At 37.1% G+C, this 72,089-nt stretch overlaps 1 protein-coding gene across 4 annotated transcripts; it reads left to right on the top strand.

The window, feature by feature from the left end:
* Positions 1-16,695: 16,695 nt before the first annotated feature.
* On the top strand, positions 16,696-66,104 carry GYG2 (glycogenin 2). Of its 4 annotated transcripts, none has more exons than XM_043999241.1 (11): positions 16,696-16,757; positions 17,153-17,379; positions 30,067-30,208; positions 35,514-35,688; positions 40,831-40,993; positions 42,036-42,162; positions 46,511-46,733; positions 49,935-50,057; positions 62,603-62,683; positions 62,998-63,105; positions 65,645-66,104. In XM_043999241.1, exons 2-11 carry the CDS (start codon positions 17,370-17,372, stop codon positions 65,804-65,806), a joined length of 1,314 nt encoding a protein of 437 aa, XP_043855176.1. In that variant the 5' UTR covers positions 16,696-16,757; positions 17,153-17,369; the 3' UTR covers positions 65,807-66,104. The 4 variants fall into 4 exon arrangements, with proteins under 4 accessions (XP_043855176.1, XP_043855180.1, XP_043855179.1 ...); XM_043999242.1 differs by lacking the exon at positions 16,696-16,757 and adding an exon at positions 16,846-16,931; XM_043999245.1 differs by lacking the exon at positions 62,998-63,105 and having other exon boundaries at positions 62,606-62,683.
* The last annotated feature ends 5,985 nt before the right edge of the window (positions 66,105-72,089 follow it).

Here is a 72,089-nt window from a genome sequence, read left to right as displayed (position 1 = left end):
TCTCTGTCTCTTTGCAGGTTCTGTAGTTTCAGAATCCATCCAGAGGCTTGATTTAATGTTCTTTTTGCGGGAACAAAAGGAGAGCTCAGTCAGCTTGCTGCTTCCTCTCTGCCATCTTGGCTCCACCTCCAATTGACTTTTAAAAGTCTTCACAACCTGCCTCCAACCTACTTTTCCAGCCTCATTATGCATCTAAATTGACTAAAGTCTTGCCTTCAGACTTAAGTGACTCTGAAGGTGAGAGTGAGGCAGGTGACTTTGCAAAGCTCTGCCCCACTCATATCCAATTCATATGCAAGTCAAGTTCTGGTTATGTCATTGTTCCTCTTTGAGAACAAAGGCCAAACAACTACAACAAAGTTATCCATCATTCAGGTTCCTGCACTCTTCAGTACAGCCAAAAGTGTCTTTCTTGTTCTCTCAAATGATGTTATATCTCCTATGTCTTTCTTTGGCTGTCTACCATGCCTGTAATCTATTCCCTCTTTACCTCTTAGAATCCCTTGTTTCCTTAAAAACCTCATTTCAAATTCCTCCTTCTATATGAATCCTTTCTTGACTACCCCTAGCTAATAAGGCCTTCCTCCCCTTTCCTGACTACTACCCCTAGCTAATAGTGCCTCCTCCCTCCAAATTATTATTATTTTTACTTATTTGCTATATATGTATATATGTACATGTTTTACCTGATAAAATGTAAACTACTTGTGGACAGGGATTTTCCCATTTTTGTCTTTGTAACACCAGTGTTTACTGTTTATTAAAACACTGCTTTGCATTGAGGGAGATAAAGAATTTAAATAAGGCATGTTCCCTACCTTCATGAATCTTATTGTCTAATATAGGGAAAGAAACATAACTATAATACATAACAAGAGCATTAAAGGCAACATAAAATGCTATGAGACTTTGGAGAAGGGAAGGAATGATCAAGGAAAACATCATGGATTAAATGGAATTTGAAATAGGTTTGAAAGGATCCATATGGCCATAGAAGAGGAGGGAGGAAATTACAAAGAGAGAGAAATGGTGTTGAATAAAGGTAGGAATGGTATCCAGAAGGAGGAGGTAGTCAACATTGTCAAATGCTTGTGGTCAAAGACGAACAGAACTGGTTAAGAAAGACCTATGGATTTAGTGAGTTTTTTGTTGAGTCATTGTTGAGATTTGAGAAAGCAATTTCAGTAAGTTCGATAGCATATTCTAGTTTACAAAAAAAGTGGCTGAGAGAATTGTTGATAAGGAAGAAGTGGCAGTAAAGAGGAATGAAGTTTGGAATAAAAATTTGGCAGAGAAGACAGTAAAAGAAGTTGTAGAAGAGTTAATAGGAGGCCTTCTTAAGATGAGAAAGACCCTTACATTTTTATAGGCAAGTGAGAGGGAACCATTTTAAATTAAAGATACGTGAGAGAGTATGACTAGTTTAACTATACCAGTTAGTCAGCAAACATTTATTAAGTCTTATTTTGTGCCAGGCACTGCGCTAAGCAATGGGGATACAAATAGAGAGGCAAAAGACAGTCCCTGACCTCCAGGGGTTCACAATCTAATATGGAAGACAACAAGCAAACAAATGAGCACAAATAAGATAAATAGGAAATATTTAAAAGAGAGAAGACATGAGAATTAAGAAGCGTTGGGAAAAGCTTCCTGTAGATGATGGAATTTTAATCGGGACTTAAAGGAAGCCAGAGAAGCTAGAAGGTGGAAAGAGGAAGAACATTCCAGGCATGGGGTACAGCCCAAGAAAATGCCTGGATGCGGCAGAAGAGAAAGGAATCAAGGTCAAACCTACAGAGATTACCCTTAGTGAAGAACAGGAATACCTGGTTTTGTTTGTTTGTTTTTGTTACCAGAATGAAGGAAGAGTAATAATATCGAGAAGTTTTGAGGCATGGGCTCCATTTTCCAAGTGAAGTAAGAGAGTAAGTCATCTGTTCTTAGTGTTTAAGGCAGGGACATAGGTCAAAGCTTGAGGAGAGAGGAAAAGATTTGAAGATTTGCTGCAGAAAATGAGATAGGAATTAGATAAAAAGAGAAAGATAGACTAGCAGTGAGGGACAAATTGAGGTTCTCCATATAACCCCATAAACAGTTCAAAAAAAGTCTTTTTTGTGTCTGTATTAATACTATATAGCACAGTAGAGAGGGAAGTGTATTGGACAGAGTCTGGCAACACTGGCTGAATGATCTTAAATTTTTCCAAAGCTGCTTCACATCTATAAAATGAATATAATAGGGGCAGCTAGGTGGCGCAGTGGATAGAGCACTGGCCTTGGATTCAGGAGGACCTGAGTTCAAATCTGGTCTCAGACACTTGACACTTACTGTGTGACCCTGGGCAAGTCACTTAACCCTCATTGCCCTGCAAAAACAAAACAAAACAAAAAAATGAATATAATAACACCTGTAATTCCTACTCTCTAGGGTAGTATGGGAAAAGTTCTTTTCAAATTATACAGTGTTCTGATCATATTACTCTCTTGCATAAGAAACTTTGGTAACTTACTCCTGCCTCTAGCATAAAATACTTGTTGTTGAGTCATGTCTGAATCTTTGTGAGTTTGGGACTTTCTTGGCAAAAATACTGGAGTGGTTTGCCATTTCCTTTTCCAGATGATTTTCCAGATGAGGAAGCTGAAATAAACAGGGTTGAGTGACCTGTCCAGGGTCAAACAGCTAATAAGTGTCTGAAGCTAAATTTGAATTCAGGAAGAGGAATATTCCTGACTCCAGACCCAGCAGTCTATCTACTGGACTACCTATTAGCCCTTAGCAAAAACACAACTTCCTTATGTTGTCATTTAAAGTCCTCCATAATCTGGTTTCATTCTACCTTTCCAGACTTAATTTACATTACTCTCCTTTGCATATTCCAATCATTAAGCATTCCAGGAAAACTGTTCTACTAGTTGTTCCCTGAACTCAGAATTCCATCTTCATATATTGTCCCCTATGCCCAGAATGCACTCTCTCTTTACCTCTGCCTCCTGGAATCCTGGACTAGTCCAGGTATCACCTGCTATAGGAAGATTTTTCTGGTCTCCTTAGTCATTTTTGTTCTTTCTCTTCTCTAATTATCTAATATATATTAATATTTCCAATATATCTATACCTATCTACATATATGTATCTATTTATCATCTATCCAATTACATGTTGAGACTCCCAATACAATGTAAAGTTCTTAAGGGCAGAGACTATTTTGGTTTTGGTCCTTGTGTCCCTAGTACATTCCACAGTGACTTGTACATAGTAGGTGCTTAATAAATGCTTATTGAAATCTAACTGAATTTGTTTGAGCTATGTGTGTAATCATACATTGCCTTTTTAATTATACAGTTCAACTAAGAGAACATTTTAAAATTTGGCTAGTAGGATTTATTCCATATATGACATTTTCTTTAACATTTTTTTCAATGATGTCTGAGAATGGCAGAGATTAGTGATGACTTGCATTAACATAAAAAGACATTTATTTTTCATAGAATAAAAAAAGTGGCTTCTGGCATAATAAATCAGGGTATCCACTAACTTCTAGTTTTCCTTTCTTAAAATAATTGATTCATCTAACATTTAATTTTCAGTATTCTATATTACTTGTTCCAAGTGGACATATCACTAATCTAAAAAATAATTGACTTTATTAATACTTTTTGGTTTTGCTTTTTTGGAAACTGGGTCTCTTATCTTGCCCAAGCTAGGAGTGTGGCATTCACTCCTGGACACAATCCCATTGCTAATCTGCACAAAAACTCTGACCAGCTCTGTTTTTGGACTGGACTGGTTCACCCCTTCTTAAGCACCTAAATCTTGGTAGTTCACCATGTTGGTGCTGGACTCAGTGTGGCTACCTGATTAGCTTTAGCCCTATAGCAGCTCAGAAATCCTAAGCTCAAGAGATCTGCCAGCCTCAGTTTTCCCAGCAGAAGGGATTATGGAGCATACTACCAGACCCATCTAGTCCCATTGTTAAAAAGAATTTTTCATAATAGCATTTAAATTCTTATTATTCAAGAGTACCTTTTTTGGCCATAGGATGCACTCAATCTTCAAAGTTGATATTACCAAGCTGGGAAGGAAAATTAAAGACCTGCTTTCATATCCCATGATATAATTCATATTCAGAAACACTGAAATGGAGGAGACAGCCCATCAAAAGATGCTTTCATGAGCAAAGTGTCCCAAACCAATGACACATTTCTTATGTATTTCAATCTTAATTCTTTGTGAATTGGCTCAGTTTTACTTAACCTCAACACTGGAAACCTGGATATTCCATTAGCTAACATTTCTTTTAGTTGAGATTATAAATTCAAGGTGCTAAAACAATTCAATGGGCTGTGATTTTGAAATTGCCTTCTCTGGAATACTATCATCCTACTGGTTTCCAGGACTTGTTTATTTATTTTTTTTAAATAAAAGGAAGAAACTATGGCTGCTTTTTAACCATTATAACCCTTTCTAGCTTTGAATTTAATATTGCCTTAATCATTTTCATACCAATATTTTGCATTATTTCATAACACATTTTAGAGTATCATCACAAAAGTCTCAATAATTCACTATGACCAAATTGGAACAATCCCGGAGATAAAAGAACAGTTTAACACAAGGAAAACAATTAGTATAATTATTATCATATAGACAAAAAAGGTAACAGAAACTACATAATTCTTTTAATATAAAATGCTTTTGTTCAAATTTAGTATTAATTAGAAAAACAAACTAGAGAGCTTTGTCATGGAGAGGTCATGCTTTAATACATCAAAAGCATATATTTAAAACCAAGAATTAGCATTATTTACAATGGAGAGACTATATCTCTATCTCTATCTATAGAAAAGCTTTCCTATTAAATACAGGAGTAAAATAAAAATTCCTTTTGGAAGGCAGTGTAATATAGCAGAAAGAAAACTGTCTTTAGGGGCAAAGGATCTGAGTACATACTCTTCTTCTGACATTTAATGCCTATGACCTTGAGTAATAGCATTTTCATGGCACTTTAATATTTGCAGAGTGCTTTACAAATCCCCATAAAACACTGCTAAACAGGATAGCACTTACTTTATCTTCATGTTACAGATGAGTAAACTGATGAGGTTAAAGTGACTTGTCTAGGATCACATAGCTACTAAGTATCTTAGCCTCCCTAGGTCTCAATTTTCTCATCTAGGGATCTCAGGAATCTCTGAAATTTCTTTCAGCTCCAGATCTATAGTCCTATGATTCTCCCCATTATTATTTGACTTAGATCTAGAAATTTTAGTTGTAGAAATAAGACAAGAGAACAAAATCAAAGATATGAACATAGGTGACAAGCAAGAAAAAACTGCCCTTTTTATAAAAGACATGATGTTCTTAGATAACCTCAGAAAATCAGAGAAGTAAATTACTGAGATAATTAATAGCTACAGTAATTTTTATAACACAAAATAATTTAGTGAAAATGATCAAATACAGTGCTAACAAAAACAAGGAAGAAATGGTGAGAGAAATTCTATTTTAAATAATTATAAAATGTATAAAATGGCAGAGTTAACCTACCAAGATGCATATATGGTTTATATAAATGATTTAAAAAACTTCAGAAATGGGAGACTTACATAGTAAAAAAAAAGTTAATTAAAGCTAAAGCATAGATTCAGAATACAAAATAAATTCATAAAATCACTAGTATTTCTATACTTCTAAAACTGGAAATTTAAGAGAAATCCCCTTTAACATAATTACAAAATATATAAAATAGTAGGGAGTTAACCCACTAATTATATAAATAGCAGTTGTATTTATATACAGAAATAAAAAACAGACAAATAATTGGAAAGCTATTCTACTTGTGTCAGATTGTGCCAATATAATAACAGTGAATATATTTCTGAAGTTATGTTATAATTAGAAATATAGCAATAAAATGCTAAAGGGATACTTTTCAGAAGTAGATAAAATAATAGAAAATTCATTTGAAAGAATCAATGATCTAAAATTTCATGGAAAATAATTGGGAAAAATACAAATGACAGATGCATAACATCAGACTTCAAATAGGATTATAAAACAGTAGTAATTGAAACTATTTGGTACTAGTTAAAAATAAAACAAAAACGATCAGTTGAACAGACTAAATAAGCAAATAATAGAAGAAAGTGAAAGGAGGAGGTCATTGTTTTATAATCTCAAGTACATAAATTATTGAGGGAATCTTCCCTCATACTCCCCTTTTTAACAAGCACTTCTGGGAAAACAGGAAAACTCTTTGACAGAAAGTAGAATTAGACTAGTACTTTACAACATATAACAGTAACTCACATTTGTATAATACTTTAAGGTTTGTAAATTGCTTTGCTTATTTTAACTCATTTGATCCTCACAAAAACCATGGGAAATAGGTGCTATTACTATACTCATTTTAGAGATGAGAAACTGAGTTATAGAGATTAAATGATTTGCCCAGGATCACATAGCTAGTAAATATGCAAAGAAGGATTTGAACTCAGGTTTTTCTGACTCTAAGTTCCACATTATAGCCATTAAGTCAGTTAGTTGGATATGCAAGCTGAATATAGAGAGTCTTAACAAACGCATACATGCATGCACACATACTCACAGGTATACACAATTAGAAAAACTAGGGGAGAACAAGATCAGATACCTTTCACAACTATGGTTAGATGCCCCTCTTTCATTCTTAATGAAATAATGAACAGAGGAGATCATAAAGATAAAATTAAAAATTTTGAATTCATAAAATTAAAAATATTTTGCATATTCAAAAGCAATTAAAACAATCAGAAGAAAGTAGAATGTGAAAATCTATTGCACCAAATATTCCTGACAAAAATTTGGTAAACAAAACATACAAGGATTTGATACATATACATATATAGGACCAAGAGCCATTTTCCAGTAGATAAGTGAGAAAAAAATGAGAATAGTTTTTCCTTCCTTCTTTCTTCCTTCTTTCTTCCTTCCTTCCTTCCTTCCTTCCTTTCTTTTTGTGGGGCAATGAGGGTTAAGTGACTTGCCCAGGGTCACATAGCTAGCAAGTGTCAAGTGTCTGAGACCAGATTTGAACTCAGGTCCTCCTGAATCCAGGGCTGGAGCTTTATCCACTGTGCCACCTAGCTGCCCCGAGAATAGTTTTTCAAAAGAAGATTTGCCTACATGAAAACATGCACCAAATCACTGATAATAAAAAAAATGCAAATTAGAACAACTCTAAGCTTTCACCTTACTCCTCTCAAATTGGTAAAATTTAAAAAGTTGAGAACTGGCAATATTAAAGGGTTGAGGGGAGTCTGGAATATTGATGCATTGTTGGAGCAGTGAAACCAATCAACTTTATTCTTAATATGGAATTATGCAAAGAAAAATTACCAAACTGTCCATATGATCTGGCAATCCCATTCATAAGTATTTGCCCCACGGAAGTTAAAGACAGAAACAGTTTAAGTATAGACCAAAATAGGTATAACAACACTTCATGGAAATAAAGTTGCTGCCCAATGATGGAGTGATAATTGAAATATGGTATATGAATATAATGGAATATTGATGTGTAATAAGAAATGAAAAATATGAAGAATTGAGAAAAATGTGGGAAGATTTACATAAATTGATGCAGAAAGCAGAACCAAAAGAATAATAATGTATATACAATGACTAAAACAAAGTAAATGTTAAGGTCATTTCAGGGAAGGTAGACTCTGAGAACTGGAAAAATCCCAAAGATTTTGAAGAGGAGATAAGGAAATAAATCTTCTCCCTTATGTCAGGTAGGTGGTGCAGCGGGTCTGGAGTTATGAAGACCTGAGTTTAAATACAGCCTCAGATACTTACTAGCTGAATGTCCCAAGTCACCCTAAGCAAGTTTTCCCCCTTTGTCTGTTTTGGTTTCCTCAACTCTAAAATAGGAATAATAATAGCATTTAACTCCCAGGGTTGTTGTGAGGATTTGATGAGATAATACTTGTAAAAAAACAAAACAAAACAAAACAAAGCACTTAGCACAGTGCTTGACACATAGTGGATGCTATATGAATGTTGATCATTTTAATTCTTTCAGCATCAGGGTATTTCCATGATTTGTAGCCACATGGCCCCAGTGGGAAAATATTGGTGTTAAAGAGATGGATTTATTCAGCTTTCTACAGGAAGTCAAAACAAGAAAAAAAAATCGTTTCTACAAAGTCTCACATTTAAAGTATTAAACTCTTCCATTCTAATGTAGAAGAGTTTTAGGATAATAATATTCCTTTTTTTTTTTTTTGTTTTAACCCGTCTCAACTACCTGAAAAACATAACTTTAGGTTGGTACTTTTGGAGCAGAAAGTTCCATATATAAGTTCAGAACACTCTATTATTTCTAGCTAGCTGTTTTCACATCTGTCATTCTCACTGTCTCACTGTCTCATTTCCCAATCCTTACCTTCTGTTCTTAGCTAAAGGAACACTAGTCAAAACACAAGGTTTTTTTTTTTCTATGAATAGACAATGATACAGAGATGAGAAATAGTATGCCAATGTTCCAATGTTCAAACCTGAAAATGACATTGTTATCATACCTTTTATGTTTACTTATTGGACATTTGATTGTAGCTAAATTGAGGTTTGGTAGAGGCCAGACTGTCCGTGTTTGCCCAGTCCTCAATCGCTATTCAGAAAGTTCTTTTCAGATATGGGGCAATTAGACAGGACCCCTCTCATACACAGTCCCCAAAGAGTTGAAGAGAATTTCTTTCTCTGTGCTCTGAGTGTGAGTTTTTGCTACCAATCACACAGATTAATAGAGGCTTACTGGCAGATGGCGAGAAAAATACTTGTACTAACAAAATTACTTAAAATTGAATTTTTGAATATGATACTGTTTTAGAATCTTGAAGAAGTTCTGGTTATACTTCACAGGTCATTTCTTACACAGAACTGGTAGAAGTTTGTGCTTAGAAATAATGATTTGCACATGAACTCTGGGAAAGTATGTTTAAATTAACATTTGCCACACCTTATTCAATTCATTTAAACATACATTTATTAAGCACCAACTGTGTACAGAGCACTGTACTAGATGCTGGAGAAACTGTTATGCAGTTTAGAGGAGATATTAGTCTTTCCTTATAGAGCTTTTAGTATAACAGAGGCATGTAGTGGTGGAATTAATCAAATTTGCAATTTGCACTGCATATTTCCACTGGGCTGAAACCAATGTCTATATTTTAATTCTAATTCTAATTTCAAAAAGTATAAATTTGAATAATTTGGCTACTTCACTGGATTCATTATTTGAACTAATCTAGACCTACCTGCTTCCTGATTGATATTTTTGAAACAGGAGTGCAAGAAGAAGCAGAACGGAAAAGTATGGAACTTTTTTGGCTATGGTTTTCTTGGCTTAGATACTCACTAGCTGTGTCCCTGGGCAAGTCACTTAACTTCTCAAAATCTCAATTCAGTCATCCGTAAAACTAAGAGTCCCTTTTGTCTCTTCAATTTTTTTTTTTTTTTTTTGGTGGGGCAATGAGGGTTAAGAGACTTGTCCAGGGTTACACAGCTAGTAAGTGTCAAGTGTCTGAGGTGGGCTTTGAACTCAGGTCCTCCTGAATCCAGGGCCACATTTTATCCACTGTGCCACCTAGCTGCCCCCAGCTCCTCAATTTCTATAATTCTATAAAAATGGCATCAAGACCTATACACAATTGTTTGTTTGTTTTTGGTGAGGCAATGGGGGTTAAGTGACTTGCCAAGGGTCACACAGCTAGTAAGTGTCAAGGGTCTGAGGCCGGATTTGAACTCAGGTCCTCCTGAATCCAGGGCTAGTGCTCTTCCACTGCACCACCTAGCTACCCCTCACAATTGTTTTTTAAATAATAAATATTTTTATTTATAGTTTTGAATTCCAATTTTTATCCCTTCTTTCCTCCCTCCCCTCCCCCTTCCCTGAGGTGGGACAATCAGACCTAAGCCATACATGTAAGACTATGCACATTAGTCATTCTGTAGAATAAAACTTGTCTGTATTCTATCAATATCCATTCTTTCTTTGGAGGTGAATAGTATGTTTCATCAACAGTCCTTTGGGATTGTCTTGGATAATTGTATTGTTGAAAATAGTTAAGTCATTCCCAGTTCTTCATCAAACAATATTGCTGTCTCTATGCACAATGGTTTCTTGGTTCTGCTCACTTCACTATATATCAGTACATATGAGTTTTTCCAGGCCTTTCTGAAATCATCCAGCTCACAATTGTTAATGACTTCACTGAGATATTCAAGGGAGGCACAATCTTAATACTGAAGGAAGTGTCAGATTTTAGTTCTCAGTGTAGTTCAATAAAATCCTGAAGTTATTTTGTAAAGGCTTCCTGACATCCGTCTCTCCTTGCCTGAGATTCAATAGCTGTGCTTAGTAATGAGCCTTACTCAAAAAAAATCAGTTTTACTCAAACTCCATATCACTCTTAGAAGCCTGAGAACAATTTAAATACACAACAAAATGACTTTCTGGGAGCATCTTTATTGGCATAATTGTTATAATGGGTCAGTTTTAGGGAAACTGGAGGAAGGGCATGAATTGCCTTACTATTAGTATCTAACTAGGGTTTGTGGATTCCAAATTATTCTTTCCATATGTAGAATGGCCTCACTATTGAGTCTTGATTGGAAAATAAAATGCAAAGTTTAATAAGTCACTTTATGCAAGTGAAGAAATATAATTAGTTTTCTTGTCAGCTAAACTGGCTTCATCCTTCAGCTTAATCCTTTGTTGGGGAGCCCTCTGTCACATATTTTGTACTCCAAGAAGTGAAAGCCAAGTTTAGAATCTTGAATTTGATATGTTATTTGGCCTCTGTAAGAATGCCCAGTTTCAAACTTGTATGAGGCAAGAAGCTCAGAAACTTTTGTTCTGCTTGGAAAGACAAAATATATTAAGTAGGGAAAAGTGAAATCAGCCTTAAGTAAGAAAAACTTCTCTTTTTATTCCCCTTATCACAAAGCTCATCGGGTCCCCTCTTTGAATATTTTTGTAAGAATATTTCACTGTGATTTTAAAATTGTTTTCTGTGTTAGTTTTTGTCAACTATATTTAAGTATCCTGAACAAAAACTATGTAGAAACCTAGGAAGTATAAAAACTGAAGGCGCATTTCTCTGCTCAGGGACCTGCAGGATTTTGGGGCTGGAGAATTCACAGATCCTTTTATATCTAGAAAACTTTCAGTTGCCTTAGGGCAATTTCTGGGCCTCATGGAGAGTTCAAACCTAGAATAATCTTTCATCTCCAACATCCACAGGAATCACCTCCTGCCTATCGTTTGCTGCCTATAGTTTCTAACTTACATTCTTCTTGCTGAAAAGAAAATTAAATCAATCTTTTAGTAGGCGCTTCAACTGAGAGCTGGAAGATGCCTTACAGATCATTTAGTTTAATCTTCTCATTTTACAGATGAAGAAAGTGAGGCCCAGGACAGTTAAGTGACTTTTCTGAGGTTGCTCAGATAATAGGTAGTAACGTAAGACTTCAACAGAGGTTCTCTGACTACAAAGTCAAGACTCTTTTCACTGTTTGGGGTTTTTTTCTTTGTTTGTTTGTTTTCTAGAACTGTGATTTTATCAGTTGTTGGTGTGGAAACCCTTTGCAGAGCTATAGCTGTTATACATCTTCTATTATAATTTGACTAGGGCATCAAGTGGTTCAATGACATGTCTGAGATCACACAGTCATTTTCTAAGAGGTGCGACTTAAACCCAAGTTATTATGACTCTGAGGTTGGCCCTCTATCCACTATGGCTAATTGTTTCTCCTTTTCACTATAATACACTATTAATTATTTTCTCTAAAAATGTTTCTTTCTATAATATATAATAGTAAAGTGTAACAATTGGAATGACGCCACCTGCTGGAGAGCTACTGTAGGAAAGCTCTGCCATGAGGAGAAGGCATCTGAGGGCAAGCCATGCAGTCAGGTCCTTAGCGTCAGGAAGTGAAGTTTGCTTGTGGGTGCTGTCTATCAAGGCTACCAGCCAATTAGCTTGGAGATGTGTGTGCATGCGGATGGGATGTTGCCAGTTTCACAGGAGGCTTGTGGGATGAAGGAGGTGTGGCTCTTGCTCTTTCATCTGGACTCTCATGGAGAGTGGAGCTAAAATGCGCTCTCCCTTTGATAGATAGATGAATCTAGGCCTCTTTCTCTCTCTCTTCATCAAATTCTTATTCTCTTTAATAAATGCTTAAAAGTCTAAACTCTTGCTAAAGCTTCTAATTTATTGGCAACCACTCATTAGATATTTTAGACAGACTAGCTAGAATTTTAGTCCCTTGCAAAAGTGAAATACTGATTCCAAGATGGAGAGACAGGGAGACAGAAGGAGAGAACAAGATAAAATGGAGATGAAGAATTGAAATTGATTGCTTCTGTAACACAGTAGGCTGTTGAAACATTTGGTAAATATTAGAGCAAACATACATCTCCCATCTCCCCAGAAAGCATGTATTCTTTTTTCCTGGAAGCTCTGGGAATTGTCAGGAGCTTGTTCCTGCTTGCATCAAAATGAACCCTAGTTACCATGTACATTCATTCTTCTTTCTAGAATCAAATATGGAGTTTAAATTTTCATGGTGAACAACAACAACAACAAATTGTGACTGGAGAATAGTAATAGAGCCAAGACAGTAAGAAACTATATATTTCTTTGTTCCTGGGCATTTGACTCATATAAGAGATCAGCAACATTTGCAAATGCATTAAAATATGCAGAAGAAATATCTTTACATCAGTCTGGAAACTAGCCCAAACTCCTTCTGCATTTAGATGAGGGCCAAAACCAGATTGGCTATACCTTCATATGACCTTACACAGTTGAAACACCCAAGAACATCCTGATTTGCTTACAAACTCCCTGAATTCCAGGTCCGTAGAGACCCTGGAACAACAGACATCTAGTCCCACTTATATATGAAAGTAACTCCCACTATAACATGATGACAAGTAGCCATCCATCTTTTGCTTAGAGACCTCAAAGGAGGGAGGAATCCACTACCTCTGGAGGTTATATATTCCAATTCCTCCCTTCCACATCAGAGCCCTTCAAATACTTGAAGACAACTCTCATCACTCCACTGGCTCCTATAGTTTCTAGTATAAGTATTCTGAGGTCTTTCAGTCAGTTCTCATAGGAAATAGACTCAATTCCTACCCCCATACTGGTTGGCCTCCACTGGATTTTTTCCTAGCATCTTGATGTCCTTAAACTGTGGCACCAAGAATTGAATACAATGCTCCAGATGAGGTCTAATGAAGGTAAAATACAATGAGATTATTGCCTGTTTTATTCCTGAAAGCTATGCCTCGTGATTCAGTCCCAAATTACCTTAACTTTTTTTTGACTGCTATATCATACTGCAGATTCATTTCGAGTTTTCAGTCCATTAAAATACCAAAATCATTTAAAAATCAAATGGCACAAAATTATGCCTTTTCTGTGTTCTATCTATGGAATTAAAAAAAATTAATATTTTTTACATTTATTCCTTTTGAATTTCTTGTTAATTTAAGTCAACGCAATGCTTTATAGCTTTTTGCACCCTAACTCTGTTATCTAGTATTTCTAGTTTAGGTATATCTCCTAGCTCTCAGTAACTGCAGATTTGATGACCGTGTCTATTAATCAGTAAATATCCCTCAAGCACCTATGTTCCAGACACTGTGCTAAATGTTGGGGATAAAAAAAAAGAGGCAAAAGACAGTTCCTATCTTCAAGAAGCTCACAATGCATGTCATCTATCCCTTTATTCAAGTAATTGATAAAAAATGTCAAACAGCACAGGACCAAACACAGATTCTTAGGGTATTCCATGCATATCAACAGTCCAACAGTCAGTGAGTTACTTAAAGACTACACAGTCATTTGGTTCACTTATGATCTCACCTTTTCCTGCTAATGGTATAAGTCTCTCTGTTCCAAGCCTCTGACTTAGGGTTTGAAAATTCACTTCAACTCTAATAAATTTGTAATTGCCAATCTGTATTTCTACTCAATCCATTTAAAGAGGCTGCATTTTAAAAAAAAAAAAAAAACAATGGGCTATGTGGATCTAAGGAACTGAAATTTCCCTCCGCTCCCCAAATCTTATGAATTTTGCCATACAAATACATCTAAGAAAGCACAAAAGGTAAGCTAAGAGAATGGTCTTCTAACCCCCATCTACATTCCTGACTTTTATATGTATGTGAAAGCCCACAATAAAACTCCTAGCCTTCAGGATGCCCTATAAATAAAGGTATGTTTATCTATCCAACATTTTCCCCCTGCCTTTAGAATATAGGGAATTTAAACATGGAGATTAGAACCTGCACTACAATGTGGGTTCCAAAGCATCTAGACTTTATTAAACACTACATGCAACCATCATTTTGAATTAGTCATATTTTTGAAATGGCATTTCTTACATGCCATAGAAAATAGTTTCATAAAACATGGAGTATACCACCCTCTCCCTGTAACATACAGACTGATATGCCTTTGCATTTAAAATAACATTTTTGAAGCCTTTTCTATTGAGCCTTCCCCTTTTTATCAAAGGCAATAGAGAAAGGATCTAAACATATAAAAGGCCAATGAATAGCAAGAGGGAAGAAAAATGGGATTAATTCTATTAACACAAAATAGCTAAATTTGGTTGACTTACACAGTCCTGGCACATGGTAGGTGCTTAATAAATGTTTATTGGCTGAAATAATGGCATCATGCACCAGAGGCACCTATTTCCTAGTGAATGAGTTGCATAACTTCAGAGGTCAGCCAGGTAACCTACCTCTCTCTAGTAAGTAAAATGTCCCCACTGATCACCCTTTTCTCATCTGCCTCTCTCTCTTTAGGCAGCTTTACCTGTGTGAGTTGGGAACAGGAAGCTGCCATGTACACAATGACTCATATTACTCAAAGACATATACAAGCACTGACAGACAGACAGACAGACAGACACACACACACACACACAGCCATAGCAAGACTGATGCGGGGTTATGTCAAGATCAGACAAACATTTGTGAAGATATGTACATATATATATATGCTACACAATGCCTATACGTATACGTGTATGTGTGTGTGTGCATGGGCACAGGCACACAAATAATATAGACGGATAAGGGTTGAAATGCCTAAAAATGTGTTCTCTTTCCTGTGATTGCAGCAGCAGCAGCAGCTTAGAGGACAGTAGAATAAGGTACTGCCCCCAAATGCCCAAAACCTCTCTACTTCTTATCTTCCATGTAAGGGCAACCTTTCTTCCACCTTTGTATGACCTCAGAGTTTTGACCCTATCTCTTCCCCTTCTTCTGGGACCTAGTGAGAGGTCTTGCTGATGCTAAGCAGGGCAGTCTTTATTCCCTCCACCTTTCTGCAAGACACACAAAACAGTCTTTGTGTGTTTATTTTCTTTTGGGGAGGACTGGGTGTGTGTGTGTGTGTGTGTGTGTGTGTGTGTGTGTGTGTGTGTGTGTGTAGGGGGATATGCTATATAAAAGCTAGATTAAAGAAGAAAAAAATAAACCAACAGCCTGTTACTTCTGCAACTTGCATGATGACCTGGCATCTCGAGGATTTGCTCAATTTGTTTTGTGGAAGTAGTCCAATCCTCCTCAGTGCAATTAGCCATACACCCTAAGTACACAGCAAACAATTTTTATTAGCACAGCAATTCATTGGAGATGCAGCACTTCTTTGCCAATAAATGTCTCTGGAGTGCCCATAACCCATAGCGGCTTGTCCAGGTGATTGTTACTGAAAGACCTCTTTCCCCTCTATCAATTTACTCTTACTCTTCTTGAAAGGCCCTGCTCAACTATGACTGCTACTTCTTGGAGCATTCATTCCTAGGTAAATCTTCTCTTCTTTGATCTCTCCTTTATTCCATTTTCTTTAGCACTCACAGCTCTTGTGCATCCTACCATTTAGCACTTCATCTCAGATTCTCTAGTTGCTTTTTATATCTAATGTAAGGTGGTAAGCTTGTGAATAGCAGAATTTGTTTACTTCTTTTCCACCTCTCCCTATTAATGGTCACCGGCATTTCCCATTTGCTTGTTAACCCACAATGCAATGATAAAGTCAAACGTTCGTTGTTGACACCTGCCCTAACCACACACTTGGTTGTTCTTGCCCCTTTTCCTCCTTTACCAGGCACTTCTCCTGGGAAAGCCAGCTATCTTAGTCTTCTACTGCTCACCTAGTCCACCTGTGCACCTAGGATTACTCGTCTTCCCATTCTACATGTAGGAAGTTTGATTTTCAATCAGTAAAGTCTTACTGTCTTGCTCTCCTTTTACTAGGATGGATGGATTTCTACACAGAGACCAGAGTTCTGGCCTTTTGCCCATTCCCTCCTGAGGCCACTGTAAACATTGACTTTGGGGTTGGTGGGTTAAAGGTTAAATGTCCATGCATAGAAGTCACCGAATATTTAGACGAATGGCCAGGGGAGCTTTCACCTCCTTCCCTTCATCTTCCTCCAATTAATAACGGGGTGTACCCCTGTGTCCTTAGGGGTCCTGGGGCTAGGGGGCGATTGGCAGTGTGGATAGTACTGGAGGGGCTGGTGGCTATTGTAATTGCTTGGACTAGAGTTGGGGGCGGCTGCATAGAGGCAGGGGCGGGGCCGGCTTTTCAGCTAGCGACCAATCCCGGCAGGCAGAAGGCTCCCGGGACTCCCAGCTCTACAGACCTGGACTAAGGAGGCTGCCCAAGTGTTGGGGGGAAGAGGTAGCCCCCAATTCAGCTGGGGTGGGCAGCCGGAAGTCGAGCGGGGTTCAGGGCTATTCCGGGCCGGGGAGGGTTTGAGCGCTTCCCTATTTAACAGCTCCTGGGTTTCGGGGCCGGGAATGGGGACACAGTTGGCGTGGGTGAAAGGGAACTGACCGAATTCAGGAAAGGAGGGTTAGTCCCACGCAGGTGTGGAGGGGAAGAAAGGAGAGACGTGTGGGCAAGAGCAGTCTGGTCCCAGGCATAGTATGCCTTTGGTAGCCAGAGCAGTTGCTGGTGTGCCTGGACGCTCAGCGGCTGGGGCATGCCTGATTGTGCTTCAGCTGGCTTGGAGGGGGAGGGGACGTTTGCAGCTGTGGGCAGATCGAGGGAAATTAATTGATTCTCTTTTGCAGGCAAGAGACCTGTAAAATCAGGCAAGGTTTTCCAGCCTTTCCCCCACTCCCCACCCTCCACACCCCTCTTCCTCTGGAGGAACCTCATCTGTTCAGCTTGGACCCTTTCTGGGAGCTAGTGAGGCTCTGTAATTGCTGCCTTTTCTCTGTGGGCTGGAGTGCAGATATTCAAACATACACGCCCCCTGTTCTCATCCCCTTATCCTTTTGGCTTTAGATGATGTCTGGTAAGTAGGTGTATTTTCTTCCCTTTTCAACCCTGGGGGTGGTAAACATGCCATTTATTTTGAGAATCTTATTCAGTGGTAAATGTACAGTTCCTGTAATTGATTCTGTTGTGGGTATGTATTTCATGTTAACTTTTCCTCCCTGTCTGCCCTTGTTGGGAAGCAATGCAAGGCAAATCATTTTCAATTATTTACTGCAAACAGGATGCTTTGTCATAAATAGCCCAGACATGTTAGACATTCTACCATCTGGCTAGGGTGATGATAGGAATTGGATCCTTCCTATCTTTGGGCTTCTTGTAGAAATGAGAGGTCAACCAAGCCCATGTGTTGGTTTCTTTGTAGTATATTTGTAGAATGTCATGAAGCATGGCACAGTGGAAACATCTCTGGACTTGGAACCAGAAGATTTTGCAACCCCTCCTCAACTTTATACATGTGGGGTTCCAGGCAAGCTCTATCATCTTCAGTTTCTTCACTTGTAAAAACAAGATAATGTTGCCTCAACCTAGCTTCCAACATTGTTGGAAGGATTAAGAGTCTCACTCTTTCTCTCTCTCTCTCTCTCTCTCTGTTTATAATTGGAAATATCCCCAAGCTTAAGGAATTAAAGACTCTCACAACTTTAATTTCTAAAGGCTGTCATAATTACAACATGTATCACATACGCACATGTGCATAGAAAACATATGACCATACACAAGATCATGTATACACATGCCTGTATGTGTACGTGTACATATGTATGTATGCATGTTACCATCATCCCATGCATCAGGGTGACTAAATATCAAAATATATCTTGACTTGGATTGGAAGATCTTATTTTCTTGTTAGCATTTCCTTTTTTCTCCTCTGTAAAAGATTATAAATTGCAGCTATCTTTACTGTAGTCTTTTTTTCTTATGCTCATCATGAGCACTGCATGACAAGATGGCAGAGTTCCATTAAATGATGCTTCTTGTCGTCTTTATGCACATGGTGAAAGCACTTCCAGTGACTCCTTGCCTTGCTGAGTCATCCTTTCATTTAGCTGTACTTTCCTTTTGTCTTATGGTTTTTAATGACATGTATATTAATATTGCTATGGTTCTTTTCTATTTAACAATTAGTTGGCCATTGAACAAAGATCTCATGTTTACAATCTCCACTTAATATGTATAGATGGTCTAAAAACTAGTTGATTCTTTAGCACACAGTGTGCTTCCTTTTCTGCCATTTCTTCATTGTCCCTTCTGAAGAAATAGGATACACAGGACTGAGGACCAGCCAATGTTTTTCCTTGTATCATGGGTTGTTGCCAATGCCAAACTTCAGTTGTTTCCATAATTTGTCACAGTAGCTAACCTACTGATGATATGCCTGTCATTCTTAGGTATGCTGTTCTCAGAAAGTCAGTCCTCACTTTGTAACTGGGACTCTAAGATGGTGCCCTTTAAAATGGACTGGCTTTTCTCTTGAGGTAAGGCTTTCAGAGGCTTTTCAAGTAAGGGAGATTAGTTAAATTTGGGAGGCAGTGGGGGAGGGATCCGCCAGATTAGTTGGCTTGTGGCCAAGTGAGGGGTGGGTGGGGTGGGTTAAAGAAATCCACTAGATTCATTAACTCCTGGCTCGCCAAACTGTAAGGGCCAAATTTAATATGGGGAGAGTTAATTGGGTGGCTCGCCATAATATTGGTGTTCAGAAAATAATGAGAGACCTCTAGGTCCAAAGTTTCCTCCCTTCCAAACTTCCTTTTTTAGTTATTTCTCCCAGGCCAATAAGAAAGGAGTTTAACAGCCTCTTTTCCACAAACAAATCAGGTTTTATTAATGGGAATAAAATACACAGCAAAGGTGAAATGAATTAAGTCAAGGACAAGAGAAATAGTGAAAGAGAAAAATGGATAAGCTCCCTGGCTCTAGCAAAGACTGACACAATCCCCAAACTTTCTTCTAGCTCAGCTAATTCAAAGAGCTGAGCTTGTTTCTATTAACTCACCCCCTGGGGTCCGTAGTTTCAGTAGGAAACAGCTATGCAGCCCCTCTGCAGTCCACTCTTGGAAGCTCACCTACAGGAAAGAAGAGCTACCCTCCCCCAAAAGGGAGGTCCTTTAAGCTGGATGTCAGAGTGGTTCCCCTGCTGATATCAGCAGCATATGTCACTCAGAGCAGGCCAAGTGTGGCCCATATCCAATCATCCCAAGTAGGTACCTAGCTGGTTTCCCAAACAATACTAGATCATTCAGGTGGGACCCCTGGGCGTCTGCCAAATTCCATTATTTTATCACATGGTGCAGTACTTTCACGGAGCTTATGTTCCATTGACAGAGTCCTTGAGAACTCAGGGTCACCTCCCTAACACAACGAGGTACTATAGTAGAATGTTGTAGAGGGATAACAATTATTTCTGATGTTTATATGGTGATTCAATATTGAAACACTATTTAAGTATATTATCTAATTTGATTCTCACAACAACCTTGTGAGTTATGTAGGTATCTCTAAGGCACCTTCATACTCTCATATTCTATTCCTTTTTTTAAAAAAGTCTTCTTGTTTGATGTATTAGTGAAAATGGATATGTGCTATCTTGTTGGAATATTGTTACAGTAGGTTGTTTTTAGAAACCAGAAAATTATGACTAATTTCTGTGCTGTTTATCTTTTCATCCCTCCTCTCCAAGAAAGGAGAATGGTCAGTGTATTTTGTAGGTTGCAAACAGAATACTGCTTTTAAGAGAGAGTATACCACAGAATTTCCTCCTGTAGAGCAGCAAAAAAATGTCTGTGTAGTTTGCTTGTTTGGATTTCTCCAATTTGAAAACCATTTAAAATAAGCATTTAAAATAGATTTTAATCAACATTGGAATTTGCAATTTAGACTTTATGTAAGCACCAACTATTTACAAAAAAAAAAAGCAAACCTTCATACCTTCATGAATAAAATTAACAGGAGCTCCTTCTTTGGTAGATATGAATTCTTTTTGGAGGGTAGGACAGCTGTAGATAGGTACTGTTCCTACTGATTTACCATTTAATGTTTAATTCTGTATTCTTGCTCAGATTTGATTGTATGAAAACATGCTTGGTTTTTGTTGTGTTTTTTTGACATGCATTTGACATTTGTTGTGTTTTTTTGACATGACACCTTGCATAGAGCATAGCTTCAATCTCTTCTCTTTCTTTACCTTTTCATTTCAATTTATATCTCTTTGGTTCTCTTGACAAAAGAACCTTTGACCTCAGCACTTTATCCCTTGGAATCTCCTTTCCAAGAAGGAAGTAATGAACTTGAGATATTCAACCTCCAAATGTCATCTTTCATTGCCTAGTGGAAGACTTGGGTCCCAGGAGGCTAGAGTGCAGTAATCTGAAAAATGTCTTAGGAATGTGATCATGTAATTGAATTCAACAAAAATGTATCAAACACCGCTCCTATATGAGGCACTGTTAGATGCTGGGGACACAGTGATGAAAATAATTCAGACTGTCTTCAAAGGACATATAATATATAATAAGATATGAATACGGGTCCCGGGCGCAGAGTGAGAGGTGCCCGAGAGCTATCGGCCTCGCGCCCGTGAGCCCGACCCTGCCTGGAGCCCGGGGTCTCTGGTCCCTTTGTGAGCGCCCCATGAGCTGGCGGAAGCCGGTGAGGTGGCAGGGTCTCCTCGCTGGGGCCCGTCCCGCTCCCCGCGCCATCTTTGCAGATCCCAACAGCGCTGAGGGAGGCGCCTCCCGGACCTTGCCCGGCCCCACCACCTCCGCCGCTGCTGCCTCCTCCGCCGCCGCTGCTGTGGCCCCTTTCGGCCCGCCCCTTGTCACAGCACTCCGGCTGGGCGGCTGGCGGGGGGCACCGGAGGCGGGGCAGTGGCTCCTTGCTGGGCCCCCTCCTCCTTCTCCTCCTTCTCTTCCTCGTAGTCATTTCTCTCGCTTCCTCCTCCTCAGACGGAGCAGAGGCTTCAGGGAGCTGCAGCTGCCCAGCCCGCCCCGCCCCGGGCCGGGCCTGGCCTGTCTCTGAGAGGGAGAGACTTTATGAGACCTTGACCTGGTCAGGAAGACCTGGACTCAAGGCTGGCCTCTGGATCATAGTGGTGGTCCGTGCAGAAGTGGCTTCGTTCATACAGATGAACCAAGGATTGGGATAGCAGTGTAAGCCCAGATAGATATCTGACTGCCCAGCAGGATGCCATCAACTAGCCAAGCGGGCAGCTTGAAGGACCCAGAAATCGCAGAATTCTTCTTCAAAGAAGATCCCAAGAAGCTCTTCATAGATCTAAGAGAGATGGGACATGGGAGCTTTGGAGCAGTGTATTTTGCACTTTTGACTCTGAGAGTATGAGGTTGGGTTTTAGTAAGATGGTACTTTCCAATCTTTCCCCTGAGGCATTCAGCCACAGCTACCCTGGAGCTTAGGGCTGGTCCCACAATCCCCCTGGGGGACCTGACCCTCACTGGGGTCATCCCATGGGTGGCCCACCCCAAGCTTGGGGCCAGCCAGTGCAAGGTGGACCCCAGCTTGGGGTCATCCCTCGGGATTAATGCAAGGGGTGGCTCAAGGCAGCAGCTTGGGAGTCTGCAACAACCCCAGGCTCTGAGGCAGACAGCTTCTGGGGGACAGACAGAGCAAGGCATGAGCAGGAGCACAAGTGTTACTTCACAAATATCCAATGATTCACACATGTCTTATGCATAACTCCAACAATAATTGTGCATGGCAATTCCACTGTAGCTATCTGCCAAAAGCAACTGCCACCTCCAGACCCCACCACCGCAGCTGTGGCCCATGGGCATTGCAGTGTGGGAGCTGAGTGCATATGGAATAGTCTGTTCATTTTGTAAAGCGTTCTGTTATGTGTCTACTAAAAAGAAAAAAAGATATGAATACATATATCCAAATAGCTATATAGTGTTAGAAGATGATTAAGTAGCTAGAAAAGGTCAAACAATGGCCTGAAAAATTCAAGAAACAAAAGGGATCACTTCAGTCTGGTAAAGGAAGACTTCATGGAGTTGGTTGTATCTAATCTTGAAAAAGGGGAAAGATGTAAATCACAATGACTCATGAGGTGGTGTGACATGATTGAGAGTTTTTACTTGTAGTTAGGAAGAACTGGGTTCAAATTTGCCCCAGACACATGACTGGGGGCAGTTACTTTAACTTTTGTGCCTTTGGTGTCTTCATCTATAAAATGGGAATACTACTGCTAAAAACTATACCGTAGGGCTGTTGTGTGGCTCTAATGATGTATGTAAAATGCTTTGCAAATTTTAAAGCATAATATAGATGTATGTAAATTAATATTAAGTAAATCTTTTGAAGAATTCTTTGTAATCCCATATGGATAGCTCTAATATGCTTTAGAACTGAAATTCTATCTACATGCTTTACTCTTTATCATCAAATTCCAGTATTTATTAATTTTCCTTATTAAAATGAAAGGGTTATTTTCAAATTTGAAATTGCAACATACATGTATTTCCTTTTTTCTTCCCTTTTCTTCTATAAAAGGTAACCTTTAGGGATGTGGAGAAAGACTTATGTTGTTCCAGTATCATATACAACTCCAATATCTGGCAGATGGCCAGGAGTTTGGAAGCAGCAGGGATTATAAGGAAAGGGAGAAAAGGAAAGACTGAAGGGAATTAATGTTCTTTGAATGCATTTAATCTCTAATTTGGTAGTCCAAAGAATAAAAACATCGATATCCCTAAGTGAGGGTATCCCTACAACAGATTTATTCCAAAGGACCAATGATATAAGGAGGGCATCTTCCTCATGTTCTAAGGAATCCAGATGTCTAAGTGAATGGAACTGTCCTATCTTTTAGTTGGGAAATTTAAGTGTTCTTAATTTTTTATTTCATAACCTTAGAGTGTCTTATAACATGATCACATCTCCAGGAAATCTTCATGAAACTATTGAAACACATAGATAACAACTAGAAGTTGATAGGTTTCAGTAAGTCACTGACGTTTTTGAGCTCCACAGTCATTTTAGGAGGAATAGGAATTAGGAACAATAATCTGGCAATGTAGGCAGGATTGAAATGGAGGTTGAAATTAGCTTGTTAATTTATATTCTTCAGTGATGTTCATTAGTGCTGGATTCACAGTGGAGTTATAGGATGCTGGGAGTTAGCCAAGGATAAAGACACACCCATTGGTGATGACCCAAAAGATTGGAATGATGGAAGATCATATGGACAAGGTATTCTAGGGTTACAGTTTATAAAACTTTAGTCAAACAGGAGGTCAAAGCTGAATACAGAAACAAGGGAAGCCAGAATTGGGGAGACAGATAATTTGAGGGAACAAGAATGAATCAAGGGTTCAGATGTAATCATAAAAATAAAAGTAGGTTTATTATATGACAGTATGGGATAGGTGGAACTGTAGAAAGTTGTGGTTGGAGAGTAGAATTTCAAAGTTCTGGATCTCAGAGATGGTGAAATTCTGAGTTGGTTCATTTCATGGTGTTCTTATGTTGCTGTATAGCTGAAGTGGGGAGAAGGTGATTTTTGGGGTGAGGAATTTCAGTGACTTGTGGTCAGGTTGGTAGGGGGAAGTAATCATCATGAATGCTTAAATTTCCTATGATAACAGCAGGGACTTGATTAGAGGAATATAATGAGCCAAGTAATGTAGTCACTGAGTAATTGGGAGTCATGCAAGTATATTATAAAAATGAGGATGTCGATAGGGTCATCATACCTTAGTGTATTTGCTGGCCCTTGGAATAAGAAAGTTCATGAAGGACGGATGATGGTTAAAGAATGATCTGAAGGTGGCAAGAAGAGAATAAGTATGTAAAACTTTTCCTGGCCTTGTAAATCAGGGAAATTGGAAGAACTTTTCTCCAGTGAAGAGGGTTGTAGGATTTCCCCTTTAGTACTATCTTCTCTGATATCTTATCAATCATGATATTTCCAAATTCTTCCATTTATTTTTGCTTAAACTTAGTAGCTCAATTAATTCTACGTATTTATTTTTATACCTAATGTTAGAGGAAAGATAATTTCTTATCAAGGAGAAAAATGGTTGGATGGTCTATTTGTAAGATGGGTATAGTTAACAAGGTATTCTATATCCTTATACCTTTCTCAGGTGAAAAACATTTTTGAGCTATAGAATGTATCAATCAAAAGCATAGATTCTCTGTGAACAAGGTCTAGACACCTCTATTTAACTGATCAACCAGTTGAAAGAAGTATTTTTGACTCACTGGACAAAATTAAATGATGACACAGGAAATGTATCAGGTATGCTCAAAAGAATTAGACACAAATATAGACCTATGTATATCAGAGAAAGGCATTCTATTAACTATTCTAGTAACTGCTTTAGCAATTGAGTTTTGACAGGGATTTGAGAAGACTTTTTAGACCTATTCCAGAGAACTGCTGGTAAGAAAGGAGTAAACCAAGATCAGATATTATACTCTTCTCCCACTCTGTAAACCACCATTGACCATGTTATTGGAGAGACCCAGTTCATTTAAAAAAATGCATCTAGCTAGACCCTTAAAAAAACAAATGAGATATACTGAAGAAAGACATCTTAAGGGAGCATAAACTCTTAGTATCAGAGAAATTCAGTTATGGACTCTACAAAACTACTGACCTTTAGAGCCCAATAAAGAGATGAGCCTCTGGGAAATTTCATGATGACCCCATGAAGAACAAAAAAGACTTCTGAAAATCAGCTGTGAAATACTTCTGTGCCATATTGACTCTCCAATCCTTCGCCCACTTTTCCCTTAACTCTGTATGTATTTGTGGAAGAGTATGTTTCAAACTCAAAATTTTGTATTAATTCTACCTTATCTACCTTGTATCAATACTACCCTAGTAAATACCTCTTTCTGACAGCCAAGTAATTCTGGCTGGATAATCATTGGGAAACATACTAGGGGCTTATCATCCAGAATATGAACCCTACCATAAAATCCTGAAGAGAGCGATAATCAAATGCTGTCTTGGGACCTGGCCTGCAGGGCAGGTTGGGGTTGGGAGAATATGCCTTAGAGAGGGTTATGTATACTTTAGAAATTATATAGAAAACAGAGCCCTGTTGATAAAGGAATAAAAGTTCAGAATTTCATCCTGCTTTCACATTTGTATAGCTTTCTATGTTTACAGTTTCCTTTTTCCCTAATGTACTTTTTTTTTTGGTGGGGCAGTGAGGGTTAAGTGACTTGCCCAGGGTCACACAGCTAGTAAGTGGCAAGTGTCTGAGGCTGGATTTGAACTCAGGTCCTCCTGAATCCAGGGCCAGTGCTTTATCCACCGTGCCACCTAGCTGCCCCCCCCCAATGTACTGTAAAAAAATCAACCTCATTTAATTTGTATTATGCCATATGCTCTAAGTTTTAAAAATAATATAGTCTCCTAAATAAAAGGTCTGCTTGTAGAGGAAATGTTAAGAAGGCTGCTGGTCCTAACACTTCAGGCATTTAAAGTATAAAACCCATAAATATGTTTCAGACATTTCTCTCAAAATACCAAAAATTTCCACTTCTCTGATACTTCCTCCAAAATAACAGAATCCAAGAATCCAAGTGAGACAGCTAGAGAAATCTTGCAAGAGTCTAGAATGTGGAAATGGTAGTAATGATCCACACTTTAAAAGCTCTAGAAGTTTAGTTATCTGGATAATCTAAATTATGTTCTTAAGTGACTGATGCCATGGATTTGTTTTGTCATTCTTAGAACCACCTCTCACCCCAACCTCCTTTGACCACTCATCTATCTATCTCCCTCAAGGAAATAAAACTAACCACAGAATCTAACCACTCCCATATAACATCAACTCCGTAAAGAAAGCTAACTTTGCTTAGTAAAGGGATGTAAAGTAGCTTAAGTCAGTATCCAGAAGTTTTGAAACATCAATAATGAAATTCAACACATTCAGCTATACCAGGTCTTAATACACTACACTTATGTCTTCTACCAATTTGCCTTCCAAAATAGGCAGTCATTTTAATACACTATTCAGATTATAGTGAGGAAAGAGCCAGGACTTAGTGTAGCATGGAGAACTTTAATTCAGGAAAACTGGTTTTCAATCAAGGCTCACACACTTCTTAGACGTGTCCATGGGCAAATTAGTTAGAATCTTCAAGCTTCAGTTCTCCCATCTGCAAAATAGGCTAATAATACTTGTATCTTTCTTTTTTCTTTTTCTTTTTCACAGGGCAATGAGTTAAGTGACTTGGCCAGGGTCACACAGCTAGTGTCAATTGTCTGAGGTCAAATTTGAACTCAGGTCCTCCTGAATCCAGGGCCAGTGCTTTATCCACTGTGCCACCTAGCTGCCTCCACACTTATATCCTTCTTATAAGGTTTTTTGTGAGGAAAGGACTTTGTAAATGTTAAATACTAGATAAATGTGAATTGTGCTTCTTTTTTTTGAGAATATCACCTGAAAGTTAACAAATACTTACCTTGTGTTCAGAACTGATCATTACTATAAACAACCTGAATTTTTTTTTTCTTTGCCTAACACTGCTCAGTGTAAGTTGAGGGAGAATGTAGAGAGTGTCTAGACAGGCTCATTTCTATAGTTTTCCCTTTGGAATATTTGTATCAAAAAAACTACCACGTTAAATCATGCTCTAAAGCTTTCATTTTCGTGATTTTATTTAGTATTTGTATGCTTTTTAGTACTATTGGAGTCTTACAAATTATGTTAGTCTGCTTTGTGGGAATCTAAGATACTGTGTGGTCTGGGCACTGAGCTTCATGCTAGGAATTCAAATTTCTCAAGACAATGCAGTGGCCTTGGGCAAGGCTCAGGATTTCTCAGTGTGTCTCTTTTCCTCATAGAACTATTGTCTTTATCTTGGCAACAGGCTCTCAGGGGCCTGAGAGACAAACTTGTTTGAAAGTTGCTATAGAAGTGCAAAGTAGTGGTATGTATGTGAACTTCATTGTTGTGTTGTAAACTGGGTCAGATAACAAACTATTTCTTGTATCCCTAGTGAGAAGTTATGGAGAGAAAGAGAGAGTCATTCTCTTAATGAAACACTATCACTTTCCTCCCCACCTTCATTCTCAAAACTGAAGTGTTCTGTTAATCTGATTTTTGAAGCAGGTAAATGTTTTAATTATGACTTGATGGTGCCTAAACACAATTATCTTTGTGAGAAGTGTATATCCTGCTTAAAAAACATCAAAACATTTACTGGTGTGCATTACAAAAAACATTGCTAGTGATAAAATGTATATTGCAAATCATTGAAAAAACATTTGGCGTGCATATTCTTTCTGTCTTTTTTTGGTGGGACAGTGAGGGTTCAGTGACTTGCCCAAGGCCGCACAGCTAGCAAGTGTCAAGTGTCTGAGGTTGGATTTGAACTCAGGTCCTCCTGAATCCAGGGCCAGTGCTTTATCCACTGAACCACGTAGCATTCCCTGGCATACATGTTCTTTAAGAAAACAGACACTTGAAATGATAGAATCTAGATTACCACATGATTCTTGATATGAAAATCTTTCATCTCTACTGACATTTTTGGTTTCTGTCACAACTTGGCAAATCATTTAAATTTATAATGTTCATAAAACAGGATCAGGAATGGTCCTTGGCTGTTACGTAGGGTCAGGCTCTAAACCTATCATTTCATTGGTATAGAAAATTCTCCTGGATGAGAAGGCTCTCTCACGAATGCAAGTCTGCAACTTAATCTCAGAGTGTTGCTTGGGTCACTGAAAGGTTAGGTATCTTGCTCAGGGTCACATGGCCAATATGTGTCAGTGATGGGACTCGAACCCAGGTTTTCCTGTCTCCATGTTTGACTCTAGTCACTAAGGCATACCAGACACTGGCTATTATATGAAGAGAATAAAGCTAGCTAGGAGTTGCATTTTTAAAAAGACCAAGTCAAAAATCATTATGAAAATAGTTTTATGTGGCAAAGCATTTTGATCCTGTAGTCTTCTTTGAGCCTCATGTAAATAACCTCACTTTTGCTTAGTATGCCAAAATAATTGCCCTAACTCCCAGTTTTGCCGAGACTTGACTCACTTGTTTTTGTGTTTTCAACAATCTTATGAAAGATTAACCAGAAATCACCTCTTTAGTTGAAAGAGGTACTTTAGGAAATTTCAGAATATTAAGGAAAAATATTTTTCTCCATTCTAACTGGACTTTTAAAACTAACACTCATGAGCATTCACCATGTGCTTCCCCTTTAGAGTCAGCTAGTAAACTCAGCTCAGAGGAAAAACTTTTATTCTGATGGTATAGTAAGAGCAGAAGCTACAAAACATTCTCTCCACAAAACTGGGTAATACTCACCTACAACCATGTAAAACATTCATAGGAAGAGTGAACACAAACTTGGAGTATAATGGTAGTGAGGCATATATGCAAGAAACTCTGGCTAGGGAAACTCAAGCATTGGGCTGTAGGGTCTCAAGGTACTTGGTTATTTCCTGATAGAATCCTTATCAAGATCCACCCTTGGCATAGTGTCTTTACTAGGCCAGTTTCTCAGCTGGGTTCTCAGAGTCTACTCCTCTCTATAGCTCCAGTCTTCATTGCCAGGGCTAATTCTCAATTGAATCCATAGTAAGCTCTCTTCTCTGCTGCCAGAGGTGACACTTTTTAAAGCTGCCTTTTGCTTTAAGTCATTTCCTCTTTATGTTCTTGTCTTTCTGGAAACTGTGTGTGAATTCCTGTAACTATGCTTCAAATCCTTGACCTGATTAATGTGGTATCTGCTAGTGGCTCTGTTTCTAGTCTCTAGACTCAATGGGAGAAGGGACAATTTCTCTTCCATCAACCCTCTGTTATAGGTATAGGCACCAACCCTCTGTTATAGGTATAGGCGTCTCTTTCCTATAGCTGCTCTTGTAATGGACCAACAGAAGCAGACTCACTTTGGACTTGGGTGTCTTGTAAGTCAATTCATAGGCATGGCAATCATTTTTCAGACAGTGGGCAATGCTTCCTTTCTAATTAAGTTATATAACTTGCTTACATGTCATAAAACAATCACCTGGAGTAGTCATATCTTATAGCTATTTTAACATCTTGTGATTAAATTCTGGTCTTTTGTGGTTGATCAGACCAGCTCCGCTATGTGTGTCCATATACTCATGCAAATTTGCACACATGTATCCATCCATCCTCCCATTTGTGTGTGTAGTGTTTTTGTTTGTTTGTTTTGGGGGGAGAGAAGGAGAAGAGAAAAGAAAGGTAACCAGCTACTCAGTAAATAAGCTCCTCTTTTGGGGGATGGGGTGGGAATTGTGGTTTGGATTTGTATAATGAGGGGAAGGAGGGAAGGAAGAAAAAAGCATTTATATAATGCCTACTATGTTCCGGGCAGTGTGTTAAGTGCTTTCAGTATAAATATCTCATTTGATCCTCACAACAACTCTGGGAGGTAGGTACTTTTATGATTCCTATTTTAAAGTTGAGGAAACAGAGACAAATGAAGGTTAAATGACTTGCCCTGTGTGACACAGCTAGTAAGTGTCTGAGGCCAAATTTGAACTCAGATCATCCTAACTCAAGGCTCAGTTCTCTCCCTGCTGTAACACTTGCTCCCTCATGAATGAATACATACCCACAGGCATGAAATCATGCCTTTATATTATGGTCTGTGTACCAAAAATGAAAGTTTGGGAGAGAGAGTAGTTGTGATAAGTCTGCCATTCTGACAGTCAGAAAAGTATGATTTTCTTCTAAATCTTCAGTTACAGATCAGGCATTTGTGACACTCGCTACCAATGATGTTTACTGCCAGGGAGCTCTTGTTCTTGGACAATCCTTGAAAAATAACAGGATAACTAGAAAACTGGTGATACTGATTACATCTCAAGTCTCCAATCTATTGAGGTAAGTTGCACGAAAGCCAATTATATTTATTTGAACATTTTTGTTTAATTTGGAACTGCTGTTCTAATTCCTTTTCACATTATTGGACCTAAACTTATAAAAATACACCTCATCTGCTCACTATCTCAAGACAAACTTTATCTTTTCAAAAATATAAAACATCGGCAGGCTATTTAGAAAAATTAAACAGTAGAATTCATATAAATTCACATGTTGACAATAGACTATTAATAATTTGTAACATATATAAATGTATATGTACATGCACATGTGCATACATTGTATACATTGCACAGATCTCTCTGTGTATATGTGTGTTGCTAGCAAACTAGTCTGGATTTGTGATTTAATAGTTTAATTGGTTTGAGGAACTCCCAGGTATAAATCCACTCCACAAATGCAACTCATCTGTAACTTATAATTTTAAAAAAATTGCTGAGGGCCTTGAGAAATTATGTAACTTGATTATGGTCACATAGTATGTGGAAGAGGCAGAACTTAACTCAGGTCTTCCTGACTCTGAAACTGTACCTTCATCCATTAGTCAGTTCTATGTCTATATCTATGTCTGTGTCTGTGTCTATATCTACGCACGTATATCTGTACACATAAATGCACATCTGCATACATACATGTATATACACATGATATTTGGACAGGATTAATGCCCATATTCTCTCCATTACCAACAGAATGTAAGCTCCTTGAAGAGATATACTATTATATTTGGGAGAGAGAGTAGTTGGTCTTTGCATCTCTAATTCCTAGAAAGTGCCTTGCATTTAGGAGATGCTTGATTGATATTTGGTGAGCTGAGTATTTTGGGTTAAGTTCAGAGTAAAAACCTGATACACCACCATTATTACAGGGAACTTGAACTTATCTGTGCCTATCAAAATATGTATAATACTGTAAAATGATTCTGTTCTGTATCTTTGTCTATGGTTATGGAACTAAGGTCCTGGTTTGCCCTTGAATATTTTAGAATATATTATGTCCTGTGTGTAAAGATGTGCCTCTTTGTAGGTAGACGTGCTATGATGTTTATTTTATTATTTTCTATTTGTGTTTATGTTGATAAATTCAACATTCAAAGAGCTATTTCTCCTAAAGTATGACCAGGTGAGTGAGTGAGCCTTGTCAATTAAACAGTCGGACTTCAGCCATAAGCATGATAATATATAGTTAACTGACAGAGAGTCAAGTATGCTATCCCATGCAGTTCTCTTCCCCCCCCAAAAAATTACTAGTGCTTTTTAGTTATTCATTACAGTGCATTTGCAATTTAGCCACCCTTTCATTAAACTTCCCTTATAACAAAGAAAAAAATCATTAATTAGTTAACAAATAAAAATTATTAAGTGTTTAATATGTGCAGAGCACTATGCTAATTAATCTCTGTAGATTTAAATTTTTTAAAAAGAAAACCGCATAGCCCCTGCTTTCAAGGAGCTCAGTTTTTAATGGAAAAAAGATGGTACATATAGGTTTCAACTATAAGTCAGATGGAAAGGACCCAAGCAGATGGTAATGTCTCTACTTTGCCATAATTTCCATTAATAAAATCATAGATTTCTGATATTGAACCTTTTGTTAGTGTCAGGGACTTTGCTTCCGAGAACTGTTTTTTCTAGATTTTCCATAGCTATGGCCATTTAAGAGGTGGAGGCCACCTCCCCTGGACAAAGACTACAGGGAGTTGGCTGGAAGCAGGGATTATGGTTGGGAGAGCACTATTGTTCATAGGACTGTTATACTTTCTTTGCCAGTGGTAGTTTGTTGGCATTGGTGTTGATGGTTGGATAGAGTGCCCACAAGGGTTGTTCCCTCCAATGATGGTTCTCATGAGAACCAAAAAGTACCTTGGGAGTAAAGTACACAGTACTTTCAAATTATTATTTTAAATTTGTTTGTCCTGGGGACTTCAGTGCTTGTTGGCAAGCCTCTGGTGGCCCAACCTCATTACAGCTTCAGCTGTAATTGGTTCTGCACCTTTGGTCATGACCAGTTTTCAGCTATTTGTAAATAGGTATATGTGTGCATGAAGCACTCATTAAATACTTATTTGAAGTCATCCTATATACAGAACACTGTGTTAGATCAAGGAAGGGGTAAAGCAGCATGAAATTTAGTACCTGTCCTCAATGAACTTACATGTATATATAAAGAAGCAACATGACAAAGTACATAAAGTTCATTACTTGGGCACAGGAGATCTTTATTAGATCCCAACTCTGTTATTTATTACCTATGTAATGATAAGCCATATTTGCTCAACCTCTCCTAGCTTCAGTTTCTTCTTCTGGAAAATGAGGAAGGTGGGGCAGCTAGGTGGCGCAGTGAATAGAGCACTGGCCCTGGAGTCAGGAGGACCTGAGTTCAAATCCGGCCTCAGACACTTGACACTTACTGGCTGTGTGACCCTGGGCAAGTCACTTAACTCCAATTGCCTCACCAAAAAAAAAATGAGAAAGGTAATTCCATTACTTCAGTGTTGATGAGGGCCAAATGAGATAATTTATGTAAAGCACATTGCTAACCCAAAAGAGATAGCTAAATAAATAACATGAGACAGTACATAATGCATGCCAAACCAGTGGAGCAGAGGAGTTTGTATCTATTTGGAATGGTTAAGATAGATGTCACTTAGGAAGTCCAATTTGATCTGGATTTTGAATTATGGGTAGATCCATATAGTTGTGGTATGCATGTATGATCTGGCAGAAGTGGGACATTCCACCTAAGAAGGTATAGTGTAAACAAGGGAGCGGGGACAATATAGGAAAGACATGTTTGGATGCAGTTAGGAAATTTATTTGAATAGAAAAGAACATTCATGTAAGGGATTTTTTTTTTTTCTAGTCTGGACGGGAGATTTCATTATTATGGAAAATTATTTGTTTTTTTGCAGGGCAATAAGGGTTAAGTGACTTGCCCGGGGTCATACAGCTAGTAAGTGTCAAGTGTCTGAGGCTGAATTTGAACTCAAGTCCTCCTGAATCCAGGGAAGGTGCTCTATCCACTGCTCTACCTAGCTGTCCCGAAAATTCATTTTAATATTGCTGATTGACGATTATTCTGCACCTTATAGTCCTGGAGAGTTGGCAAGGGACCAATAGGTTAAGTGATAGGGTAGATACAGCCAGTGTGTATCACAGACAAGATTTGAACCCAGGTCTTTCTTCTTAATTCTAAGCCTGGATTTCTTTCTACTATGTCACAATTTTTTCTTCTCTTCTTTCAGGGAATAGTGGAAAGTAAGTAGTTCGAAAAACAGATTGGGACCAGAATATAGGGAGTTTTAAATGCCAAGTAATATGTTTAGTTATTTTCTGGTTTATAAGCAAGGGAATTAAATGATAGGAGGAATGTTTTAAGAAAATCTATACATGATAGATTGAACAAAGGTTGAAGGCAGATTTCTGAATAAAGTCATGATATGTAATGAAATGCCACATGAAAATGACATGGCTATTAATGAACACAAGTAATTTGGATCTAAATAACACTGGATTTATTACTCATAAATATATAGCCTTGTTGTTGTTTGTCCTTTGTTCTCAAAGAGGACCATGACATCAGGGTGATGCCATGACTTGCACTGAATTGAATTTAAGTGAGAGAGGGATGTGCAAAGATCATCAACTTCATCCTCTCCTTCATAGCCATCTGTGTCCAGTGGCAAGATATAGAACAGGATGACTGGAAATGGTCCCAGATGTTTTAAGGCAATTGGGGTTAAGTGACTTGCCCAGGGCCACACAGCTACTAAGTATCTGATGTGAGATTTGAACTCAGGTCCTCTTGACTCCAGGGCCAGCGCTCTATCCACTGTAACACTTAGCTGCCCAAGTGTATAGGCTAAGGAGTGGTAGAAGATAGCATAGTAAGCATCTAGTTCTTAATATAATTAATTGTTTGGGGAACTTTTCTTTATTTTAATTTTTTTTTTTACGGGGCAATGATGGTTAAGTGACTTTCCCAGGGTCACACAACTAGTAAGTGTCAAGTATCTGAGTTCAGATTTGAACTCAGTTCCTCTTGAATCCAGGGTCAGTGCTTTATTCACTGCACCACCTAGCTGCCCCCTGAGGAACTTTTCTTTAAGCTGAATGAAAAGCAAAATGGAATATAGTTACTAAATTTAGCTATTTAATGTCAAAGGAATAAAAATATATGTTATGCAATAGCTCTACTCCTACCTCCTGCTTGATGAAAATAAACTATATTCTACTGTATAAATATTATGTATGGCACAGAAACCTGATTTTTTTCTTTATGTCTTTCAATATATGTCTGTTCCTATGTGTCCAACAGGATTAATATTTCCATGTTTTGAAGGATTTCTCCAGGGAAACAGTATGTAGAGATTTTGGCTAGTTTAAAAAGCAGTTTGTCTTGTATCATACTGTATATTGATAGGTTTATTTTGCTTGCTGCCCTTTGGCTTCTAAACATAAATCTATTCAGTGATGTTAGTTTATAAAGCACCTTGAATACCTTAGATGTACTTCTACACATTTAGTACATACCTAGCCTAAATTATTTCTTCATATGTCTCTATCTCTTTATTTCTCTTTCCTTACCACTTCCTCTCCCCATACACGGACTTACAGATATATTTTCCTACCCACACACATGTATACACAGATACCATTAACACATACCTATAAACATGCACACATGTACATATAAACACCATATACATATAATCATTTGTGCATAGATATACAGACACATACAATGTAAATCCATACCTACACATATACACACTCATATCATAGATATATTTTAATTCCATATAGCCTATCCTGGGGATTGAATATCCTCTAGGTGTTAATTGGCATAAGCATATGGGTTAGGAACCATGCATTTCTTTTAGCAGGATAATATCTATTTATCCTTCCTCTTGTATGATCTGATAAAAGTTTTTTTATTGCCTCAAAGGTATGAGAAAAAGTGTATTCTTTCAATTTGGTGTATTTGAAAATCACCTGCAGTTGTCTTACAGTTACAGAGGGAACTCTGAAGAGTTCTCTGAAAAGCCCTGAGACAATCTACAAAAGATAAGTAATGAAGATGAAGTTTGTAACAAGTATGTCATCATGATTGGTCATCTAGATGAGGAATTTAGATTTATGATCTTTGATTTAATAGTACAACAGGCCATTCTCTTAAAGGAAAATGTTGTACTGTATTAAAATATTTGTCCTTTGCTCTGATATTATATACATATATATGTATGTGTGTGTATATCAGTATCTATACATCTATGTCTATGTCTATATATTTTCCCTTCCCTCAGGGATGTTCTCTACAAAGTTTTTGATGAAGTAATTGAGGTGAATTTGGAAGACAGTGCTGACTATGTCAACTTAGCTTTGCTGAAGAGACCAGAACTTGGTATAACCTTCACTAAACTTCACTGTTGGACTCTTACTCATTATAGCAAATGTATCTTTATGGATGCTGATACATTGGTGAGTACAATAGGAAATGATGAAGATCAGTTAATCTGTTATAAAGCAAAAAATTAAATCTTATAATAGTTGTAGTTATAAGGTGTTGTAGGGTTACTATGTTATACAGCAAAAAAAATAGTCATAATAGTTATAGGGAGTTGTAGGGTGTTAGTTGTAACAAGATTGTGGAAAGACAATAATACTAGGATTAGACTATTCCACAGAATTTAGAGATGCATCACTCTGGTTGGAGAATGAATTACCATTGGAGTCCTCTACCCAAATCAGAAGTCCACAGAAAAACCTTCAGAATCCTGTAGAAAAACTAGCATGGAGAAGCTGGATTGGGTCAAGGACAGGACATAGTGCATGTAGATAGCACTCTAGTAATCCCAGCCCAAGCCCAACATCAAAGCAGTGCCTGAGCCCAGCTTGATCCCTTCCACAACCTGCAGCTACAGGAATCCAGCAGGAAACAGCAAAATTGAGGCATTTTGGATGCATCCATTATCACATTACTTGCCCAAGTTTAGCCCAAGTTTTCCCCAAAGCTCATGACTGCAGGAGTCCAAATGGAAAGCTTCAGGGCATTCAGGGAAGGTTCAGTGAGATATTAGTGGCCTGGAAGAATGTAGCACAGGTGTAGCCTCTGCTGAGCCAAGAAGCAGTGTGGTTGGAGCCTAAGCAGAACCTACAACAGAGGAAATTCCCAGAGCACTGTGTCAAGAGGGGTTCCCCAGGTATAGTTATACACTAGAAAAATCCTGGTGTCCCTTTTAGGAAGGGCCTAGTCTGCTCCACCCTCTTTACAACTGCCCAAGCCATTCAGTCATGGAGGCTTACCAAAGTTCAAGCTTCCTAACCTAGATCCCAAGGTAGGTGAAATGAGCAAATGCAGGAAAACCATGAGAAAATAACCATTTGAGAGATGAACAGGGGGTAAACCCCAGGAGGATTGTGACCCCCACAACAAGTTCTGGATAAAACCTTGGAGAAACAAAATGTCCTGGCCATAGGGAATGAAGAAGTATCTGCAAGAAAGCAAACAAGAATTAGAAAATTAAAAACCTATGGAGGAGGGGCAGCTAGGTGGTGCCCTGGATAAAGCACTGGCCCTGGATTGAGGAGGACCTGGGTTCAAATCTGGCCTCAGACACTTGACACTTACTAGCTGTTCGACCCTGGGCAAGTCACTTAACCCTCATTGCCCTGCAAATAAACAAACAAACAAATAAGCAAACGAATGAACGAATGAATAAAGATAATGTTATAGGGGAAAAACAGACCTTTAAAGAATTATAATTTAAGGAATCAAATTATATAATATAAATTAAAATTACAAATTAAAGATTATTTCCAAGCATTCTTGATAAAACGACTAGAACTAAATAGAAGTGACTAGCAAGTCACTTAACCCTCATTTCCCAGTGCAAAAAAAGAAAAAAAAACCTATGGAGGGAAGAATTGCAGGGAAAATTGATACCTGAGAATTGATGATGGAAAACCTTCCCCAAGAAATGAAAATTATAATGGGCCAAGAAGAGAAAATGCTATTGGAAAAAAATAACAGAAGAAAATATAAGGAATTTAATATAAAAAACAACTGATCTGGAAAGCAAGATGAAAAAAAAATCTTAGTATTATCAAAGTATTTGAAAACCATGATCAGAAAGAAGTGTGGTTATAAAATTTCAAGAAATTGTTAATGAAAATTTCTCAGAGCTCTGAGAACCAGAGAATAAAGTGAAATTATAAAGAAAATAGAAAGAAAAAGATTGAGAACAGAATTCTAACAGCCTGGCATTCCTATCTTTCCTCAAATTTCCTGTGAAGTCCTCTGCCGCCACCACCATCAAGTCCGGAAGCCAAAAGGGCTAAAATTCTTGCTAAACTGTATAAAATATCTAATGAGTGGTCGCCAATAAATTATAAGCTTTAGCAAGAATTAGACTTTTAAGCATTTATTAAGGAGAATAAGAATTTGGTAAAGAGGGAGAAAGGCCTAGATTCCTATCTATTAAAGGGAGAGCACATTTCTAGCTCCGCTCTCCACCAGAGTCCAAAGGAAAGAGCGCCCGAGACCGAGCGCCAGTCTCTTCCTTCCTCCTCCCACTAGTCCGCGTCACTTCCTGATGCCAAAGAAAAGACTCCTGGTCTTGTCCTCAAAGACCTTTGTTTCATGGGTAGAACTCTTCTACAGTAAGTCTCCAGCAGGTGGCGGCATTCCAATCGTTACAAGCTTTAAAGAAGATTAGAACTTGGGGGGGGTAGCTAGATGGCACAGTGGTTAAAGCACCGGCCCTGGATTCAGGAGTACCTGAGTTCAAATCCGGCCTCAGACACTTGACACTTACTGGCTGTGTGACCCTGGGCAAGTCACTTAACCCCCATTGCCTAAAAAAAAAAAGAAGATTAGAACTTGGATACAGTCTTCAAAAAGGAAAGAGATAAAAGTTTACAATTAAGGATAACTCGTGATTTCCAGCAAAAATAAATTTACTGTGGGGGTAGCTAGGTGGCACAGTGGATAAAGCACTGGCCCTGGATTCAGGAGGACCTGGGTTCAAATCTGGCCTCAGACACTTGACACTTACTAGCTATGTGACCCTGGGCAAGTCACTTAACCCTCATTGCCCTGCAAATAAACAAACGAATGAATGAATGAATGAATATAATGTTATAGGGGAAAAACAGACCTTTAAAGAATTATAATTTAAGGAATTAAATTATATAATATAAATTACAATTACAAATTAAAGAATTAAAGATTATTTACAAGCATTCTTGATAAAACGACTAGAACTAAATAGAAAATTTGAAATTGAAATTCACATGCCAAGAGAAACATAGAAAGGTGCACATTTATTCTTTTGATAGGAAATATATGAGGGTTAATTGTTTACATATTAATGGGGGATGCAAAACAAATATCTTCTCAGAACCTTATGAGTCATAGAGAAATTTATAGTGGATTGGTTAGGTATTTTCTCTTTTAATGGTCTTGGGAAAGACAAAGATATGAGGTACAGAGGACTTTACTGGGGAAGAAAAGAGGAAAAAGGGAAGGAAAATCACTATTATAATAGAAGTACATAAGAAGAAGAATATATAATCATGGAAAAATGAGGTGAGAGGAATTAATATGTCATGAACTGAATTGAATAGAGGAGAGTTGAACACAATTTCAAAATTCATACAAACACAAAGAAATTTTTGGTAAAGAAATACCTTCAATTCTAAAGGGAAATAGAATGGGAGAGAAGAGGTAGAGAGGAGTCTAAGAGGGACAACAGGATAGGAAAAGGCATAATCATAAACAAAAAAAGGACAAATATTTGTGGGAGGAATGTGAAAGTGGGTTTTAAAAAAAGGAAGACAGAGATAAAACATGGCATTGTGATAGCATAAAGGCAAGATAAAAAATGCATGAGAAGAAATAATATTTCACTTATAAGAGCACAGATGTTGGGGAAGCTTCCTCTCTTTTATCACTTCCATAATTGTAAAGAAGAGGGTGGGAGCAAAAAAAGGCAAAAGTATAAGAGGATCAATACAGTATAACTGTGAGTATGCATGAGATAAACTCACACAATGGAAGAGGATAGCAGACTGGATTAGGAAGGTCCTTAGCATATATTGTACTTACTGTTTATACATACAGATACATATATGTATATGTGTACACACACACCTACATATATATGATTCATATAGCAAGAGGTTTCTAATTTGTACTGAGTCAGTATCCCATCTACTTGAGAATGTAAAATTCTTAGGCTCACTATATAACATCAACTCTTCAACACACAAGTATTTATTGAGTTTTTGCAGCATCCTCAACTATTGCTCTGCTTATGTGAGAAATATGAACCATGATCCATTGCCTCAAGGAGTTTACAATCTAACTGTTTAATGTGTGTAATATAAAACAATTAGAGCAGTAGTTCTTATCAATTGTGTGTGTCCTAGACCTCTTTGGCAGGCCTGTGAATAATGTGTGTGTGTGTTTTAAATTTCTAAAATAACATACATATGGTTACAAAGGAAATGAATTATATTACAATATAGTAATAACTTTTTTAAAAATCAATTTCATGGACCCTACATTAAGAACCCTTGGATTATCAGATTTATAAAACCATGTGCAAAATTGTGTGTGCCCAACAACGAATTCAGAAGGAGAGATCTTTACATAGTAGAATACACTGAACTTTGGATGGGACTCCTATTTGAATCCCATTTGAATATTGACACTTATTAGTCATGTGTCTATAGCTAAGTTACCAATCATGACGAGGCCTGAGTTTTCTCTGTAAGGTTAGGATAATATTACTTCTATTCTCACCCTCCCAAGGTTATTAGGATTAAATGAAATAATATATAAAGCACCTTTTGAATACTAATGGGCTACATATATTTGTGTTAGCATTATATATACAGACAGGATTACTATACCTGACCATTTATTACCCATCTGATTTTGGGGCAATAGACTTGGAAAATGCATGTTCAACTTCTACAATCAAAGAGTTGATTTACATAGAAATATAAATCTTCAAGTTCATGATCTAGTTTCAATAGTGAGTCTGTGTTCTGAGGTAGAATGCGTGCTAGTAGTTTACTTGGTTTTAGTTTATTCTGTAATGTATCTTTGAAAAGGGAGCTGAATGAAATGGCAAATAAGCAAGGGAGCAGGAACAAAAGGCTATTCAATACTTTTTTTTTTCTTTCTTGTTTTTCTTTTTTTTTTTTTTCAACCAGAACACCATTTGAAAAGTCATTGAGGAAAACTGTATGCTGCCCTCAGACTCTCAGAGGTAGAATATTAAACAGTTTTTTTGGTCTTCACTATGTTCTTGTGTTCCCTTAGTTTTAGTTGTCATCCACATTAGAATAGGACAGGTGAACGTTTTAAAGTAGTACCTTAAAAACATCAAGGAAATCATAAATTTCAAAGGTCAAGTTACTGGAGCTTTTTCTTTTCTTTAGAAATACAGAAAATGTCATTGCTGATCCTGACCAAATTTAAAATGACACATTAAACCAAAACAAAAAGGATGCGTCTTTTTCTATCCCTACGTGGCAGTTTTATTTGTTAGTTATTTGCCAAACCCCTGAAACATACTGATACAGTTTTTCAGCTGCTTTCTGTTTCTCTAGGTGCTGTGCAATATTGATGAGCTATTTGACCGTGAAGAGCTCTCTGCAGCCCCTGACTCTGGATGGCCAGATTGTTTCAACAGTGGAGTATTTGTTTTCCGACCATCTCTAAAAACCCATAGCCTCCTGATGCAGCATGCAGTGGAACATGGAAGTTTTGATGGTAAGTTTTGTGGAGGAAGGAGTTGTTTGCTTAGAAATTATGCACTCCTACTTGGATTTTTATCGTTTTTCACCTATTTTTAATAAACTCAGTAAGAAAGGATAGGTAGGTTAAAAGGATAAAATTGACATAAACAACTATGGAGAGCCATTGAAGTGATATTCAGTTAAGTGGCAAAATAGAAGATCGATTATTGAAAACTAGAACAGATCTCATAGATCATCTAGTCTAGTCCCTTTCTTTCTTTCTTTTTTTTTTCTTATGGGGCAATGAGGGTTAAGTGACTTGCCCAGGGTCACACAGCTAGTAAGTGACAATCCCTTTCTTTTTCAGATGAGGAAATTCAGGCTCAGAGAAATTAAATAACTTGTATAAGATCATATAGCCACTCGGTGGCAGAATTAGAACTCTAACCCACTATTCTATCTCCATGTATACTTAGAGAAAAGGGGGTTAGAGTGAAAGGAAAATTTAATGGTATTTAAAGCAGCACAAAGTAACACAGTTGTTTGAAATCCTAATAATAGATGAAAATCCTGGCCAGAAAATAGAAATTACCTTAATATAGAGGTAAGGGTATTAGTAACTGGAAGTGACACCATGGTAAAACCAAGCTTGGCAAATGCTAACTTGCTCTCATTAGAAGATATGTTGATGATAATTTTAGGAAAGAATTAATGCACTTAACATTTTAGTTTGAATTATCAAGAACTCTAGGAAGAGAAATATAAGCCTAAGGTTTTAGTTGACAGTACTTATGTGAATTTATCTTATTGTTTTTTTGGTCCATTAGACCTAATTTCTTTTGCTCTTGTATTTTAATGGGTCGTGTTGTTCTGGTTTTTTGATTCTGTCTATGAGAACTTTTGAGGAAGTTATTGCAAATTCTTCAGAAGGAACAGCCTGAAACAATATTATCCAGAAAGCAGAAGTCAGTAATTCCTAGTCTCATTCATGAATATTCATTTGTATTCATTTTCTTAATCTCTACATGTTATGTTTATGCATTTCTCTTTTATGTTTTTCTTTCTTAATTATTTAGGGGCTGATCAAGGATTATTGAATAGTTTCTTCAGTAGCTGGGCAACTTCTGATATTCACAAACATTTGCCATTTCTCTATAATTTGAGCAGTAGCCTCGTCTATACATATAGACCGGCTTTCAATAAGTAAGTTTGATTGCTATTTCAGGTTTTTCTTTCCATTCTTTAACCTAGTAGCATTTTCTCTCTTCGTGCCAGTCTTCCTGACTCTGACATATAAATACATACTATATTCATACTAGCTCAAGACTCAGAGATTTCTAGTGTCTTATTGCTTTATTCACAGGGCAGAATATCTGCCTTACAAGTAATAATCCTAGGCAGACTAGCATGGAGTGATTGGTACTATGACATAGATGACTACATCTCAGAAAGTATGATGTTCCTCCCTATTTTGGGCTTCCTTCTGGTTCTCTGGTCAACTACCCTTCCCTCCCAGTACCAACTGTCAGCCCAAATGATTCACTTCTTTGAGAGACCTAGTTTTCCACTCCTTTAGGGTCTCCCAAATGTGGCATAGCCCTTTTTCTGGGTTGCCTTCCCTCCTAGATAGGAGTAATTGCACTAATTCCATTCCCACATGAACCACCCTGTCTGGTAACTATGCCATGCTGGGTGCTTTATACCAGTGTCGGATCACTTGGTGCCTTAAGATGTAAAGGATGTTCACATCTAGCTACACTGGCCATCATTATCACCTTCCCCACTTATCCTCTTCCATAGTAAACTCACCCATAGCCCTTCTCTTTACACTACAGTAGGGGTTCGTAACATTTTCTTTCTTTTTCTATTTTTTTAAAAAATGGAATCCTTTGGAAGTCTCTTGAAGCCTATGGACCTCTACTCAGAATAAAATAATTATATTGAAATATAGTTATCCAAATACATTTTAAAATCATTTCATGCAACCCAGTTTTAGAACCCCTACACTACACTAAGTGCTTTACTTGGTTATGGTACAGTGGAAAGATCCCAGGATTTAGAATCAGAAGACCTAAGTGTGAATTCTGTGTGATCTTGAGCAAGGAATTTCATATCTCTGAGCAACAGGAAAGACCCCAAGACAGGCCTAAGATGAATTTCAAGGTCCCTTTCAGCTCTAACTCTGTGATCCTTTAGTTCTCCTTTAAGATTCCTTTCATGTCCAGCATCACCCCCATCTCCTGGCACTTCACCAGGGTTGGCTATTCCTTCTCTTGCACCAGATGATACACAAGTCCAGAAAGTGGAGCTGACATATACTCCTTTATTCCCAATGCTACTTTCATATCTTCCCTTTTCCACTGTCACTCACCAATACTTTCCCCCTTTAAATTCCATTCCATCTTGCATGGATCTTTGTTTTTGTCATTTATGGACCTCTAGATCAGTCAGTCAGCTAGCTTTATTAAGTGCCTACTATGTGCCAGCTACTGTGCTAAGTCTACCCAGCTCACAGTTTTCTTTTCTTCCTCAATCCATACTCCATTTGAACACTCTGCTCTACATGTTCCTTAGCCTCCTTAACCCCCAGGACCTCCTCATTCAGTGTACTGTGACCTCCCTCTTCCTGCAACTTCTTAACCCCAGTCGTTCATGCTATTACCCCCACCCCCAACCCTAGATTAGTTGAATTGCTGGAATTCCTAGTTACCACCATTAACTATTATTGGTAATAGGTTATAGAGGGGGAAGGGACCTTAGAAGTCCTCTAGTCCAGGGCTTCTTAAACTTTTTCCACTCCCGACCCCTTTTTGCCTGAGAAATTTTTATGTGACCCCAGGCATATAGGTATAGAAAATAGGTCTACATAACCTTTTACTGTTGCCATCTTTTGCAACCCCCACGTTCAGTTATGGGACCCTATCTGGGGTCAAGACCCAGAGTTTAAGAAGCTTTGCTCTAGTCCATTCTCTTCATTTTACAGAGGTGGAAACCGAGGCACAGAGAGAAACCATTCTGCCTAAGGTCACAGAGGTAGAAAATAACAAAGCTAGTATTTGAAGTCATGCTCCTCTGATTCCAGAGTTCTTTCCATTATATTCTGCTCCTCATTGTTTGCTCCAGGAACTTGGGGGATAATTTTGTGATAAATATTTAGTATAGCATATGCTAATGTGAGCAGTCTAGGGTATGAAATATCTCCAGATGAAGTAAAAAGAAAAGCAAACAAAAACCTTTCGAATTAGTTAATGAAGTAGATCAACCTGCTAAACAAATTGGATTTATTTGCAACTATAAAGGTTATCCTTTGTGTTCATATCATGTTGTTTAACATATGTACTGATATAATCGAGGAATCATTAAGAAATATTAAAAATGTCTATTTCGGAAAGATTATAACTTCTAATAGTATTTAATACTATATGCTGATCATATATTAATAAATGCTTACATTTACCCAGCACTTAACAGTGAAATTAAATTCCTAAAAACAACCTTCTGAATGATTATTGCAACTATTGTCACCTCTCTGTTGAGGGTCAGAGGTCAAATCCAGTAGGAGTTTGAGCTGACAATTGAGTAAACCCATCAAGAAGCAATCATTAAGTGCCTATTGTGTGTCAGGCCATGTGCAAGGGGATACAAAGGCAAAAACCAAAGCAGCACCTGCCTTCAGGGAGTTTGCCTTCTATTAGATACATATAGGATACATACACAGAAACTTGGAGGAGGGACCTCTGAATATTGGGGGAATTGGAAGAGGCCCCTTGAAGGAAGTGGTACTTGAATTGAACCTTAAAGGGAACTTGGGGATCCAAAGTGAAGTGAGGGAAGGAGAGCATCCCAGGGATTGTGGAGGTACAAAGGGAAGAAATGGGATGTCATTTATCAGGAACAGTGAGTGGGTCAGTTTTGCTGGAACAGAGCACATGAGGAGGAATAATAGGTAATTACTTTAGAAAGATAGTCTGCACCCAGATGGTGAAAGGCTTTAAATGGTAAACAGAATGGGCAGTGGTTATTTTGATGCAGGGGAGTCACGTGGTTGGGTATGCACTTTAGGAATATCACTTTTTCAACTGTATGGAGGGTGGTTTGGAGAGGGGAGAGATTGGATATGGGGAACCTAATTAGGGAGCTATCATCTTAGTCCAGGTGAGAAGTGATTAATGTATGCCTGAAATAGATTGGTTATGATGTGAGTAGAGAGGAAGGGATCAGTGTGAGAGATGTTGAGCAGGTGGATTTGGTAACACCTAGCAAATTAGTTGGCATCATACAGTAAGGATGGGATGGGGTGAAGAGTTAAGGATGACTCCTCAGTTGTGAAGTTAAGTGATTATAAGGGTGGTGGTGCCTTCAACAAAAGTCAGCTTACATGACACTAGACAAGTCATTTAACCTCTGTCTGACTTAGTTTTCTTTTCTGTAACATGAGGATAATAATAACATCTATTTTCAGTGATTGCTGTAAGGATAAAAGGAAATAATATTTGTATTGCTCATTGCACAATGTCTGGCACATAGTAGGCATTTAATATATATTTGTTTCTTTTCCTCCTTCAACCAAAATTGGGTAATTAAGAGAAGAGGAAAGTTTAGAGGGAAAGAATGAGTTCTGGTTTGGACTTGAATCTAAGTTCTTTGTGAGTGTAGGTAACTGGGTCATAGAATCATAGATCTAGGACTGAAAGGGACCTCATAGATCATTTAATCCAAACTGCTTATTTGATAGATGAAAAAACTGAAGCCCAGGAAAGTTAAGTGATTTATTTGAGGTCACACATACTAAGCTTCAGAGACAGAATCTGAATTCTGGTCTTTGATTTCAAAGTAGCTTTACCACACAGCACTCAAAAAGATGGAATAATTACTTTAAATCTAGAAGAGACCTTACAAATAAATTGATGCCCAGAGAAGTTAAGTAACTTACCCAAGATTTTATAATTATTTAGTAGTGTAGGTAGGATTAAAACTGACATCCTCTGACTCCCAGCCTAGCAATTTTCCCAGCAAACCCCATATGGAAATGTGAAACAAAACTGCCTTTTTTATTTATATGAAAAATGTATTCATGGTATTTTATGCATCAGATCTATTTCACTAAAAATGAAAAGGAGCATGGCATAGGGGATAGAATGCTGAACTTGGAATTAGGAAGACTTGGAAACAAGCTCAACCTCTGACAGTAAAATATATAAACTGTCTGATTATAATTAATTTATTTAACCTTTCTGCTACTCTGAAAATCCTTGAAGTCCCTATGTTTTAAATGGTTTGTGATTTGTCCTGGTGGAGGGAGTTTTTAAGGTATTTAAGGAGTTCCTTGACATATTGATGAGAAAAAGTTTTAATCTAAGTTTGTGGTAAACTGATTTTCAATAAGAGCAAAAATGATTTTTGATAAAGTGAAGTGATTTTGAATAATAAAAAAGCATTGAAAGTATCTTCTAGTTCCCTTTCATTTTTTAAGAACCTTGCAATTGTTGAATAAATTACTTGGATATGTCATCACTCAAGTAAAAAAAATAGATTGTTGTTGTTTTCCAAGATTTGGCTCGGATGCAAAAGTGGTCCATTTTTTGGGGCCATCAAAGCCTTGGCACTACAAATATAACCGTCAGACTGGCTCAGTGATTTCGGAGAGCTTAACTTCAGAATCTTGGCATCATGTCTCATTTCTTGATCTCTGGTGGAAAATATATGATGAGAGCATTGTGCCTTTTTTCGATAAACTCCAGCACGTAGCAGAGCTCGAATCTCAAGAACAAACAGTAAGTAAACTGGTGATTCTACCTACCATCAACCTCATTTTTTTCAAAAGAAAGTTGTTGATCACATCGAATTTTAATGAATTGGACACTGATTTAGCACTTTGACATATGTCATTTCACATTAAATAAAATAAATACAATATTAAATAAATAAGATAGCTAGAAAAAATGGCATCCTTATCCACATTTTAGAATTGAGGAAATAGAGGGTCTGAGGCATTTAGTGACTTGTTGAGTTTCACACAACTGAGATTAAAACTCAAGTCTTCTGATTCTAAGGCCACTCATCTTTCCATTCTATAGCTTTGCTTCTCTAGAAGTAGGATCAGTTGTCAAAAACCGAATTCATTTTCTACACTGTGCACTGTGGTGTAAAGTTTGGTTTTGAGCAATAGAATGCTAGTGATACAAATTATTATTATTTTTTGAAAAAATTATTGGTTTTATAGAATTCAGTGATAAGAAAAAGAAGAAAATGTTTTGGAGAGTACAAGATGCTGGAATGATTTTTAATACTGAACAACAGGTTGTTTAAATTAGCAGTTCGTGTTTTATAGTATGGGCCTTCATCACTGAAAGAGCCACTGATCATGTAAGTGGCTAGAAGTGATTGCTGATTACAGTTTTGTTTGAATAGATTTTTTTTCTCATTTCAAATCAAATTTGAAATACCAACCAGAAGCACTTTAGAAGGATGCTTTACTTTTTTTTGATTTACATGTTGGCTAATTTGTTTTTACTTTTCTATATAAGGACTAGGATAAATGTATTTCAAAAGAAATGGATTCTTAACTGTCTCTGTAGATAAACCTGCCTTGTAGAAGGCAGTATGTAATTATGGAAAGAACACTGGTCTTGACATCTAGAAGGCTTGGGTTCAAATCTCAGTTTACAACTTGTCTACTTTTGAGGCAGTTGTGTGAGTCTCAATTTTTATCATATGTGAAATGGGCATAATAATTCTTAGACTACTTTCCTTACAGAGTGGTTGGGAGGAAAATGCTCTTGTAGACAAACATCAAGACATTATAAATATGAGTTATCATTATTATGAAAAAGAATTATACTTCTACTTTTTGTAATGATTACTTTCTAACACTTAAGAAAATACTAGAATCACACATGCCCAGTATGCATTCTATTTGCAATGGGGGAAATTTGCCTTGCAAAGCATTACATGTATAAGGTATATATGTATACATTTTACTGCTTAAATGAATTTCTCCAACCTTTCCTTTAAGTTCAGCAGTGTAGTAACATGATATTGTATCAATGAATCTGTGGCCCAAAGCGGTACTGTTTTGCAATATTTTAAAATCTGTTATTACTTCAAGTTGCCTGTAACAGTCAGCCAAAAGCCCTAATTGAATTTGCCTTTAGCTTCTAGGACTAAGAAGTCCGTGTCCATCTTCGTGGTTGACTCAAATCTCTTCAGTCCTTAGACTGGGATCTGATATAGGGTAACTGGGGTTAGAAAAATTCTAACAGAACAGGTTCACAGTTACTGCTGTGAAGGCAGAAAGAAATTTAAGACCACATGAAATTCTCTAACTGGAGATGCAGAAATGCTGTACACACATCTATTTTTTCACATCACATAAAGATGTAGTTAACTCTGGGTTTGTACATATAAAGTATTTTATGTATATGTAGAGGAATATTTACATATACATATAAGTAAAAAGCCTTTAAATATGTGTAAATATATATGTATTTTTATATATTTGTGTATAGATATGTACATATGTGTGTATCTCAACCTTTCCCTTGCAAAGTTTGTATTGTGTGTGTGTGTGTGTGTGTGTGTGTGCATACCTTTCCACTTTTCTGGGGACTGGTAGAAGTATTAAGGAATTGTAATATGATCAGTTTAGAGCTGGAAGGAATGACCAACAATTCTAACTTCCACATTTTAGGGTCCCATAGCTAACAAATGTTAGAATCAGGATTTGACCTCAGATCTTCCTGCTTTCAAGTCTAGAAATCTACTTTATTCCCTAGTGAATAGTCTTAGCATAGAAAGAAATTTCAGAAGATTATGAATTAGGATTATTAGTGTAATGAAGGATATAAAACATAGCAATCAGAATAGGACAGACTTTTATTTATCCCAGAGAGCTTTTTTTTTTTTAAGTGAGGCAATTGGGGTTAAGTGACTTGCCCAGGGCCACACAGCTAGTAAGTGTTAAGTGTCTGAGGCCCCATTTGAACTCAGGTACTCCTGACTCCAGGGCTGGTGCTCTATCCACTGCCCCACCTAGCTGCCCCTCCAGAGAATTTATTGACTCTTCTTAAGAGGAAAAGACTTTTATAGCTGCTTCCTTAGTTTACTCTGGTTAGCACTGCTAAAGATGTTTTAATGGCATTTTGTATCGGAGTCCTCATTTACACAGTTACAAGTAGGACCAATGAATTTGTAAGGAAAACACTAAGCACTTTCTATTATTCTGTAGAGTAATACTATTAAATCTTCTGCTCTAGGGCCCTGGGGCAGTTAGATGAAACCATGGATAAAACACTGGACAGGAGTTGGGAAGTTCCATTAGCTCATTTGTTCAGACTCTATGACCCCATTTGGGGTTTTCTTGGGAAGGATATGGGGGTGGCTTGCCATTTGATTCTCCAACTCATTTTACTAATGAAGAACTGAGGCAAAGAGGGTTAAATGACTTGCCTAGGGTCATACAGTGTTTGAGGCTGTATCTGAACTCAGGAAGATGTGTCTTCCTGACTCTAGGCCTGGTACTCTATCCACAGTGCCACCTAGATGCCCACTAGTCATGAAGATCTGAGTTCAAATGCAGCCCCAAACACTAGCTGTATGACCTTGGACAAGTCACTTTATCCATCTACCTCAGCTGCCTCAACTGTAAAATGAGAATAATAATGATAGCCCCTACCTCCCAGGGTTGTTGTGAGGATTAAATGAGATGATATTTGTAAAGCATTTAGCACAGTTCCTAGTACATAACAGGTGCTTAATAAATGCTTGTTTCCTTATCCTAGGGAAAAAAGGTGATGTTTATCAAGTATTTATAACTAATAAATGCATAATTGTGGAAATGTAATACAAATTATAAAACTAACTGCATTAGCAAATCAAGGTAGGAAGTAATATAGGAAATATAATTGAATGGTTATGGTGTAAAATGAAGACATTTCATTGTCTAATTGCTCTTTATTTCTTTTGTTTTCTTTTAGATTTCTGTTCGTGGTGCTGGTGCATGGGAAAGTTTAAATCCAAGCCAAGGTGATAGCCAGTATTTCCCTTTTCAGGAGTTCCCCCAAAAAACTCATCCTATTCTGACACCAGAAGAGAACAATGTAAGTACATGATAACAGCTTGGTTCATGTAGCAGGATGGAAGAAGAGTAGATAAAAGCTTCTACCCAGACACATGTCGAGAATGCCTTGGGAGGAGCTAATGTTTGCTGCCCAAAATGTTTTCTCTGACCTGATTACAAACTTCTGGGAAGCCCATGTCCTCACACTGCTTGTATCAAAAAGCATGAGAGAATTCTACTCTGGTATGACTTAGTCTGTAGCAGCTTTTGGATGTGACTGGTTCAGCATCTTGGCTTTCTTTGGACTCTTCTCAAGTCTAATCCGACCTGATTTCCTAGCAATGGAGACTTCCTTTGACTCAAAACATCATTACAGTTTTCTATTACTGCAGCTACTCTTTGTGTTTCTGAAAAGCTGCAATTTTTTTTTTTTAGATTTATAGCCAATAGGACAAAAAACTGAGAACTTAACTCCAGGTCCACCCTTCTCTTTCTTCAAAGCTATAGGACCTCTACTTTGCATTGTATTCTTTCAGGCTTTCATTCATTCATTCATTCATTCATTCATTCATTCATTCATTCATTCATTCACTTATTTATCTATTTACCCTCCCAGTCATTATTTATTCATTCATTCATTTATTTATTTTTCATCTATTTATATATTTTTCTTTTTATCCATTAATTCTTTTATTTATTATGATTTCATCTGAAGTTGCCAATGAAATACTTCTATCAGTATAGGGCAGCATCTTCTCTGAAATCTATAGTTTTTTAATGTTTTCCTACATCACTGAGAGGTTAAGTGACTTGCCTGGAGTCATACAGTCAGTATATCAGAGGTGGGACATGAACCCAGATCTTCCTGTCTCAAAGGCCCCCCTTTTTTTTTATCAATTACATGATGCTACCTCTGTGCATTTAGTTAGAGGTAGCTAGGTATCACAGTGAACAGAACATTAGCTAGACCTATAGTTGGGAAGATTTGAATTAAAATCCAGCCTTGGAAACTTATTAGTTGTGTGATCCTGGACAAGTCACTTAACTCCATCAGTTTCTTCAGCTGTAAAATGGTAATAATAATTGCACCTACCTCCAGGGTTGTTATGAGGATCAAATGAAATATTATTTATAAAGCACTTACCTTAGTGCCTGGCATATAGTATGTACTGAATAGATCCTTTCTGCCTTCCGATGGGGATAATAATAGCACCTACCTCCCAACGTAATTGCGAGGATAGAATAAGATATTTGTAAAGCACTTATTAAGCCTTAAAGTGTTATTTAAATGCTATTATTATTAATACTATTATTATTATTAGTTAACTTTAGTTACTATTAGTAATATATATAATTAGTATTAGTTTACACAATCACAAGAGATTTCTAAAGAACACTTTAAATGACTGATATACACATTTCTTGTCATTTATATCGTTGTTGTGTCTAGTGAATTATGTCTTCCAACAAAAATAAAAATAAGCATCAGGTTGCTAGAGTAAAATATTTGAAAAAATGAAAAAAATTGATTCATTCATTCTTTCTCTAATTGGAATAGTTTTTTGTGCTGTTAAAACAGATTTCTGACCTTAAATGACCATGTTAAAAAAAGTTGCTCAACCTCTTATCTTCCTGACAAACCTTTGGGCTTTTAATATAAGGATGAATTTGGACATGGGAATACCAAGGAAGTGATGCTTTTGTTTATATCTGACATAGGTCTTGATATCACCCTGTGGATGTTTAATTTAAGGTTTTAAGTTGATTAGTATTAATATACATTGAAGTATCTTAATATTCATATGTAAAACATCACTTATGTCAATATTTCAGTTGCTCCATGGTCTTATCAAAGTAATTACTTGAGAAACTGGTACACATTGTGACCTGTCCTGTCCCTTTCTCATACTTCTCAATCATGTCATCATTCTTGTCTGTCCACCACAATTTTTCACAAATTATCAGGGTACTCTCATTTTTTCTATTATCTTTTGGGTCATCTGCAATTTTGGGTCTTCTGAAAACTCCACACTTCCAATGATGTATGTAATAAAGATATTCTTAATTTCATGAATCAGCATTTCCTGAAGTGCTGAACTCACATCAGTAAAGTAAGGCTGCCTCAGGCTTTGAAAGGTAAAGATTGAGGGGCAGCTAGGTGATACAGTAGATAAAGCACCAGCCCGGGATTCAGGAGGACCTGAGTTCAAATCCAGCCTCAGACACTTGATACTTACTAGGTGTGTGACCCAGGGCAAGTCACTAACCCTCATTTTCCTGGAAAGAAAGGAAGGAAGGAAGGAAGGAAGGAAGGAAGGAAGGAAGGAAGGAAGGAAGGAAGGAAGGAAGGAAGGAAGTCAGTCAGTCAGTCAGTCAGTCAGTCAAGATTGAGGTACTATGATATGGAGTACTTCCTCACTTTGAACACTTTAACCTCAACTGCAGTAAATAGAAAGCTGGCTTTGGAGCCTGAGAGATATGGATTGAAGCCCCACCTCTGCCCTATACAGGCTGTGTGACCCTGTGGTAACCACAGCCCCTCAGTTCTATAGGCAAGAAGGTTCAGACCTGTATTGGTAGAAACTCTTTACCCAGAAGCTCCTTATATCAATGATATCACAGTTCTAGGTCCAGTTCCAGGCCCTATCCCTATGCCTGTCATTAGCATATTCTAAAAGGACAATTTTCTGAAGCTGGCCAATGGAACATTACTGATGAGGGTGAAACTGTGTCTGATTTTTTCAAGTTGGACTGTGAATAACTCAATTATCAGTTTGCTGTTGGGTTATGTATAAAACCATACTCTATTCTGCAATTAGAGACTAGACTCCTTGATGCTATTAAAAAAAAAATCAGTATTCACTACCCACGTTCAGCATATGTAAATGACTATCTCAAGTTTTTCTTCCCAAACCATTACCATATCAACAGTTTTAATCCATACTCTAGCACTTGAGCATCCTAGCCATCTACATAATAAAATAAAGTGGATGAAGAATACTTATTGCCCAGATTGTTACATCCATTTGGAAGATAAATGTATTGTAGTATCCCTCTGTACATATCCCTTGGGCAAACAGTTTGGACAGATAATGATCAGCTGAGCCCAAAAGTGAAAAGGAAGACAATGTACTAGATACCATTTGGAAAATTGCACAGAACTTTAAATGATCCCATAATGCTCATTGCCACAGAACTCCATAGCTGGAAAATGAAAATTCTCCTGATAAATCTATCTAGTTGTGAATCACAAACCACCATGATATCAGAATAATCAGAGTCTTAGGTGACCCAGTGACCAAAAGAGAATTTCATGAGTAATATAAGTAGACTTTAACATATTATTAACAATGATGACTTATAAGTGAGATATAGGGTAAATTACATCTTCAGAAACTAATAAACCCCAGAAAGAGGTGGGCTGGTGATTAATAAAGAGTAAGATGGCCAGCCTGAGGACTTCCCCACCCTCCATCATGTATGAAAAGAATCAGAGGAAGGAGAAGACATAGAGAAAACACACGTAGAAATTATGCAGGATGAGAAAGTATCGGAGATATTATACAAATGGACAAAACACAGATCCAGTGAAGTATTATATTTGATACTCTTTAGTTTTTAAAATGTATTTGATGTTTTCCATTCTGTGTGGAAGCTGTCATTTTTCATGTTGCTTGACTGCCACCTGCTGATCACCTCCAGAATCATATAGTTTTTCAGCTGGCAAAGACTTCAGAGGTTATCTGATTCAGCTCTTTCATTTTACAGATTTGGAACTGAGGCTCAGAGACATTTAGTGAATTAGCCAAGCTCACATAATAAAAGGGCCAGTACTAAAACTTTTATCTCTTGATGATCAGATCTCCTGATCTTTTTCATTATTATTCCTTTGACAATTGTATGATACAATAAGTGGAATTTCCTAGATTATTTTCTTTCTAAATTGATTTATGAGCATAAGAATTTCCTTTCTTGCTCAAAGTCCAGAAGTCTGTCTCAGGCAATGATACAAAGGGACATTTATGGGAAGACATATTTATCCTCCTGTATGTCCGCCTCTAAAAGTTGAGGATGCATCGTACTTTCCCAAATAACACATTTTAAACCTGTAATTAAATTTTAAAAAATTCTTATTGAACCTACTTATTTGGCAGATGCCATCTCTTCAAAAGAAACAAGAGATAATGATAGAGGGCTGGCCTTGGACTCAGGCAGAACTGTATTCAAGTCCTGTATCTGGCATATACTGGCTTTGTGACCATAGGCAACTAACTTAACCTCTCTGTGCTCCAGGCGACTCTCTAAGAGTCTTTGTTACAGAGCAGGTGCCATTCTGTATTGGCCATTTGTATAGTAGTGATATGAGATCCTTTCCAAAAATAAATGTATATCTCATAACTTGGATGAAAAGTATTATTTCAGTGTGGCTTAGCTACTTCAATGGGTCTTTGATTTTAGTCATTGTGGGTTATACTTCCAGTGATTTAAGACATAATCTACCCATATTTCATTTTTATCTTTTGTAAGCATTTCCAAAAACCTTCAATAGAGTCTCTACCCAATGTACTTACCTGAGACCCGTATTTAGATCTTTTAGCTGTTGTCCTTCATGCTCTAAGAGGTCCAAAATGACATCACTATGTTGGGGTCAAGGTACAGTGAATTTGACTGTGGCTGATCAGACCAATATGAACTCAGAAGGCTGTACCATAGGTTGGGCACGAATAGTCCATGTGAACATTTGGAGTGGAGAGTTCTCTAAATTTGTAATTTCATGTTTCTTTTGAGCTACTGCAATTCTGTTTTGCTCATAGAGCACAGTGCCTTCTTTGATGCAGGCATGCCATGCTGGGTGCTACTGTGCCAGATTCTTCCATGTCTCACAATAAATGCCAGCGTTCTTGAGAGAGACCTTGAGACTGGCCTTGTATAGCTTCTGCTGACCTCTGTGTGAATGCTTGCCTTGTGTGAGTTCTCAGTAAGATTGTCTTTTAGGCAAATGTATCTTTGGCATTTGAATAGCATATCCACCCCATTGGAGCTTCACTCTCTGCAGTGGAGTTTGAATCCTTGGCAGTTCAACTAGAGAAACAACCTCCGAGTTCAGTACCTTATCTTGCCAGGTGACCTTCAGAATCTTCCTAAAACAGTTCAGATGGAAGCAATTCAATTTCCTGGCATGGATTGTTAGAGCCATACAATAATGAGGTCACCACAGTGGTTCTGTAGACCTTCAGTTTGGAAGGTAGCCTAATGCCTCTTCTCTCCCATACTTTAGCTCTTTTAGCATTTAGTGAATACACATGTAGCAATTGGGCAATATATCTATTAATCTTCACTCTATGCATATAACAAGATCACTTTTTCCTATGATAGCTTTACTTACCATAGTGTGTGAGTTATCACTAGTATTAAACTACACCTTTATATACAGCTGTATTGCTTTTATAGTTTTCCATGATCCTTAGCCATATAACATCACTAGGAGAATATTGACATTCAAAGGATGTTTTTATGAATTAGGAATCAACTCAGGATCATTAAAGCTATGCACTACACAGATAATCTAGCAGGGTCATTTGCTCCCTCCTATTCAGCTCTGGGTCCAAATTACCATTCACCAGTAGTGCCAATTTTAGACGTGTTTCTGTGCTATTTGTCTTAAATATACTTCTTTTGAGCTTTAAAGGGGGTTACTCTTCCATTTCTAGGATATGATGAAAAAGGCTTTCGTCACTTTGTGCATCTCTTGTATAATATAATATAAATATCATATATCTTCATAGTCTTTGCTTGTGAAAAAAACTGAAAGGTTTATTATTTTAATAGTCTATTTTCATAATGCAAGTTTTTTAGCCCTTTGATCCTTTTCCAACATCACTGTATCTTTCTTTAGCTACAATGATCAGAACTTTAGGCAGTGCTCCAAGTGTGGATGTATCATGGTTTTATATTAGGCTAAAAAAGCTTCAGTTTAGAGTTAACATCATCTGTTTATACATATATGTAAATAATACCTGAATACTGTGAAATTGTAGAATTGAATTAGTTCTCATTCTTATCTTAATAATATCTCTGCATTACATATATTGCCTAAATACAGAAGTCCTGTCTGTTGCAGAAAAGATCAATTTGAAAATGTATAGCTCACCCTCTCAGAACCATGAATATAATTGTTATTAAGCAAGGCTTTATTTACACCTTGAGTATGCCTATAAGTATTTGAAAATAATGACTGAATTTGGTCTTCGCATTGGCTGTGTTTCATTAAACTTAAGACATAGAAAATCAAAGAAAGTTTTATGTATTCATTATCAGTCATTGCAATCTGAACAAAACCACTTATCAAAATATATCTAAAAATTAAAAAGTAATTATAATGTGTTAATTTGTTTTTTGTTACTAAACAATAACAACAATAATAATGTAAGCACATACAGAGTACTTTCTAGCTTGCAGAGTACTTTACAAGTATTACCTCATTTTATCTTCATAACTACTCTGAGAGGTAAGTGTTATTATTATCCCTATTTTGAGATGAAGAAACTGAGGCGGACAGAGGTTAAGTGACTTTCTCAAGGTCAAACAGCTAGTAAGTGACTGAAGCCAGATTTGAACTCAGCTCTTCTTGATTCCAGGTCCAGCACTTTGTTCACTGAGCAATCTAGAGAACTGACCTTGAAGGCAAGAAAACCTGGGTTTTATTCCCATCTCTGGCACATAAAAGCTGTGTGATGGTGTTCAAGTCACTTAACCGCTAAGGACTTTAGGCAAGACTATAGGTTTAAGAGTATAGGTTGCTGATAAGGTGATGACCTACATCAATAGAGGAAGTTCTTCATGGGGATTTCATTATAATGATGAAATTACAGTCTAGTCTTTAACCCTAGAGTTACTAAGTAACATGCTACATGTACACACAGATTATTTATAGCATCCCCATCTTGATCATAAGATCTTTGGCAGAATCATGTCTATAATTTTATGTTTTCCTTCACCATATTATGGCAACTAGATGACACAGGGATAGAGTGCTAGGCCTGGAGTCAAGAAGATTCATCTTCCCGAGTTCAGATCTGTGCTCAGATATTTACTAGCTGTGTGGCCCATGGCAATTCACTTCACTCTGCTTACCTCACTTGTAAAATGAGACGGAGATGGAAAAGGCAAACCAGTCCAATATCTTTGCCAAGAAAACCCCAAATAGGGTCATGGACACTCAGACATGACTGAAACAACTGAGTCATTACAAACTCTCATACTATAGGACCTATGAATATTAGGCATTCAATAAATACAAATAATGAATTGTTATTTTGGAGAATTTTTCTATATCATAAATCTCTATTGTCAAATATAATAGAGGACCACTGATTTTTTCCAAGTAATTATTTCAGATTTCCTAGATGTGTAAAGGCATCTGTCAGAGACTTCAAATCCATTACTTTTATATGCCAAGTTGCTTATCAATATAATTTTCACCTTGAATGAATAGCAAAAGAATCAATGTTTGAAAGCTTTATTCAGAACTACAAATTGTAAATTTTAGCTCAGGGAGAGAAAAGTGAAGGTTAAGGCAAACAAATTTATGAACACAGTGTGTGATAAATTCTTAGCATTTTACCTATGATTGACAATGAAACAAATGATAAAGAATCTGTTAAGCACTAATGATACTAGGTACTCTGGCTAGGGCTAGTGATACAAATACAAGAGAGCAAACAAGGTAGTCCCTAACTTCAAGTAGCTTACATCTTAATGGAGGAAGATGAGACATCGAGAGAGAGAAAGAAGGGAGGGAGAAGAAATGTGTGATAGCATGGTATATCCAATTTTTATAATTTTTCATCTGTAGTTTCTAATTTTTTTACATTGAACTTTTAGTTTTATCACCATATACCAACATTCGACTCACTTCTTAATAGTCTTGAGTTTTTGTTCTTATTATAAATCATCCTGAACGATGCTTTACTCCTGCCATGTTGAAGCAGCCATTAAATGTGAAATCACTCCATATATATAACTGAGCTTTGAAATTAAACTATAATAAAATCACACTGTGATTGAATCATATATATATTGTCTTAGTGCCTTTGTGTAAAATAAGATTGAATGTATACAGAAACGTCAAGGAAAACAAGAGAAATATACACTGAATGCACACATCTCCCTACTGCTTACTATATCTGTGAAAATCATAAGCTTTCAGAAAGAGTTAATTGGAAAATGAAGAAGGTGAGTTGACTGGCATTGTCAGGTCTGTGTAGGATAAAAGCAAATTAGAAAGAATTGACATGTGACTGTTCAAGATAATGTGATGCAAAGGGCAAACAGTCCAGATCTGGAGCTTTTTAACAGGGAATTAATGAAAAACAGAACCTAAGATAACCTCTTTAATGAATATGTGTAAGAACTATTTGTCTTGGTGGGCAACCACTGTTTCTCAGAGTGGGAACAATATGTGGCTTTGGGCCAGAAAGATTGGTCAGTGGATAGGGAAAAACTGCTTCTTAATGGAGTTTTTGCATCAGTGAGAATATACTTAAGAAAAATTTGTGACCTTATGCAAATCCAGATTTTCAGAAAATTATTAATTTTGACAAAACAAAAATGGTATTTGATACAAAATATTTTATCTAATATTCATTTCTTTTATAACAACTTAAAATGACAAAAGCTTGAATGATACATGAAGCCTTGAAATAAGTTGGAAAAATTTGGGAAGTTATTTTTAAAACATTTCTTTATGAATATGATATGGAAGTAAGCTAGTAAAATCATGGGGGATGATAGAGTTTCTAGCTAATACATTTTTCTGTAATATAAATTTTTGAACTGTTAAAGTGTGTAAAATTTATTAGTGCATTTAAAATATGCCATATATTTAAATGTGTCATGGTTCTTGGCTTAAACTAGTGTCTTGGCTTTACTCAAATCTCAATTCAGTTTGTATGTTTTTTTAAAAAAAAATCTCTCCTTTCCTTCTGTGTTCCCCTTGTTGCTCCTACCCCTTCCCCCCATCTCCCCAACCCCCCATTTTTGGAAAATGAAAATGGAAAATGTTAAAAATTCTATTCATGGGGCAGCTAGGTGGCATAAGTGGATAAAGCACTGGCCTTGAATCCAGGAGGACCTGAGTTCAAATCCGGCCTCGGACACTTGACACTTACTAGCTGTGTGACCTTGGGCAAGTCACCCCCATTGCCCCGCCCCCCAAAAAATTCTATTCATGATTGTTTTCAGTCTTACATATAATTTCTAAAAATTATTAGGCCTATTAAAATGTAGTTCAGTTTGCCAAGTTTGTATTGATCCCACTGACATTTACAAATATTTCTCCTTTCTTTCCTAGCCATGTCCTAAATAGTATGTGGTTTTTATTCTGTTTTTAATTCAGTTGGATTGGTGAATGCCAACAATACATCAAGCACTGATATATTTTCCTGGTATTTCTAAATCAATGTTTCTTTTTTTTTTTGTGGTACAATGAGGGTTAAGGGACTTGCCCAGGGTCACAAAGCTAGTAAGTGTCAAGTGTCTGAGGCCGGATTTGAACTCAGGTCCTCCTGAATCCAGGGCCGGCGTTTTATCCACTGTACCCCCGATCAATGGCTCTAGTTTTTTCATCTGGAGTACTCCACTGGAGAGTTCCAATGTCACCCTTCACCCTGTGCCCCTTGGTCCCAGAAGGGGAAAAAAAAGAACAGAACTTAGTGTTCTGTCATGGAAAGAATACTGAACTTGAAGTTAGGAGAGATCTGAGTTTGAATGCTGCCACTGATACCAGCTGTATGGCCATGGGCAAATCATTTACCTCCTTGAGCTTCAGGTTCCTCATTTGAAATTTTTTGTAGCCAGTAGTTTTTGAAGGATCAAATGTACAGTGTTTCATAACCCCTTATGTCTATGTAATAATTGGATATTATTAATAATAACCATAGTGGTTTGGATGGAGTAGATCTGGTTTCAAAATCCAAGGTCACCACTTAACTAGTTTTTTGACCTTAAGCAAATCACTTGGCCCCTCTGAGCCCTCCTTCCCTTACCCATGAAGTGAAGGGTTCGACTAAATGGCCTTTTGATCTTTTGACTCTAAAGCAGGGGTGAGGCAAGAGTTAAAAGTTAATTATAGTGGGATATTTATGTTTGCAGCTGCTTTTGTTTACTCTGAAAAGCCTTCTGTAACTCATCTCTCTAATACCTTTATATTTTTCCCAGACTGCTCATCACTTTGAGGATCAGGCTTAAACTGAAACCATATAAACACTAATCTATCCTTTTTTTTTTTTTAATGAGGCAATTGGGGTTAAGTGAGTTGCCCAGGGTCACACAGCTAGTAAGTGTTAAGTGTCTGAGGCCCGATTTGAACTCAGGTCCTTTTGAATCCAGGGCCGGTGCTCTATTCACTGCGCCACCTAGCTGCCCCTAATCTATCTTTTATAAAGTGTCCTCAAAGAATTTGTCCACAAACACCAATATCCATGAAAAAAAATAATAAAATGAACAAAGTATATTAATTTTTTTTTCTATACTCTGCTTGATTGCTTTTTTCATTTTAACCATAGACGGAACCTGTTGATAGTCATAGGTATATTAGGGATCCTTTCTTGTTCATCATTCTACTTATATACATTCAATAGAATATGTATAAATGATTTAAAGGGATAGGTTGTTTCCGTGTGTGTGTGTGTGTGTGTGTGTGTGTGTGTGTTTGTGTGTGTTTGGATCTCCAGAGCCAAGCACATTTTGTTGTTTAGTCATTTTTCAATGATGTCTCACTCTTTGTCACTCCCATTTGAGGTTTTCTTGGCAAAGTCCAGTTCATTTTACATGTGACGAACCTGAGGCAGCGTTAAGTGACTTATCCAGGGTCACATAGCTAATAAGCATCTAAGGCCAGATTTAAACTCAGGTCCTCCTGATTGCTCTATCTACTGTGCCACTTAGCTGCCCCAACTCATTGGTAGTGGGGGGCTGGATAGAGTTCTGGGTCTGGCGTTAGGAAAACCTGAGTTCAAATATGGCCTCAGAATCTTATTGACTATGTTACCTTAGATAAGTCACATGATCTTTGCCACAGTTTCCTTATCTATAAAATTGGGGTAATAAACAGCACCTAGCTCTTTGGATTATTGTAGGGATCAAATGACATAATGTTCATAAATTGCCTAACAAATACTTATTCTCTTTCCTTCCCCTAACAAAACAATGCCTATGAGTCACTACCATGAACTGTCAGGAAAAGAAATACAAATTTCTTTTCCATTATGGTATTTATTGTGAATTTCTTTTTGTTTTGTTTTGATTGGTAAATGCAAATAAATATGCTAAGCACTGATATTACTTCTATTAAAATGTATGTTCCTTGTGAGTGGAGAGTGTTGTATGTCTTTCCCCAGTGCTGGATACATAGTAGGTGTCTGATAAATGATTAACTGTTTATTAATTTGGATATTGGCATTCCTACACATTTTAATAAGTTGCATGAAAATTACAGTACAGTTAATTCCATATTATTCAAGGCTGATAGTCAAGTTTTGCTATCCAAAAAAATGGGTTTTTCTCATTCCTTTTCTCTGCTTACTGGCATAGACTATAAGATCCTTGAGACCATTAACTTTTTAGTGTTCTTCTTTTTAACTGTAGTTCCTGTCACAATACTTTGGCATAGCAGAGAATTAAGTCTTGTTGACCTGAATTTGTTATTTCTTTATTTTCTTGTCCCTTAACTAAAAGCTAGACAAGAAGGAAACATGGTACAGTGGAAGGAATGCTAGATTTAAAGTTGAAAGAAGTGAAAGTTATGTCTCTGCCTTATAGTAGTACTTTGTGATCTTGGAGAAGTCACCTATCTTCTGTGGGTCTTAGTTTTTTCATCTATAAAATAAAAGGCCTTAGGGGTATCATCCCACTTCCCAAACCCTCCTTCCCAAAATCTCTCTAACTCTTAATCTATGATTTATCTAATGAATGAAAGGTTATCCAACTACAATTCTCTGTTCTCTTATACAAATTCTCATAATTTTTAAAAAAAATGTTTGGGGATTAGGTTGAACTTAATGAAGAAATTGAGAGTTTGGTGATGGAAGACTTTTTTTTTTTCATTTGAACCTTGTTTATTCATTACCACAGAGTATAATAAAATTTGCTTTACTAAAAATCCTTGTCTATGATAAAAGTTTTATGATAAAACACTGAAAAAAATTCTTCTGGAAGCATAGAGACATCCTATTGGCACATCAAATAAACAAATTTTTCAATATCTAGATCTTTGGACCAAATACTGAAATTTGTGGAAAATATAGGAAGATAAAAGAGGTTTTCTTTTTTTTCTGGGGGGGGCTGTTGGGACAGGTTTGGGGATTTTTAAACTCTTTTTTCCTGGGGGGGGCAGTTGGGACAAGGTTTTTTTGTTTGTTTATTTTGTTTTGTTTTGTTTTTTACTTTTTTGGGGGGTGAGGACAAAAACAATTAGAACAGACTTCTATCTTGAGTCTTGTAGACTGATAAGTTTTACAATTCTGAATAGTACCCAGTCACCTGAGAGCAAATTATTAACTAATGGAAAAATGGTTATATTCTTAGCAGCCAGTCCATAAAGATGAACACAATTCTCCTGAGTGTTTCCAGTTCACCAGTGACCCTGTTTCTCTACACAGTTTGGAGGTGATATTTTCAACCTTTATCTTATTTAATACACTTGATGAATTAGCTCTACATTGTTAAGTTTGGTCAACTACTTAACATTATATTTGAATCTAATATTATTAAAATGAGAACATGCCAATCTACCTTTTTAATAGTTTTGATTTTGCAGGGGGAGGATGAATCTGGTTTGGTTAGTCTTTTCTAGGACAAAAAAAAAATTGAAACAGACTTCAAACTTAATTGTTGCAGGTTGATAAATTTTACGAATTTGCATAATGCCTAGTCACCCAAGAGCAAATATTTAACTAATGGAAAAATGGTTATATTCTTAGCAACCAGTCCATAAAGAGGAACCCAATTCTCGTGAGTGCTTCCGGGAACCCCAAAATGAACCATCTTCACAGTTTACCAGTGACCCTGTTTCTCTACACAGTTTGGAGGTGATATATGCAACCTTTATGCCCCTCTTTGTCTAATGCACCTGATGAATCAGTTCTATTTATTTTACAGTTCTTTCATCACTAAAATGAGAGCATGCCAATATTCCTTTTAAATAGCAGAGTCCTGTTCCCAGTAAAGATTTTCCTTCAGGTAGTTGATTTGTTGCATAACCTAATTGTTGAATATATAAATAATTCAGCATGTGATGATTATGTTCACTTTAAAAAATAATATGATGAAAGTACATTAAATGAAGAAAAAACAGGGGTTGGGTCTGTTGTTTTTGTTTGGAGGGGACAGTACTCTATCTTCTAATATAATAAATATGGAAGTTAATTCATTCTCTAATAACAAATGTCTGACTGATTACAAATTAGTCTACTGTTTTTCAGACTTGGAGAGATGCCAGTGCAAAAGGAAAGGAATACTTCTTTAAGAGTCAAATGAAGTGTGCATTATTTTATATTTTTCTTTCTTAAGGAAGAAATCTTGAGAATTATATTTCTACTCTGAGAATGGGGACCATGTTTTTGCTTTTGTTAGGGTTCTAATAATACACTTAGGTTCTTGGTTAAATGATCAAGAAAAGACAAAGTACAGACTGGGAATTGAGCTCATGGTTGGGATTAAAGTAAATTTGGAGTGCACCTTCTTATAAACAACAATCTGGGTGATCTTTTAATAGCAGCTTCATCTGTGACAGATCTTTCCAGTCCAACATTTCCAAAACTGTGTTCCACAGGCTTCAGGGTACTCTAGATGATGAAACTAGGAACCCAGGAGAATGTTAATTCTAGAAACACATTTACTTCCTAAAATATTAAGTTAACATTAAATTTCAAAAATATTCCTTAAATGTAGCAGTCTTTTGGCAAAAAAGTCTTCATTTTTCTTTTCCTTTTCACCAAAATTCCTATGACTCAAATTCCCTACAACTCTTGGAACAGAATTTTATGAGTTCCATTAATATATTTCAAGACCTTATATTCATTTTGGGGAATGAAGTATTAGTATTTCTTTTGCCAATGTATTGAATGCCAATTTAATCTTTCTGACCCATCGCTGGAGTTTTTTTGGTTTTCTGCCACCTTTTGTAACCTGGAGCAAGAACAACCTTTGGACATATAAAATTTTACTTAGTTATTGGGGAGACAGTGTGTTCAAGTAAAAATGTTGTAGATTCAAATTCCAAAAGTTCTAATTCTGGTTCTGCCACTGGCTCTCTCTGTGATGTTAGTCAAAGCACTTAATCTTCTGGGGCTTCCTCATTTTCCTCATGCATTCAGGTCTTTTCTAGATCTGAATCTATGATTCTGTGAGTACAAGGTTTATGGAAATAGCTATCAGTAGCCATTACTAGCAGCATAATTTCCATCACTTGATTTAAAGTTATGGGCCTCACAATGGAGAGATAATTGCTTTTCTCCTCCTAAGTGCATTTGTTACTGACTTGAGAAATAACCTCTGTGTGTGTGTGTGTGTGTGTGCGCGCACACACATGTGTGCATGTGTAGTATTTTGTAGCATAATAAATTAAGAGAATAAGCTTCTTGAGGGTAGGAACCATTTTATTTTTGCTTTTGTACTTCTTTCCCTTGTTGCATGTCTCATCATAGATATTTAATAAATTCTTTTTGATTGATTGAATAATCCTACTTTATTCAGTTGCTTGATAATTCAATTGGTCTTGGCTTACTCTGTGATCTTAGTTCTATCAGGAAACATGGAAATAAATCTTAAGTCCACTTATACTAATTTTAATGATGTTGCAGGTGATTCTCGGCAGGGAAGACCTTTTGCATCTCTGAATTAGCAAATTATACTTTGAAGTTTCCAACAATGGACCTTCAGAACTTGAACATCTCCTTTCTAACTAAAGCATTTTTAGTTATAGAGGCAGAGCCATAAATACCACCAAGATTTCTAAACAATAGTCATAGTTATCAAGTAAAGAAAAAGCTGGATATGTATTCAATTTCAAAGAAACTAAAGTTATATATCATGTATTTATACTCAAGCCATTAGATATTATTGTCAACAGCAGGATCTTTGAAAGACATAGATATGTGTTTCTCCTTCCTTTTCTCCTTTTTTTTTTCTTATACAACTTAATGAGGAAGTGGCAATATTATTAGAATGAGATAATCAGTATAATTCAGTTTTTCTTATCAAGCAATTGGAGAGTATATTATAGGAATTTATACGGCCACATTAAAAAAAAAACTCTTTTCAACAAAGTCAGAAGTCATTTCCTATGAGTTTAAAGTTATAATATATGTATATATTTCTAAGTGTGTCTCTTTTTATAGTTTTGTGGAATAATAAATCAAATGTTATTCTAGAAAAAAAGTGATTTGCTGTATAAATCATTTAAATGCTTAGAAATTGGCAAATGTATAATTTTGTGGTATTTTTAAAAATCCAGTCAGTAAATATCCTACAAGAAGACTTTCTCCATAAGTGTGCTTTAGGAACACAGTTCTTTCTCACAGTCAACAGAAGAAAATGCTGATTTGTTTGTCATCTTATTTCTTTTAGGTTGATTTGGCCTTTTCTGTAACAGAGCTTTCCATTCAACAGAAAGTCAAGGAACCCAGTGCAGAAGAGGAAAGGAGGAAATGGGAAGAAGGGCGTGTGGACTACATGGGAAAAGATGCTTTTGCACGTATTCAGGAAAAACTGGATAGATTTTTACAGTAGTCTTATTAGCCATTGATGTATTCTAGTGGAAATGCCATTGTCATTATGCTCATGCTTCTGTGAAATGACAAAAAGTCTCTTCCAACCTTTATTAATATGGAAGGCCTTTTAAATTATGTGCCTCTATTTATTTTCAGCTAACTTCAGTGCCTAAATACAAGTAGTGCAGAAAATTCAAGTCTATCTTGAAATGCCTAGTTGACCCAAGATAAACAACTTCTAGTTTTTGCTATTAGATCTGTACCTCACTTAATCTTGCCAGCAAATGATTTGGAATAAACATAGACTTTTTGGTAAATGTATGTATTATAACAGAAAGCATACCTAAAATGTAGACCTATTGAGGTGCAAAAATGTAGATGCTTAGTGTAGTTGAAAATCATACATCAGCCTTGCTGTTCTCATTTTTATAAAAAATAATGCTAGGAGATGCAGTTGATGATCTGGGAAAGATTGAAGATAAATGGATCTATTCCTATTTGGCTAAGTTAAATTTCAGTAACTCACCTTTTTTATTTTACTTTCAGTTTTAAGATCTCAGGCTTTTTTGATGTCTATACTAGGAACTCTGATTTTTAACATACCACATAGATGTTCACCTGACTTATGAGTCTCCTTAGTGTTATGTAGAAGAATTGGCATTGTGTTTCTGAAGAACTCAGTTTATTTCAGTTTTCCATAGACCAGCCCATTATTGCAAAACCTGAAATATCTTTCACTTGAAGAAAAGTAAATTTGTAGTCTCTGTTAAATTGTCTCTCTTTCCTCCTCCTCTTATCAATATAGATATATCTAAAACTCACTACCTCAGTTTTAACTAACTTATTTAATCATGGTGCTCAACAGACTCTTTCAATAGATTCAAAGAAACTCTCAGTTTTATGAGACTGGTTGCTCAATTCCATGAGAAGCTCACAAAAGAATCTGTATTTCATGAACCTGTAATGGATGTTGTTACATTTCTTATGACCACTGTTACTGACCAGGCACATTCCTCATAATAACCAGGCAATTCACCCTATTGAAGAGAGAGGGAAGATTAATTTTTGAAATTTTTAGCAGCTTATTTATTATAAGCCTACTGAAAAATGAATGACTAATCTGCCATATATTTGGAGGGGCTAGGAAGTTCACCTATATCCTGTGATGTTTTAATTGAAAGAATATATTTGAAACCATTTCAAATCTCCATGAGGTTGTTTGGTTCTGGGTCAGGGAGACCCAAATGAACTTTGAAATAGCTCTTTTCTGTTAGGGCATCAGCTTATCCATGGAAGTTGGATTTAGAAGCTTCATTTCTGCTTAGGATTGAATGATTGCTGACCCAATAGTCATTGCTAGTACCATACACATATTGATTAGTGAAAATCTACTGAAAAATAATGTCAAAAGAGTGTAAGTTGTGGGTCAAATATAGAACTGGTGATCTAATATTATTGGAAGTCCAGTGATACTAATTGTTTGAAAAAGGAATGCAAATAATGTGTGGTGTGATATTGAACAGTGGATAATAACAGGTCTAAAGCTAACAAATGAGGTGGAACATGTAAAATATGGAGTTAAGTGAACTAGCTTTGTTCTCAGCTTTTTTTGGCTTTGGAAATGTGTGTCAACAGAGATAGCTGAATTGTCCTCTGGTACAAATTGAACTGTGCAGGTCAATCTTGCTGTGCTCTCTATTAGCATCAGAATTTTTTCATCTCATTTGAACTGTTCCATTTAAAGGTCATATAATTTACTAATTTGTGCTTTGCATGTGTGTTTTGGGAATGTAGGGTAATGTTTTAGTTTCAAAGGGAAGCAGTTTTACTTCATATTTCCAAATTATCCAAATAAAAACATAAGCAAACAGATATTAAATGGATTCTTCATAACTGCTTTTAGAAGTAAAATATCTAAAAGTGCTTATTTTTCAAATGATATCTACCTGAGAAAGCCGATGGCTTTACAGTGATGCTTTTCACATTTTTATGTTTGCACATACTTTTGGGTGGCTCTTTATAGATGTAATGAAGTTCAGAAGGACTCTGATATGTTAATTACTCTGGCACTGGGGACAATACATATTCCGCAGAATTTCATTTATATAAGTAAATATATTTTAAGATAAGATTTTACTCTTCAAAAATTAATTAGCCCACTATCCAGATTATGTTAGGTTTGCTTATCTTATCCTATTTCTTTTCATTCCTTTTTGTCCTTTCTTGGTGTGATCAGAAAGAGGAAAAGTGGGTGAGGAAGTTTCAGGGAGGATGTCAGTTGCTCTAACCATTCTGGCTCTCCTTTCTTCTCTCTCTCTCTCTCTCTCTCTCTCTCTCTCTCTCTCTCTCTCTCTCTCTCTCTCTCTCTCTCTCTTACTTTAAGCAGTGGGTAATTCTCCAAGCATTTTCTAATAGTCTGACATAAATTGTTACTTGTCTACTATGTTGCAATCCACACCAGTAAGCATTTATTAATTGCCTAGTATATACCAGGCACCCAGTATATGAAGACAGATGAAAACAAAGTCCCTGCCCTTAAGGAATTTACATTGTATTGGGGGTTAAGGTGTATAAATGATAATTTGATGGAGTGGAGTGCTAACAAGGTGGGGAGAGTTTTCTTAAGAAAAATTTCTTTCCAAAAAGTTTTCCCATAGAAGGTGGAATATGAGCTGAACCTTCAGTGAAGCAAGGCATTATTCTTAGAGGTTGCAGAGGTAAGGAAGCAGTGTATTTCAGGCCTGGAGACGTGTATAGAGAGGCACAGAGGCCAGAGATGCAATGCCAAGTTTTTGGAAGAGGTAGTAGCCTGGTTTGTCTAAACACAGAATGTGCTAAGAGTAATCATATGAAATGAGTCTGGAAAGGTAGGTCAGATTACAAAGGGCTTTAAATATCAAACTGGAATGACATATAAAAAGGTTTGGAGACAATATTACAATAGTAATTTTTAAAGCAGTAGTGAATAGGGAGGCAGGATGGAAGCAAGGAATTCATGTAGGGTAGTAGAGGGAGGTGGAAAAGGTAGGTTGGGGCCAGATTGTGGAGATCCTTGAATGGTAGGCAAAGGAGTTTAGAGATCATGCACTTAGCCAGGGATTCTTAGGTAGAACTGACTGTTTAATTAATTTCCCACCTATTGTCATCACTATCCAATTTTGTTTGTGTGTGTAGCCCCATACCAGCTGCATGGGGTCTTGTCTCCTTGACCTGCATGGATCTCAGGATCATTCAACTTTTTTGCGTGTCATAGATCCTTTTGGTAGATTAGTGAAATCTATGGACTCTCCATACTCTGAATAATACTTAAAATAAAATATATAGTGTTATATGGAAAACAAAGTATATTAAAACACACACAGAGAGAAGTTAGTGAGGACCCAAGTTCTTTTAGGCAATTGGTAGCTATGGAATGTTCAGACATTATATGAGAAGTATTTTAGGAAGATTAATCCAGTGTGAGTGTAAAGAATGGACTGGAGTGTGGAGAACCTGAAGGGAAGGAAACCAGTTAAGAATGAGATAAAGGAGGACCTGGACTCAAGTGATAGTAGTGGAAGAGATGGATGGATGGATGCAAGAAAACTGAAGAAAGAAGGACTATGGCTTGGTGGTGTGAGTTCCTCACCTTGGTTCTCTATATTCAGATAATAATATGTATATTTAAAGAAATGTCTGAAATTAGGAATTTGTAAAATAGGGAGAATCATGACAGCATTAATAAAATTGGATATCCATTTTGGGAGGGATATAGTTTAATTTTAAATATTTTGGATTTAAGGTCATGGCAGGATATTTAAATGTAGATGTTCAACAAGCAGAGATGTAGAGTTAATGTGGTCAGAGTTGGAGATGCAGGTTTGGGAGTCATTGGTGTAGAGGATGAAGAGCCATCCATGAGTTTGGATGGTTCTCCATGTAGGAGTGTAGAGAGACAGAAGAGAAGGATAAGGACTAATTTTTTAACAATGTCCACTTTTAGATCCTGGAAGACAGAAGAGGAGGCAGTAGAAGTTTTCCTCTTTAACTTTTGACTGCACTCGTGTACCTTTCCCATTAGATCTACTCCTCTTGACTTTCATTTGCATTGGCAGGTCAGGTCCCTGTAGGGCAGTCACTACATCCGAGGGGGTGGGGGCTCTAACACTCACTCATTAGCCCTCACTGGTTTGTTCCCCATTATCAATCAGAATCAGTTGAAGTACATTAAGTTTTAGGAGAGGAATTTACTGAGAAGTATAACAAGAAAAAATGTTGCAAAACAATCCCCCCCAAACTGTAGGTATACTCTGGGTCCCTGGGCATAGTGGGCTCAAAATTAAAGTACGATGGTGGCAATAACAAAAGGATACCTTATAAGACCTGCAAGATACCTTGTAAGACCTGGAAATTGGAAAATTGCTATCTCATAATGGAGCCCTCAAGATTTTCCTCTTAGATATAGCTTTCATGGGCTCCAGGGATTTATGCCTTTTTAGGGTCCATAGCCAGAACTTACCTTTGTTATTCAGGGTCACAGTCCTTGATGCTTTTGCTACCTAGGGTGGCTTATTTTCCCCATATGTGTCTGCAAGCATATCCTCTAATCACCCACTACTGATCTGGAGGCCACTCTGCCCCAGCCCCCTTCCTTTTTGTCAGGGAAGGGATACATGCTAGTTATTGATAGATGTGGTTACTCTTAGGCTAAGCCACTCTGCAATCTCTCTAGACCTTACAATGCCCATAAGACCTATTACTGGGCATGTCCATCTCAAGGTTGATGCTCCTGACTCCTGTGGCTACTGCTCCTGGATCTAATAGACCTTGCTACCATTTACAGTGGCCAGTGGGATCTCATCTCCTGAACTCACCAGGTCACCTAGACAGATCTACACCAAAGGAAAAATAAATAAATACAAGAGAAAGAGACATCATGTGTTCATGGACACATGGTAGCCAGGTAAGAGATCGTTCAGTTGCCTTTCCCTTGACTTGGAAGCTCATAGCAGTCTCTACTTTAATAATTTGCCAAGAAGAAAAAGAGAGTGAGGGATAAGCAGGTTGTCACTTCTGTATAAACTTTCAGTTTGGGTTCAGCACCTCCTTATAAGGGAAATAAACCTTTATTTTAAATACCCCACAATGTGTGAGGAACAGGGCTAAATTTCTTACAACTATTATTTGATCCTCACAACAACCCTATGAGATAAGTTCTATTGTTGTCTTCAATTTACAGTTGAAGAAACTGAAGCAAATAGAAGTGAGTGACTTGCCTAGAGTCACCCAATTACAAAGTGTCTAAGGCCAGATTTGAACTCAAGCTTTCCTGATTCCAGGTCCAGCACTCTATTCACTTGGTCATCGACCTGCCTTCTCAAGTCATCTAAAAGTTCTTTTTAGCTCAGCAGACAATTGTAAGACTTTTAAAAAATCATCATCGAATATCAACTCCTTAGTCACATATGGCTAGAAATACATTTCTAAAGTTCCAAATGTTGGATTCAAAAACAGGGCATGGGATATCTGAAGATGCTTTGTATACCCCACCAGGAAGGGTGAATCCTTGAAAATAGGTTCTATATTGGCCTGTCCTTCCTGGCTTCATGTACCCCTCCACTTTTTACTACATTTGCATTTTTTTTTGGTGAGGCAATTGGGGTTAAGTGACTTGCCCAGGGTCACACAGCTAGTAAGTATTAAGTGTCTGAGGTTGGATTTGAACTCAGGTCCTCCTGACTCCAGGGCAAGTTCGCTATCGTCACCTAGCTGCCCCTACATTTGCATTTAACATTGCACTCTTCTAGGAAGTTAGATCTGATCATAACATCTACTGAAGGCTCTAATCTTAGTTTAAAACTTGTAACATGACATTTTTTAAGTCATGTGCTGAAAAAAAATCTTAATTTCAAAATACTATTCTCCAAATTCTAACTTAAAATTACTAAACCAATGAAAATTGGGAATTTAGAGAACTTAAAACTGAATCATTTTATAACTATATAGAAAACTTATTTAATTTGTTGTGCCTACTGACATCAATTGGATGATGACAAAAGGTTAATTTAAATACTAGAAGAAGGTCAGTCCACTAAGCATCTTATAAAATCATATGTCCTTGGGGGCAGCTAGGTGGTGCAGTGTATAAAGCACTGGACCTGGATTCAGGAGGACCTGAGTTCAAATCTGGCCTTGGACACTTGACACTTATTAGCTGTGTGACACTGGGCAAGTCACTTAACCCTCATTGCCCTGCCACCCCCCCAAAAGATTCTGTATAAATACGTTCTTAAATTCTTAAAAGTAATAAAGAATAAAAATTT

Source organism: Dromiciops gliroides, chromosome 3 (genome assembly GCF_019393635.1).
Source record: "Dromiciops gliroides isolate mDroGli1 chromosome 3, mDroGli1.pri, whole genome shotgun sequence".
In the NCBI taxonomy this organism is placed as follows: Eukaryota; Metazoa; Chordata; class Mammalia; order Microbiotheria; family Microbiotheriidae; genus Dromiciops; species Dromiciops gliroides.
Note: the sequence above shows the minus strand (reverse complement) of the source record. Positions and strands in the feature narration are given on the sequence as shown.

What these genes read in the sequence shown, in the direction of transcription:
- GYG2 (XM_043999241.1), top strand. An exon ending in TATAGACCGGCTTTCAATAA is followed by an intron (nt 42,163 to 46,510) that starts GTAAGTTTGATT and finishes TTGTTTTCCAAG; the next exon opens with ATTTGGCTCGGATGCAAAAG. An exon ending in TCGAATCTCAAGAACAAACA is followed by an intron (nt 46,734 to 49,934) that starts GTAAGTAAACTG and finishes GTTTTCTTTTAG; the next exon opens with ATTTCTGTTCGTGGTGCTGG.